This window comes from Candoia aspera, chromosome 2 (genome assembly GCF_035149785.1).
Source record: "Candoia aspera isolate rCanAsp1 chromosome 2, rCanAsp1.hap2, whole genome shotgun sequence".
In the NCBI taxonomy this organism is placed as follows: Eukaryota; Metazoa; Chordata; class Lepidosauria; order Squamata; family Boidae; genus Candoia; species Candoia aspera.
The window spans coordinates 202437972-202510060 of record NC_086154.1 but is presented as its reverse complement, the minus strand read 5'-3'; the positions used below and the strand labels follow the sequence as shown (position 1 = coordinate 202510060).

The following is a 72089-nucleotide window of genomic DNA, read 5'->3' as shown; positions in this document are numbered from 1 at the left end:
GACTCTCAAAAGCCATGTGATCATAATTAACGGGCTTTTTTTCCCCTGTACCCCTGGATACTGTAAATGCACAACATGCTGTCAGAGCCCATTTTCTGTTCCTGTTATCACTATAGAAAAAAAAGCCTATATGAAATGCAAGCCAGGTTTACAGGTGCTAAAACAGCTATTTTACCAGTGGGAAACAAGCTACCTTTGTTGTCACAAAGGATATTTCATGATTAAGGAAGACTAGTTATTACAACATAGGGGAAGCCTAGTAATCTTGCCCAAACTTTGCAAAAGAAAATGACTAGAACTTGAGAAAAAGTTCAGACTCTAATAATAACAGTCTCTGGAATTCCTAGTCATTCTTTTGATGGAGGTCTGCTTCTTCAATTCATACCTCAGACACTTTGGTCCCAACACTTTGAAATGTCCTGGGAACTCCCATTTTAAAGACAAGAGAAATAAGATTGATAAAGAATGGCTTGGATGAAGCTACCCATTGCTAAGCAGTAGATGGTCACTATACCATCTTGCTCCACTCTGCTTATAAGAAGATTAAAGGCACTTATACAGGGAAATGGCTGTTCATTCATCCTAATAAAACTGTAGTGTTTCAAAAACCTGCAAAATGAAATGGAATGGAATGGAATAACACAGTGACTATCTTAATACTGTTGTGGTTGTTGCTGCTGATATTGTTATGCTCAGAATTTTATGTAGAAACTATTTTTCCAGACATGTGCTTTCTGTAATTCTGGCTAGTTGTAAAACAACTGTTAAACATATTGAATCTCGTACAGCAGGAGTATTTATGATATATCACTTGGCTGTTCCAGTCATCGGTTGGTCCTCCCTCCACAACTGCTGACCAGAACACAACTGATGACTAGGACAGCCAAATGACATATGACTAGACCTGTACAAGAGTCCCAAACAGCCCCTAAATCTATAAAAGTTCAGTTTTTTTAAAAAATGTGACTTTTGTGGTCTGTAAAGTGAGAGATTTTTGAAAAACCCACTTTATAAAGTTAAAACAGTGATTTCATTCCAGAAGTTTAATAGCAAAAAATAACATTAAATGATTCTTGGGGAACTTGTATCATGTGATCATTTGATAATTAATTAGAAATCTTGCTGAGTCTAACAGTCATTATCAGTCTCCTACTGTTACATTTCCTGACAGTATTGCACCATTTTGTAAAACTTTTAATCCATGTGGGTAAAATATCTAGCAAGATTTTGAATGTCAAATAGTAATAATGAGGCTGGCTCCAGGCTGGCTGATCTCAGCTATGACTTTTTCCAGGAAAATTTCCCTCTTTCCCCTGCCAACTATACAAGAACAAGAATAGGGCATGAAAGCTACAAAAATGTGAGCTTTTATGGTTAGTTAGATATTTCAAACTCTTAATACTCTGTAACTCAGATTGCATCAGGCGATCTAAATTTTCAAAGCATGCCCCAAAACCATGATCATGTGATTTTTCACAACAGGATTACTTTTTGTGCTACTGGTGCAACAGAGCTGGCCTGTAGCTAAACTAGTGGGTGCTGAAGCCAGGAATTCCTTTTGCACAAAAAAAGGCTATCAGGGACCCATGTTCTTGATTACGGGGCAGAAAGATTTTAATCTAATTTAAGAATACGCAACCTGGACCTAAGTTTTGGATTTCAACTCCTGCAAACCCCAGCAAGCATGGCCATCACAAGGCATTATGGGAATTGCAGCCCAAAACATCTGGAGAGCACCCAGTTGTTTACCTCTGATCAAAATCATTATATGTGTGTGTGTGTGTGTGTGTGTATGCAGTGTGTATATATGTATGTACTCTATGTGTGTGTATGTATATATATGTATGTGTGTATGTGTATGTATGTATGTGTTTGTGTGTATATATGTGTGTATGTGTGTATGTGTATGTGTATGTGTGTGTATATACAGGCTTTCAGGTTTATTAAATCTGTTCATCAGGCAATATGGTTAAAAGCCAGGAAAAAAAAAGATAATTTCTTCCTTTCTTTTTTTGACTGATGTTATGAGTCATTCCTGTACAAGTTACATTCTTAAATGGAGTGTGAGAGAGCCTGAGGGATGCAATTGGGATGTTATCTGTTACAGGATAGTGATAAGAGGTATTAGGGTATCACTGATACAGACTTTGTTCTAGGACAGTTGGCAAATTTCATGTGCTGTTAGCATAACAAAATGAAACGAAACTGCCTCTACCTATACTGAGAAATTGTTTCTAGCTTGAGGGCTGGCAACAGCAAATGCACAGGGTTCAAAAAAGAAATTGGATTTGAGCCCAGACTTTTTAAGACTAAGGCCCCTAAGGCTGTGCCTAGGGCCTGCAGGGTTACTCATGTTATCTGCTTCCACCTACAATAGAAGATTCCAACAGCCCCAGTGAATTAGCCTCCCCGGCCTTTGCTAGACATGCCCACTTCTGTTCTGATTGGTGGCACAATGCCTTTCGACTGGTTGCAGAGGTACCCTGGTGGCAGAGCATTACCATTCTCGCCACAGAAAGAGGACCAGTGTGGGAGAAGGTAGGAAAAAGGAAGGGGGAAAAAAGGGCCTTCTCCGTGGTGGCTCCCTCCTTGTGGAACATCATCCCCATGGAGATAAGACTGGCCCCCAGCTTAATACTCTTCCTAAAGTCCCTGAAGATGTGGTATTGCCAGCGGGCCTGGGGATCCCAGGTTGATGCAGGACCCATCAAGTGGTTTGTGTGACTGTATTGTTGCCGCCGGGGGGTGGAGGTGCAGTGGGTTTTGTATTGGGGTTTTTATTTTTGTAAGCTGCCCAGAGTCACTGTGAGTGAGTTGGGCGGCCATATAAATCTCTTTAATAAATAAATAATAAATAAAAGCTATGTTTTTTATATTCTCCCCTGTTCCTCTGTGGCTTTTTGTTTGTTGTTTGCTTGTTTGGGGTTTGGGCATGCATGCTTTGTGAGTTTTCCTTCCCTGTGGATCGCTGTGTGATAGTTGACTGCTCTTCCCCCATCTTTTGGTTTGTGTCTGTGTCCTGGAGAAAGATTAGGGGGAGACAAAGGAGGTGGCTTAGAGGGAGAGAAAGCAGAAAACTGAGCTCTAAGTGGAGTGCTGGGTTCAAATGGGGTATCAGACCTCACCTCTGCCTTATAATCAAGATACTGGGAAGGAGAGTCATCTTGAAGCCTCACCAGTTTGTCTTCGGTTAAATTCTTGCTTTCTGACTGGCTGTTCATATCCAGCATGTCAGCCATTTTGTAATGAGCAAGATCTCACCGCATACCATTCTGTGGCAGAACCACAGTCCTCATTTGTCAATTTGCCTAAGGTCACACACACACACACACACACACACAGAGACACACCCCATCCCCACACAAAAAGATTGTGGAGTTCTTGGTGCTCTCTGAGCTTGGTTGTTCGCTTGCAGACGTTTCATTACCTTGCACTGATGATGATACCTATTTGAGTAATGAAACGTCTGCAAGCAAATGACCACTGACTAGCTGATAATGCATCACCTGGCTGATAAGAAACAGGCAGTTGTTCCTCACTTACATATTAGTGAATAGGCCAGTGGGAGGAGACTGAATACCCCTCCAACAGTGACTCTGATCAAAATGGCAACTTCCTCATTGCTAATAGCAATGACAGTCACTTGCATCAGAATTATAGGGAGAGAAAGCTGACAGTTCTTTTCCTTTCTCTGCCCAACAGAAGGAAGCAAAATTGTTCAAAAACTTTAACTCTTTGCTGCAATTAATTAGCAATTAGTGCTTGTGTGCAGGACAGAAATTTCTGTGAGTCAGTCAGCCTGTCCTGGCTCTCTCCCTACCACTCTAGTCACTACTCTGAAAAGATTTGGGGGACTTTCCCAAGGATCCTGAGAGCCCTAATGATTTGGTAACAGTGTCTGTCAAACAAGAAAACTGCTGGCAATTCTAGCTGGAATTCTCGCAACAAACCAAGCCTAAAAAGTTAGCTGGCAAAGTTGCTGATCAGGTGCTGCCAGCTTATCCATCTGCTGCTGTCCATTAGACTTGCATAGCTGTTGTTGTTACTGAGGTCACTACCACATCTTCCCTCTGTAGTACTGGCTCTGATCTTCTGTGTACTTAATGCCTCAGATACTTTTCTCCTGTTGGGCCTAGGTTTTGGGCATATTGAATCATCCTGGAATGCTCATGTACCCTACTTGGCAAGGACTATCATGGCTCCATCCTCTACATGAATGGGTCCTTCGTATGACAGGCTGCCACACATCCCACCTATTCATAGACTTGCTTTTCTAGCCCCCAGTTCTGAGGATGTGATTTGCAATAGAAACAATATATCACATAGCTGTGGTGGTCTCATTCAACAGCATCTATAGAAAACCATAATGATGTCCAAAAAAATCACATTTGCATAATGTCATCACACAAAGAATGCAACTTAGTACATGGGTCACAACATCCAGTGCAAGCATGTAAGTTGCATCATTTGCATCATGATGATATGGTGCGTGCAGTGTCATTTACACCTCTTTGCTTCCGTGCAGATGTCTATACACTGGACATAAAGCACAATCTCTCTCCTAAGTCTCTGACTACAATTAGTTTTAGAAGATCTTACTATTTCAGCCTAGTGGAACTTCCATGTAAATGTGCCTACAGTATATTCACAGCCATAATGCGACCATATAGTGATGATTTATGACATCCACACCATCTAGCTTAAGAAATTAACTGAGACAAAATGTAACTCACTTAAAATAGGGGATAAAAATAGGTATACAGTATTTTTATTATATAATTTTATTAAGAAATAAGAGCCTCGTGTGGCGCAGAGTGGTAGGCGGCAGCATTGCAACTGAAACTCTCCCCACAACCCGAGTTTGATCGCAGCGGAAACTGGATTCTCGGATAGCCGGCTCAGGTCGACTCAGCCTTCCATCCTTCCGAGGTCTGTAAAATGAGTACCCAGCTTGCTGGGGAAGGTGATGACTGGGGAAGGCAATGGCAAACCACCCTGCTATAGTCTGCCAAGAAAACATTGTGAAAGTGGCGTCCCCCCAAAGGGTCAGACATGACTTGGTGCTTGCACAGGGGACCTTTCACCTTTCACCATATTAAGAAATGCTAAAACAAGGACAGGAATAGATGAAGCTTATGAATGATGGGGATTAACCTTGTAAATGAAGTAAAACTTGAGTTACAGCATTGGGTGATAAACTCAGTATTAATTGCAAATGTACCTCATGTTGCATGTTGTTTGGAGTCATCCCTTATAGTTCCTTGGGCAATTTAATACAACATTTTTATTTACAGGAACAATTAAATATATATATCCCTTGGTAATAATATATCATAGTATTGTGAATAGCCCAGGGTGCCCCGAGTGGGGGAGATGGGCGGTAATAAAAATCTGACAAATAAATAAATAAATAAAATATCATCAATATTCAGTTGGTTCAGTTGACTTAATTTATCTGTGGTTAACGTCTCTAAGGAGAAATTAAGGGAAAAGGGTGGAAAAGTCTCTGTCTTTAAATGGCTGAATGTGCTGGGATAGCACAGCAAATGTCAGTCAAAGTTGTATTATTGTCACAAAGAAGAATGTGTAGTGCCTGCCAGATCTAATTTTCCTGAGCGTCCAATTTTGTATGGCATTCCATTACTGAGCACTAAATCCCTTCGACTGTCAGGAAAAGCAGAAGGAAAAGAGGCTGTAACATTTACATGCGGAGAGGAGCACAGTAGTTGGCCATCCAGGGCTGAGGGAGGCATTCCAAAAATGCCTACTGTAAGATGTTAATGGTGATGAGTCAAAGTCAGGAAAGAAGCAATGAAATTCTTTGAATATTAACTTTTAATTCATTATGCTTTCCATGATTTTACTATTAATTGTGGCCACCATCTTTACTTTTTTTGACACACCCGTGAAGTAATAATTAATAATAATGATTACTACACTGCAGCAATTAAAACCACCCTGATTAAAATTAATGCAATTTTAAGGCTTCTAGATCACAGTGTTCATACTCCTGAAGACTGTGAGACTTTCCTATTACATGTAAATTGATAGATTGATTGATTACGTGCCATTAAGTCATTATAACTCTAAGCAACCACACAGATAGATTTTCTCTATGATGATCTGTCCCTAACTTGGTCCTTCAGGTCTTCCAATGGTGCACTGTAACTGAGTCCATCCACCTTGCTGCTGGTCATCCTCTTCTTTTTCCTTTCATCTTTCCTAGCAATAGAGCCTTCTCCAGAGAGCTAGGTCTTTGCATAATGTGCCCATAGTAGGATAATCTGAGCCTGGTCATTTGTGCCTTTGAACTCTGGGTTGATTGTTCAAAGATTCTCAGGAGTCTTCTCCAACTCCAAAGTACAAAAGTGTCAAGTACTTTTCCTATCTTGCTTCTTAGAGTGTCACAGGGAATACCATGGCTTGCACGATTCTGATCTTTGTAGCTATAGAAAAGACCATGGCATTTGAGTGTCTTTTCCAAGGCCTTCATGGCTGCTCTACCAAGTGCTAGTCTGTGGTGTATTTCTTACTGCTTGTTCCTTTACTGTTGAATGACATGTAAAGGTTTAAGCCAATTCCAGACTTTGCTAATTTTCTCTGAAATTTTCTTACACTGTCCACCGACTAGAAGTGACTGAACTTCCTGTTTTTGAGAGGTGTGACAGGAGGGGGCCTAAAAGCAAATATCTGTGGTGGCTCTGCTCCTCTGGACCAGCGCCCCCCAGGCAACAGTAGCTCCCACTCTTAACAATCTTGTAAACGCTTGTAATAACTTGGCTGTTCCAGAAGACTTTGGGACTTGAGTGTTGAAGGGCTCCAGTGCCTGGAATGTTATATTAATTGTAATCTTTTAAACTGTAATTACATATTGTATTTTTTATTGTGAATAACTGTATTTTACTGTTGTTATTGCACTGGTTGCACCTGTTGCTTTTATACACTGCTTAGAATCAACTTGACTTAATAAACAAATAAACAAAATTCCCTGCATATAGAGATCACATTCTCTCAACTTCTCTGAATCGGGTATCTTTTGATGGAATCATCCAGACTCCCCAACCCCAGAACAAAAGTACCTGCCCTTAGTGAAGGGAGGGTCCCCTTTTGGCAGCAAAGTACCACACTTTTAAAAATGATTATTGTGGTTGTTGTGGGATACTTGAGGGCCACCATCATGTAATCTAATGTCACTATAGAAAGAAAAGCTGTTTGATCATTTGTTTGGGGTGAATGGATGTTTTTGTTTAATTTCTTATCTGATAAGTCTAAATGGAGACTTACATATCAATGTTTAACTTGCTTTTTTTTGGAAGAAAGTGGGAGCTCAAGTTTCCACTGGCAGTTGTCCTGCCAACATTAGTGGCATCCGAATTTCTGAGGGGACACAAAAAATGCAGTTTGAAGGATTTGTGTAGACTGTGGGCTGCTTCCCGTGATACAGTGCTGAGCTGACTGAAGGCAAGAGCTAACATTAGGGCTGCTTTGAGTCCTCAAGTTGTACCTTTTTATTTCAGAGAACTTGATCCCAAGTGGATATAAAACATATGCTCCAGTAATATGAATCAGAATTTGGCAGAGGAGAAAGTACTCAGGATTGTTGAAGGTAAAGTTAAAAAGTCTTCTTCATGTTGAACCTGACTTCTGAAGACTATGTCTATGTACTGTTCTTGGCAACAGTATGGAAGAAGTTTGTCCTTGGCTTCTTCCAGGATGTTTTTCAACTTCCCAGACTAGCCTATAGCTGAACTGTTACAATATAAATTAGTCCCGATGCATGCCACAATGGAAAGTAGACTCATTCTCTTTGGGCCTTAATCAGAGGCATACAATACATAATTGTAGGGTATTTTGACATGTATACAAGGTCTTTCCATTGTGGCATCTTTAGAAATTTATCCCATGTAAAAGGGGAATATTGTACTAGGAAAAATAAAATGAAAAACAACTTGAATGTTAATTTCTTAATGACAAGCTGTGATTAACATTCCATTTTTATATTGAACAAAAGGGGGTTGGGAACGTGAACAGGCATTCTTGTATTAACATCAAGAAGTTAATCCCTTTGGCAAAAGAGAGACCACTCCTTTCCCTGCCAAAAGAGAGAAATTTAAAAGCAAATATTAGCCTTCCAATAGACTTTTCTCTTTGTTTCAAGTACAAACACAAGTTTAATGGTAGAAAAATATTTTTTTCATTTCCTCTCTAAGATTCCAGTTAGAAAGTTTATCAAAAACAATTTTGAAAAGAAGGCTTTAAACTTCCAAGGCTTTTATTTGTTATTTAATAAAACCTGGCTCTGGGTGCATCTCCTTTGACCAAGAGAAGACAGGAACACCTCCTTTTTCTCCCCCAAGATCCGGTAATATTACTGAATGTCTAGCATGGTTATTACATCAGCTGTTTCATTACACTGTTAAGCTAACACATTTATTATAGCAGCCTTCCCCAGTTTGGTTCCTTCAGATATGCTGGGACTACAACTCCCAGCCAGCATGTGTTCATAGGCAATTTGGAAAGCTTTAAAGGAGTCTGCATAAATTCATGGAGAATCAGCTTGTCAATGGCTATTAATCCTGATGGCTATATGTTATTTCCCAAATCACAGACAGAGTACCAGGTAGATACAAAATGTTGGGCAGAAACAGTGGAAAACAACCATTCTCTCCATTTTTGTCAAATTTCCCAATGCAGCTGGAATAGTGAGACTATTGGTTTGGTTTAGGAAGGCTCTTCTGAAATTCTGTTCTAAGTCCAATACATTGTAGGGCATCAGTGTGAGGAAGGGTGGATTAGAAGCCTAAGACATAGGATGGCTGAAAGCAAGTATGTTGGCTGGTCACCAGGCATTGACTTGATTATAGACTGAGTAGAACTTAATTTTAATGTACTCCTTGGTCATTTACGCTTTTTATTAGTTTTAATAGTAGAGTTAACTGTTCTGAGTTTCAAAAAACTGGATGAACATTACTTAGAGTTGTATCTTATTTGCCTTCTTCCAGTAAATTTTATTTTCCAGCTCCTGATCTGGTATTCCTGTCCAAGTACCAACCAAGCCCAGCTCTGCTTAACTTCCCAAACAATACTAGGTTGGCCAGATGCTGCTATCTTCTGAGACAATTTGTATATATTCATATGTAAAAAAGTTATTCTCCTCAAAATTGGACACATGGTTTCCCTACAGATTGGCTGTGTTCATACAACATACTTAACTAGATCGAGTAAAATTTAGCAGACCTATTTGCACTAACTACAAAACCTGGCTATTGTGTGAACCCAGTCTGATTGATTATAGTTCAAGTTATTGTTCAATTTCCTCAAATTGAGTAACAACTTAAATGTTAGGTGTCATTACAGCTGTTAAATAGTGAAACTTAGAAAATGGTAGCTGCAGAAGCCTTGTCCCCTTACCAGTACAACCCCCTTCTCTCCTTAGATAGAAAAGGTCACTGTGATTCAAATATTTGCTGACTTCTTTTGGTAAATTAGAAAAAAGAAACAAGAAACCGCCAAGTGAGACTGGAAACCCCACTCTCTGGGATGTATTTGAGACCAAAACTTTTTAAAAATGGTAGTAAACTCACAAAAGTATATAGTATATTTTTCATATAGAACTATACAAACCAGGTGATATCTGAGAAAAGTAATCTCTGAAGAGAACTAGAGAAAACTTCATGATTCCAAGGAAAACATTCACTAAACCAATATTAGGTCTATAAGAATACTTTACATTCTTCTTTTCTTGTTGTGGTTTAATAAAATTGAAAACAATATATGCCATTTTATAAGGCTTTCTTTTTTCATTACTCTAAATTATTGCCCTCCCTCCTCCCTCCCTTCCTCAAAATATTTTTTGTAATCCTGTCAAGAACAAAGCAGTTTATATTCTGCTAATTTCCCCCTCCCCACCACACGCACCGTTAGTGGTCAAAATAATGTCACAATAGAGGGAGTCTATGACAGAGAATTCCTCACTCTTCTGCTCTGTCACAAGCACGCACACACATTCCTTTTCAGAGTAGTCTGTTCAGCAAAGCATTTTCCCCATCATCTGGTTAGAATTTCTGTGCCAGTCTACTTGCAGCCCTTCCATTTCCCCTTCATAGGTTCTTCAAACCACAGGGAGGACACATTTGTTATTTTGTAGGGATCAGGAATGAGATGCAATTATGGGAGGCCTCAGAAGAAGACTGATAACATCTCTTTCCTGCCAGCCAGCCAGCCAAGAGGGCAGCCTGTCTAGGCCTCAAGGCAGGATCAGATCAGACTGGAGCTAGAGCTTTTGAAAGAGACTTCACAGCCCACTCTACCCGCTTGTTTGCTTAAAACAAAACCACAGAGTCACTTGGCTATTCTAAATCAGCAAAAGCAACTCCTAGCTTTTAAATATCCATCCTGGCCATGGGCATTTGCAGGGGAAGCATATGACACTTTTGTGATGACATTGTCAGGCAAATGCTGAAACATCATCACATATGTGTTATTTTGACATCATTGATATGGACCTGAAGACCTGGCCCAATATTGGCTAAAATCAAAGATCTGATTTTGAGTGTCATAAAAAGACAGCATGTTGACAGTATAATTGTTTCTTTACTGCTGAGAAAAAGATCTTCTATCACATTGCCAAACTTTCACACCCACACTTTACTCACTTAGGGTACTACTTGCCATGACAGTTTGTATGTCTGTGTGTCTGTGAAGACATCACTTATTTCTTAGCCTCCAGGAAAATTCCTTCTGCCTTGATGTCCAGCATTCTTTTCATATTGTGTTTGGATTTACAAACTCAGGGTTCTGAATGATTGAATAGGTTTTTGCAATCTTCTCAGACAGGGTGATAAAATTTACATTTATACCTCTATTGGGTAGAATGTTTCAGTTATGAGCATAATTCATAAATCTGCTAAATGTTGTGGCACCTTTTTGAACAAAATGCACAGCTCTGTTGAAATCCATTTATCACAGTTATGCATCTCTCTGTGTTGAATGATTAGCTTTAATATTTTGACATTTATTTGAAATATGTTCCAGAATTAATGTAGCCTGGGGATATTAGGTGTAACATTCTATAAATGTTCATGTTGTTTCCTTCTGACTTTTGTTTGCATGTTAAACTATTTTTTCTTATTAAAAACATACTAAAAATATTTCTAGTCATATTCTATGTCCTTGCCTTTTTCTTAAGTGTTTGGTTATACCAACAGATTATGTTAGAGCAGGGGGTGGAGATTTGAGAAGAAGTAACCTCTTTACTTCTCCTACTGTCACTTTCTTTTTCTCAGGCAATATTTTTATCTCCACTCACAAAGATGGCAGCTATGGTATTAGCTTCTGTCTGAATACAGGAAGTTATTTCTCCTCTGCTTAGATACTATCTCCATTCATTTCCACCCATTACTGTGCTGCTATAGGAGTAAAGAGAGTAGGCTTTAGATCATAACAATGATGGTGGGGTAACACTTAGATGATGCTGTAAGTTACTAGTGGACTTGACCTTAGAGGGAAGCTGAGAGCAATAGCTGCCAGCTCTTACCCTTCATACCACAGAAAGGTGAAGAGAGAGCAAAGTCACCCAGAAAAGAGTTGATGCTTTAAATGCATTGGTTCACCTTTCCACAGTGGAAAAGATGTCTCCAGGAAGTCCCATCAACCAAAGTTTCAAGCTGAAGCTTAAAGCACCCTGAAGCAGTCTTGCCCAAAAGGATAGAGTGGCAGTTTCAAGGAGTGGTTAGAGCTTCTTTGAAGCCCTGTAAGATGAGAAGCCAAAGAGGTTGGAGATGGATTTGCAGAGCAGTGGAATATCCAATTTGTGTTGTTGTCACTTTTATGCCACTATTTATAGACTCCCTGCCCTCAATTTTCCTAGTGTACAAGACTTTATATACCACTTTACCTAAAATGTAAGCAATATTGCCCCAGGATATAGTTTTCAAAAGATTTCTGCCCATAATATCGATTTTTGAAGTAATGTCCCCAAGCAGACTCTTTTGCTTGGACATGTTTCTCTAAATATTCAGGTTGTTTATTTTAAAATTTGAGTGGAGAGTTATGGAAGTCAGCAAGCTCCCTTTGTTGTTGGCAATCCATGTTGTGAGTTTCTTGGTCAATTACACCATTTCTCTCTTTGTGAGATCACTTGGTAGGTAAGGGAAGAAGCTAAGGGATGAGGGATGCTTAGAGGTCATTAATATCTTCAAGGACCATGCTGGCATTCACCTGTTAGCAGAACTGGCTGGCAGTCATTTCTGGAGAGCAGAAACAGACACTGTTGCACCCTATCAATCCACACTCACTCTGAGAGCAACCTTCAGGTACATTTTCCTGCTCCGGTTTAAAAGTAATTTTCCTCCCTATGTCAGCTTGAGTGCACCTATCCATCTAGACTGGACCACATTCATTTTGCTGCAGTCTAACCTCAGCAGTTCATTGGTTCCTTTCCAAAGGAAGGATCACTTCTTCAGCTGAACCAATGCTTTGCATTAGCTCTAGTATCTTTCAGACCTCTGCCTTCCCATTTTCTCCCATAACAACATTGTGAGGGAGGTTGGGCTGAGGGAGAATGACTGGCCCAAAGTCACCCCGTGACTTTCTGTGGCTGAGGATGAACTAGAACCTTAACCACTAGGCTGCATTTGCTCTCAAGAAGGTTCACAATCACCTGGAAGTTTCCAGTGGAGAAGAGAATTGCAAGGGGGGCAGTGGGTTCAAGCTTTTATTCTGTACTGCTTTGTCCCAAACTTTTAAGGCACTCCAAAAATACAGCAGGAAGGGTAGCAACTAAAGCATAAATGAGTCATGGAGTCAAGGTAGGGAATATATGCCTTTCCCCCCATGGGGTAGGAGGAAATAAAGAGTTGTGGAGATAATGAAATGAGATTGCACATATTCTAAGATATAAGTGTAAAATGCCATCATCCATCCAAATGAAAGAGAACTAGAGGGTGCTGTTCTTTTCAGAAGAGTTTGGAACTTTTCCTCTGCAAGAGGGAATGCATTTTATCATCCTGTAATCAATATCTCTAGGGCAGAGATAACTTTAATGGATGATCTTGGGACAGCTTTCTCCATCTTAGCCTAAATTCTGTCTGTTTGCCAGACAGTTTTATGTGTTCGCATTCCATATATTAGAGATTTAAGCTGCAAAGAAAAGAAAAGAACATGCTTAGTGGGAAATTTTAGTAAAGTGTAACTTGAATAACTAAATTAGTGATGACAGAGAAGAATGCATAGTTGTGAGATTAGTCACCTTTTGAAGGAAGGCTTGGTGAGTTAGTATTCTTTAAAAATTTAGTGAGGTCTATTGCCCTAAACTCATGTCATCATAAATCATAAGCACCTTTTAATGTTCCAGGGCCAGAGAAACAGAACTCTTATCCAGCATAAAGAAAAAATGTGGCTTATGATGGCAAGTTCATCACGATGGAGCAAGTGACAAATAGAAGCACCATGGAAATTAAATAATTGGCTGGAAACCCCTTATACACTATTTATTCATTCATTCATTTATTTATTTATTTGTCATATTTTTATCGCCACCCATCTCCCCCACACAGGGGACCCTGGGCAGTTCACAAGAAAAACAATTTAAAATTCAATAAACTTATAAATAATACCAATAATCAATAAATGTAAAATACAATAAAATCCAAGAAGGTCAGATCAAATTCAGCCCATAAAGGGGTAAGACCAGTCCTGGCAGGGCTAGGGAACTAACCAGCCCCAAGAATGGCTCTTCCTTTCCCGACTCCAAGCCAGGTTACACAACCAGGTCTTCAGTTATTTTCTGAAGTCCAGGGGGGAGGGAGCTAGTCTCACTTCCGGGGGAAGGATATTCCAAAGGGCGGGAGCTGCTGCAGAGAAGGCCCACTTCCTGGACCCCGCCAGATGGAATTCTCTTACAGACGGGGGAGTCCGTAGCATGAAACAGAAAAAAAAATGCACTTATGATTTGTGGTTTTGATGATTAGAAAAAAAATTGGGTAATAGAAAAAAGTGAGCGGTTTTTTTGTAATCATAGAGTAAGAGGTAACTGTAATCATACTTATATTTGCTGCAAAGGAAACTGGAAGCTTCTTTCTGTTTCTTTTTATTCTTTCTTTCTGCACTTTTCTTTTTTCTTTTTTCTTTCCCTTTCTTTCTTTGTTCTCTTTATTCTGTATTAGTTTGTGTTTTTATGTTTAGTTTTTATGTTCTCTTTAAAACTGTATATGCATATATATGAAATTAAATAATTGGATAAGAAGTCTTCAGAGCAAGGCATGAATCAGAAAGTAGAGAAGAAATTTTGAAACTAAACAAGTAGTTTTCTGACAGGATAAGGCTGGAATGTCTTGGTGGTGAGCCATTACAACATTAAATAGAATACAAATACATCATTCAGGAAATAAAATTCTGTGTTTCATACATCTTAATCAACTACCTGATATGTATTTAATCAAATTAATTAAATAATCACATTTGCATAAATTTGCTTATGACTGAAACAATTGAACAATGGTTTAACAGTTTTACAATTCTTTCTCAAATGGTTTTGCTGTGATTGATCAGGGAAGCGAATCTCACTGCTATGATGGCTCACTGATCCACAGGTGAAGTCAGCTGGTGAGGCAAAGGTCACATCTGATAGCAGTGAGTAGAACCAGATTCAGTTGTAGGACTGCACAGTCTGGCCACACCATCACTCACTCTGACAGGTGTTTATTTATTTCATTTTATTAATCAGATTTGGATATTGTCCAACTCCCAGCAACTTTGGGCAGCTCACAACAACTAAAACAAGGAAAATACAATAATAAACCAGTAGTAGTAGTAGTAGGCAAGAATGACAAACTGGACAAGGATGAAGCAATAGGTGTTCACTCTCTCTTGCCAGAGAGAATTGGCCTTGGACATCAATAGCATGAGGGCCATCTGGATCTTGGAAGGAACCTCGTTCCAGAGCATAGGTACAGAAACCAGTAACCAGACCCTATGCCATGTAGGGCCAACAATTGGCCCTGTCTTCCTGTAGGGAAGGGTGACGCCAGTGAGTCAAAAGGCAACCAGAGAGTGACCTGTTACAAGAAGCATCATTGTAGGGAAAAAAAATCCTCCCATCGATTAAATTTTAAAATTTAAAATTTTTAATCAACCAAAGAATGTAGTCCTACTACTTGTGCTTTGTCTTGCTTCTCCTATTCCAATATCAATGTGAAGTAGTAAGTGTATCACACCTTGAGTACTCTAGATTCCAGTTGCAGCAACTCTCCCTGGATCATAACTCCAAGGACATTCTTGGCTGTTCTTTTTGGAGGGGTGGGATCGACTTTGAAGCTTGCTTAAGGTAGCTCTACAGTTTGCACTTGAAAATACAGTCACACTGAACAAATTGCTTCAGCCTTAAACAAAACAATTTTTGAACTAGCTTGCACCTTTGTTGTACTGTGTACCATCTTCAAAGTTTGGTTCAACATGGATTATAACATAAAATATTTTCTTGATGTAGGTATAAGATTGAGCATCACAGACCATTACTGAATTTATATGTCATTTATTAGTATGATTGCTTATATCACAACAGTGTGCAAGAAGCCATTCAGCATATAAGTTTTTAACTCTGTGCTGAAAAAGAGCTATACATGTTAAAACAGCTGGTGTTCTATTGTTTATAAAGTAAGCGTTATACGCTGAGCTTAAAGAGGATTGGAATAATTCCATCTATGTCTTCTACAGATCTCAGGTCTATCTATACTTCTGATCTTCTCTGTTTTAAAAACTGTTTTTTTTCCTTTCAATCTGCTGAGACTATTTCAATTCTTAACACACACACACACACACACACATGCAAAATCCCAAGTTTTAAAATCCCTGGATAATTCATTTTACTGATTCAAACACCCTGCATTAATAGCCACAACCATACAGAATTCCCAACCCTTCTGGATCCCCACTTTAGAACAGATGTACTTATGTATGTATGCATGTATGTATGTTTGTATATACTGTGTATATGTATGTATACACACACACACACACTGTGTGTGTGTGTGTGTGTGCGTGCGTGTGTGTGTCTGTGTCTGTGTGTGTGTGTGTGTATATATATATATATATATATATATATATATATATATATATACATTTTCACGTAAAGAAAATAGATCTTAAGTATCTATCAGCATATAGAAAAATATGTCAAATTCTATAAAATAAATTAGGTTCGTGATGGATAAGACTCTCAGTGGCATCTAGTCATAAAATCTCCAAATATCCAAGGCTGTAGCACGAAGGAGAGAGTGCTATTGCCCTCATGTCCCTGTAATCTCATAGGTATCTGCTAGATCATCGTGAGATCAGAATGCTGAACTAGTTAAGTGAACAGATCCAACACAGCTCTTTTTATGTTCTTGCACAATGATCTGAAAACTAAGTAGACACAGTTCCTTGGGGATCATCCAGATGGAGGCTTCTGGTAATTTGGGGCCTATAGAGATTTTTCTTTTTTTATATTGGGACACCCATGAAGCTGCAAAAAAACAACTCTGTGGTAGAACAGATGTGCAGATTACTCAATCTGTGGTAACAAGGATCACTAGAGACTAGTTGGATGCTGTAAACTACAGTCTCCTGTATTTCTTGATTGTGAGTTAGCCCAATAATAATATGAGATTTGTTTATTTTGTTTTACAAAAACAAATCTGTCTTCACGTAGAATCTTACAGACTGATTAAAAGCCTTTGTAACCATAAAGGGAAACTATGGGAGCAAGTCTAGCATTTGCAGTGTTCACTGAAACTATAGTACCTGAAAGAGAATGAAAATAATACAGAGAAGATATCACAGAAGACAGCAACACAAATCTGTAATCTCTTTATATACCACAACCACTAACTGCCATTTAGCTCAATATACAAATTTATTGTGTTCAAAACTAAGACATAATTTCCCCTCAGGCCTTCCACATGACTTCTGTTTGCGATAAAAAGTACTTAAACACACACAGAGGGAGAATAAACCCCCAAGATTATGGGTAATCAGGTTTTCTTCCACAACGTTGTCATCGTGCTTTTAAGCTCATTATCTAGAACAGGTTATGGTATAAAAAGATTAGGATGCAAGCACCCACCTCTGTAATTTTCAAATCAAGTGGTATGTGCATTCAGCAAGCAACATCATTACTATGAAAGGCTTATTGTCAATAAATACAGCCCTACAAATAGGTGTTCAAATTACAAACTAACAAACATAAGGGCAGGTGAAATACGGTAGGAAATAGGAGGTAGTAGGAAGAGGCAATACAGTATTATCAACGAATTCTTGAGCATTATTCTATCAAAGAGTGCCCCTTTGGGGGAGATGGGCAGTGACGGAAATTTGAAAAATAAATAAACAAGTCATGAAGGTGAAGAAAAAAAAATTAAAAAGGCGGGACAAAAAGGAGAAGTCAATATTGCAATAAGGAAGACATGCTTGCTATTATGCCTTGCAACAAAAAACAGCCCTCTAACAACCTGATGTCCACCAATCTACAATTTCTATCATCCCTAGCTAGATGGAGGTGTTGGGAGTTTAGCCCCGTCTGAAAAACAGCAGATTGAGGAAGGCTGATTTAAATAATATGGGTATCTGCTGGATTCCATCCCAGGTACTGAGGGTTTGCTTTATTGAAATGTTCATTGGAACAGAAATAATCAACTATTCTTCTGAAGTTCGAAAGGTGCACTTCCAGAATGTTACAAAAAATAAAAATGGGTATTAAAAAGAAAAAGAAACAGTCCCATGTAAAAGAGTCTGCTCATTATCATTGTTTCAAAATATAAGCAAAACTAAAGTCAAAATTCTTACGTAAGAGTGAACTGTACTTACTTATACTGGGGCCATTTCTTTTTATTTTATTGTGTTTCAGCTGAATGAAGGCAGTGAAGAAATCTCCCTCTCTGGGGGGCACTTGAAATGAGAACAGTAGGGACAAATCTTCTCATTTGTCACAGCTGAAAACACTCCTACACGTACCCTGTTAATGTTAATACGAAATTCCAACCAAATGATCAGTAGGTTTTTTTTTTTGAAAAACAGGGAAAAAAACAAGGAAAAATATCAGAGGGACTGAAAGGGGATCCCTTTACCTATACTTAAGGCCTGTTTCAGAAGAAAATAAGGCACGGTTGAAGACAGTGGTATAGAAAAAAACTGAGGCCTTTGAATGTTCTATCTACCTCTATCATCTATGGAAAAAAGGAACAAATTAATGCTATGGAATATGACTATGAAGAGGCTGCTGAGTACAGGAGTCCAGCTATAAAGAAAAACAAGACTACACTGAGACATGTGAGAACAGACTGCAGCCCCTTTCACACATAGTTCAAGGGTGGTGCCTCAAGTGTGTCTCACAAAGCCATAGGGCTTATGTATTTCTCTGCAAGCTGAGCTACTTCACTTTTGGGTAAGCTGATCCTCTAGAGAAGACAATTCAGCAACACTTCCTTTGGAGCTGTGAGGTGGCGTTTCCATTGGTTTGGCCCATCTCCCTGCTCCTCAGTGTTCACCCTTCCTTCTTTCCTTGATGCCTCCTCCTAACCCTTCCTGGCTGCTCTGAGCAGCCCCATTGCAGTAGCTGAGATTGCTTTCTTTTCTTCACCACAGCAAGGAAACCTAGGAAAGAAAGAGGAAGGACAGGAGAAGAGCACTGGTTAGCTGCCATTTTTTGTGCTCCCACATTGGCCAACTGGTCAGGGTGGCAGGAGTGAGGACACTCAGACAATGGTGCCAAAATGTTGCAGGAGATATGAAGGACAAAGCTTCTGCTTGAACAGAAGTGCCCTGATAGCTGATTTGCATCATACTTGATTATATATCTCATATATTCCTTATACTGGCTTTATATACATCTTTCCCTAAGTTACCAAGAATGCAAATCATTCTGCTTTCATTATTTGATGCATAAAGAATATGACAAGAAGCCAAATTAAGAACAGAACTTTAAAAAAAATATCCAAAAGTAGAGTAGAAAACCTCAGCGTTGCATTTAAAATCAGTTCAAATTATTTAAAGCTGAATGAAGCAACCATGTTTTTACTGCCCATTTAAAAGGAAGGAAGGCAAAGAAGGCTCAAATCATCCCTTGAATACAAATGTTGCATTCCATGATGCTGCCACATTCTTGCATTCTTTTGGGTGTCAGTAATTTAGAGAAATGCCCAAATAGGATAACATATGCATTTGGACAAATAAGGTAAAATTAAATCCAAACTGGGTTCCAATGTTATGCTAACCCATGATATCATCAGTTTGGTTTTGGCTAAGCAAGATGTGTGAATCCTGCCATTGTGGTTTATGGATAGTAGAAGCCAAGCCTCTATGGCTTGTTTAATAAGCCATGATTGAAATTAACCATTATTTTGTGTGATATGTGAACCCATAGATAGACATAGAGTTTGTTTGACTCTATGTCGAATGAGTTTTTTAAAATGGCTTTCTCTACCCTTTTATATGCATGTAAGTCCTGCCTACACTGTACCACTCCAGAATCTCTGCAGAAATTCTGTTAAGGCAAAAAATCTCATTCATTTCACTTGTTTACAATAACAGGGCCTCAGACAACAGCTTTGGTTTATCATCTTTGCCTAACTTGGAAATGAATGTTCAGCTCTTCACTCTGTAAGGCAGATGTTTAAAACATCCTGCAGAGTGATTATTAACACACTTCGTATGACCTACACGCCCAATCTCAATTTTCCTTGAAAAACTATCCTTCCCTTCCCTTCATCTTCCTCTGCCTTAACTTTTCCTTTGCTTTAGCCACTAGCTTTTTCATATATAGCATGGAACAGATGAATGAGACAATATATTCACATATGAACAGAATATGGACATTTTTTTCCATGTAGCATTGTTTACATTCTTTGTCCTATAGTACCATCTGACTCACTGTAATAGGATCAGAGTCTCTACATCCATCATAACCAAATAATGCATTGTCTAGAAGCCAGAAGACCCTCTGCCCATCCATGACTGACCTTCTCTTCTCAGAATAGACTGTAAAGTTTGACAGAAGGTAAATGTTAGACCAAGATATCAGGCTACAAATCCCTTTTGTGTGTTGCCTTTCCTATATTCTCTCCTAGCTTCTCTGTTACCTTTCTGGGTGCTTAGAGCACTTTCAAGTGCAAGCATGCAGGGTATCACTTTTCTGATAATTTTGGCCTCCAACCATACCTATTCAGCTCTCAGTAAAAAGATATGTCAGCAGAAGAAGCCAAATACAACAGTGAATGTGTCAGGATCTAGAAAAAAAAGTATTTCTGCAATATGAGATCATATTACTACTGATGTCAAAACTAATGTATTGTGAATCTGTTAGAAATGCATGGTAATTTATCAGCATTACTCTGACTTGCCTTCACCAGTACTTCATTTAATCATCTGAAATCTTTGGGTCTGAATTTTCTGTGACATATGATGGAGCTGAATGTGCAAGCAATTGAAGCCACTAAAAGTTCAGAGTCTGAATAAACATTGACATAACATTTTGTTTACTTGGAAAATTAGAATGTATTATTTTGAAAACCTATGAAGACCCAGGAATCTCAAACAGGAACTCCAAAAAGAAGACATTACATGTTATTGTTCCTAACACCATGATAGCCTGCTACAGCTGGAAACAGCTCGCTTATTCTTTACTGAGCTTTAGCATCATCGCAGATGTTCTGGAAAAACTATTATAGCTTCTTAGTGCAAAATCACACATGCCCTGGCAACAATTTTTTCCCCTACCATGTCCCCAGTATGCTGTCTTCAAGTTATACCCATTCCATGAGTGAGACAAGCTTAGATCATTCTGTACAAGTAAGAGTTCTTCTCCTGATTGTGGCGGTGTTCAAAGGTCTATTAAAACTGTTTGGCTTTGTTTCTCATTATCTCAGAGGGAAGCTGGAACTGGCAACTGCATACAGTTTGAATCGATCACACATGGCACAGGCTTGGTTTCTGGGAATTAAAACCCAGCACTTCTGCCAGAAAAATACATGAAATTTGTCACAGAAGCCAGAGAACAGCTGGTTTTGAACGTTGATACACGGAAGGCAAAAGGACAACAATGCATTAGCTCTTTTTAGCTGTGCTCACAACCATAGTTCTTCCAATGGATGCCTTTTTAATGTATTGTGAGAGAGCTAGTTTGGTGCAATGGTTAAAAACACTAGACTAGAAACCAGGAGACCGTGAATTCTGGTCCTGCCTTAGGCACAAAGCCTAAGTGACATTGGGCCAGTCACTCCCTTTCAGTCCTAGAAAGAAGGAAATGGCAAATCATTTCTGAAAAATGTTGCCAAGGAAACTGCAGGGACTTGTCCATGTAGCGATCAGGAGGCGACTGATTGAAAAGCACACACAGAGACACACAACTCATCGTCAGGGCCCTTTCAAAGCAAATATTCATGAGGATACATGAGCCTATAAAGGTGTGCTGATGGATTAATACAGCCACTTTATTGCAAAATAATGTATTGAAAAGCATGATCTAGCATTACAAAGATGGGAATCAGCCACAAGCAGATCCATTGATTCAAATGATAGCTATTGGATATGTCTATGTGATATCCATTATTTGGACTAAACAATGGTGAAATTTGTACTTGCTCTTAAAGACAAACTACCATCTGAATAACTGAAGGACATTTAAAAAAATTATCATAACAGTTAATTTGATCCAGAAGCTGCATTTATACCCATGGTTAGAAGTCTACCAGATGTGACAGATCCAAAATCAGAGCATTCTGAAGACAGGGCGGCTTTGAATGCACTGGCACCATAATCCCTCTATTCCTGTAGAGCAGTGTTTCTCAACTTCAGCAGCTTTAAGATGCATGGACTTTAACTCCCAGAATTCCCCAGCCAGCGAGTTGAAGTCCACACAACTTAAAGTTACTGAGGTTGAGAAACACTGCTATAGAGGACCATGTACTGTGCCTCCATCTACACCAACCTGGATCAGATATAACAAATTTAGTTGGCTGGGGCGAGTAAAAGAAGTAAAGAACCTTTTCATACACACATACACACCAGTCTTTCCAGGTTCCTGGCCTTGCTAGGCTGAATTGACAGCCTTTGGAAGTAACAAACAATGCCACATTGCAACTTCACATGCTCCCAAGCCCCTCTAGGTTGCTCTGCCAATGCTACTGGCTCCCCATCTCCCCTTCCCTGTATAAGATAATGGTCCAGGTCACTGAACATTGGAAACATGGTCCTGCATAATATCATCCTTCCTAACATAAAACCATTGGCTAATAAAAAGGAAAAATAGTTCTGGAAAGATTGCATTGTTGTGCTGACACCTTTTCCAGGCAATACCCATTCTGTGTACTTTCCCTAATGAACATTTCCTATTTTGGTTTTTTCCTAGTTATTGCTTACATCTCTAGGGCAGCCTGCTGATATGAGAATCTCTGAAATTTAAACTCATTGCCTTCAAGAAAGCAGTCAAGTGCCTTCTAACCAGTCAGTCATCACATCTAATTATTCTAACCAATGCCTGAAGGAGTTTTGTTTTGTGTTTGTTTTTTAAAGTACATTTCTCTTACCTTCTTTGCTGTTTTAGTGAAACAGTGATTTCCTTCCTTTTCAATGTATAATGAGATTTCACACAGAGGAATCCTTTTAAGCACAAGTGAAGCTTATTCTAGCTTCAGGCCAAGTCCCCAAACATTGATGGCTCCTTTCACGGAACTGGAGGTTTTCATCAAGACAAGCAAGCAAACAAGACTTTTCCGTCCTAATTCTGAAGAAGCCTCTCCAGTTGGATCACCTCTGAAAACTTGTTTTAAGCCATTAAAGGGGAATTATGAGACTGCTCTCGGATTTGTAAAGGCTGAGTTTATGATTGCAAGTGAAGAGTCTCTGCTGTTTTTATGTACTTGCAAGGTTTTCAGATCCATAGAAAGGACTATCTAAAAAAGAAATGAATAATCTGAAACAAAGTGGCACCAACATGACCCTAAAGGCTGCAGTCATTTAAGACGTTAGAGATACCAGTCCTATTGTGATCAGTCGCATCTCTGTGCAAAAGTTCACAGAGGTCTCAGGTTAGGTAAGAGCAAAACTGTTTTGCTTTTTGCAGGGGGAAAATGCATTTTATGGACAGAAAAGCAATAAGAATTGAAAAAACACTAAGAACAAATGGACATACTTTTTAAAAAAAATCTTCATAATTTCCATAATTCCTATTTCTATACTACCCCCCAATATTTATGAGATATTTGCATATGCAAAATTATATGTAAACAAATACCATGAATCTCATCATGGAAGCAAGTAGCACTCACATTGCTTTTATCTGCTGTTCAGGCACAGAGTATGGATGAGCAATTCCAAAGCTGCTGCTTTCCAATCAATCCAATCCAATCAAGTCAATATTTATTACAGCCATAGACCAGCTTAAGGAGATGAGATGCGATCATTGAAAAGAAGCATGAAAATATAATAAATAAAAGGTTAGATGTAGCCTGTAATGCAAACAAACTAAAAGCTAAAAGTAAAAAAAAACAGAAAAAAGTATAGAAGATATACAAAGTCAGAATCTCACTCTACACATAAAAAGCTCTGTGTGTAGAGAGTGTGAGAGACTATATCTATTTGACTACATAATGCCCTAATATGAGAAACGAGGTGTGCACTGAATCTAATTTATAATGTTGTGTCCCTAGCACAAGCCAGAAGTCATCAGCAGCAGATTTGAAGTGAGCCTGACAACATGATATGTTGTAGCAGAATTGAAAGCAATAGGGAGGTGTAAAATTGTCCTGGATATTTCTGCAGTAGTGGCACAATGAGACTAATGCAAATGTCTTTACAGTATGAGCACCAGAGAAGTACATGCCCTGTTTTTTCCTATAAGTCCAGAGTTGCAAGGGCATTGCTACTCTAAGTAGGGAATCTTCTTGTATCAACCCTCAAGGATGGCTGAGGGCAGGGCATGGCATCATTCCAGAGTGAAGGCCCTTCTGCACTTCCAGCTTGGTTAGGTACACCATGGGGGAGGCTGAATATCTGATAGATTCACTGACAATGAAGTTTGGGGCCCTGGCTAGATCAGATTGGCACTGTTACACATTGTTTGATAAGTGTTTTGGCCTGCTGAGTAGAATACCCGGGGAGAGGTGCAAGGATGCTATTTTAGTTACCCCTGCCTGTTCCCACATAATTTGGAATTCATTGCCCAGGGTTAGGGGGGCAAGCCAAGGGCAGCGAGAGATCTTATGAACCAATAGTTGAGTATGGCCAACCACCCTCTAACCTTCACTGTCTTAAAGCCAGTTGCAGGGTGGCCCTAGAGACAGAGCTGGGGACTTGAAAGGCTGTTCTGAGAAATTTTGATTGTATAAACTCTAGTGGAGCAAAACTGGAAAAGGGTCCAGCTGGGCACCATAAAGAAACTGTGCTAGTGGCTTGGTGTCAAGTAATATGAGACCGTGGGTGTTTATTTATCTATCATATTTTTATCACCGCCCATCTCCCCCCCACAGGGCTATAATAGCTTCCTCTTGAATTAAGGTGTTTAAGGATGGCAGAGGCGTTCCTCTGTGCATTTTAAGCAATGTGATCCCCTGGGCTTTCCTGTTAATGGCAGAGTGAAGGACTACCCCCAGGTATTTGAAACAGGAAACCTGCTCAATCTTGGGGCCAGCTATACTCCAAGAATAGCTCTTAGGCCTTTTGGCAAATGCCATGACTCTAGTTTTAACTAAGTTCCAACTGGCCTTGCTTGCAATATTACACTAGGGCCCTTCCTGGTCTCTTCACCTTAAAGGCATTCTTGAAAGTATTGCTGCATCATCTGTACAGAGCAGGACAGCAGTGTATCTTCCAGCAAGTTTTAGAGAGAGAAAATCTGTGTTGTCAAGATGGCCTGGCATGGAATTAATATAGAAGGAGAATAGGAGAAGGGCCATTATGCAGCCTTGCTTGAAGTCTTTCTGAGTTTTGATGGCACCGGTGAGATGGCTCTGGGGGTTGCATCTTACTTTAAGTGATGGCCTTCAAATAGCACGTGCAATAAATTGATCAAGGAGACCTCCAGTTTCTCCCACAATTTGACTCAAAGGATGGAGTCGAGTCAAGCACTGCTTTGAAATCTATGAAAGCAACGTAGAGAGAAATTGCACTGTGGGAGGAGTATTTTTCAATGAGATGCTGCTCCTCAGCAAGCAGATTTTCTTGTTTTAGCCAGTCCTGGAATTTCCATTGTAGATGTCTTGCACAGAGATTGCTGGATGTATTAAGGAGGCTAATAGGTCTGTAATTAGCAGGATCATCCTTTTCTCCATTTGTATATATAGGCACAAGGATTGCAAGCCCCCAATCCTTGGGGAAACATAAAAACTTTAGAGCAGGCAGGCCTAAACACAGAGGATGCATTTCAGATAGAACACAGGCTTACTTTATTCCAAGTGTAGCTGAGCTGTAATATCTACAGTATATGTTTTGTATAATACGATGTAGCATTTAGAGAAAAGAGCAAAGTCTTCTCAAATTTCAGATTGCATAAATATTCCTAATCACTTTGATGTATGTGATAGAGAAGCTTTGTCAAAGCCAAATAAGCAGATCATAATCTAGATAGGGGCAATTTGTTTCATTCATGTTCAGTAGAATACAAATACAATTGAAGCAAATTTGCCCAAGAAAGCCCCCCCCCATTTATTATGAAATGAATGTGTATCAGGAAAGGCTGGGAAATTTGGGGCCGCTTACTTTCTCTCAAACCAGCCTAACTTACAGGGTTGTTGTTGTGGAGAAAATTAAGAAGGGAGTGCTATATACCAGTCTATGCTCCTGAAGAAAAGGCAGGTGAGGTATAACAAGGAAATAAACCAGCATAGTTTACAAGAGTCATAATGCAAGACCTCAATATTTATTCACATTAATAGATCATATTATGACAGAGTTTTTGGATCTAAGCCAGTGTTTCTCAACCTTGGCAATTTTAAGACATGTGGACTTCAACTCCAGTCAGAATGGCTGGCTGGGGAATTCTGGGAGTTGAAGTCCACGTGTCTTAAATTGCCAAGGCTGAGAAACACTGATCAAAGCTAATCCAAATACTGGCAAAAACTAGAATCCAAATAGAGTGGCCTTGGTTCATTATTAGGATCCAATATACACACACCAAATAAATTGTACTATGGGAGGGACAGAGAATTTGTACCCAGGAAATCAATGTTATATTTGGATAACAATTAGAGAGAAGACACAGACCTGTAATCTGATTGCCTTGGACTGTTGGGAACCAGAGGCCCTTCCCCATGCAAGGATTGCCCTGCTGCAAGGTCAGGCCTAGCACGTGAAATGCCACTGGGAGCCTTGCATAGATTTTCTCTGCCGAATCAGTTAATTTTCAGCTCAGCTGCTGCTCCAGAGGAAATGCTGCAAAGTCGCCTTTCCTTCACTGTGCAGGTCCCCATGCAGCCTGAACACTATCCTGGTACCCTGGGGATTCCTTTGGAGTGCCATGAAACACATCTGAGAGATCACGAGAGGACAGGGAAATTGGCCATGATCAACTTCCCATCCCCATCCCCATCCCCATCCCCTGCTCGCAGGAGCCTCCTTTGATTTCTGATGTCTTCCATGAACAGGATCTAACCCAAATTTGTTTTTTTTTTCAGAACAGTAACATACAAAGATATGTTGTAAGTAGCCTTCTGGAGTGAAATCAGCCAAATACAGCATGTTAAGCTATAAATCATGGTTTGCAAACCACAGGGCTGGGTTCATGAAATGTGCTAAGCCAAAACCAAACAAACCACATTATGGCTTAGGATATTTCCATTCCACCACAGCTTGTGCTCCCCAATCCCTCAAAAGCAGCCTGAATCCAACTCTCAATTCTCTTTATTTCTGCCAACCTCAAAACCTTGAGAATAGACAAAGCTTGAACCAATCCGTGTTTCTTTCAGCTGACCACTACTGGGGAAAAATAGCTTTCAGAAAGTGATCTGCCCCCTCCTCTCCCCCCACCCCCAGCAGATGCAGCTCTTGGAATAACCAAGTCCTCTCAACCTCCCTCCACAATAAAGAAAAAGGAAGGGAGCCCCTAGCGCCTTCCCAAGTACCTCTGCAAGACACATTGCTTGCGTACACCATATACACAAGTGGTAGTTTTCAGGAAACTTACTCGGGTGCCATTCCTTTGGTCTTCTCTTTAAAAGCCACCAAGATGGGCATCTGCCGGGTTTGGTGTTAAAATTTGCAAGATGACAGATGTGGAATCGCAATGAAAGTCCAGCCTGTTTTGTATGTGCATGCAGTGGACAAAAGGGTTAGGGCTTAGATTGTGACACTGTACCTGTCATCTTGCAGATTTTGTAAAAGTATTTTTTAAATGAACATTTTAAGAAAGAAGGATATATACTGGGTGTGGGTACACACACACACACAAACACACAAGAAAAAAAATAAAGAACAGAATCTGGTAAATAACAAAGAATTTACAAATGCAATATGTGTGATATGCCCCTAGACATGGATACCCCTGCAGTGACAGCTGTGAAGCATAGCATGTCTGGGTATTTTGTTCCTGTTGTTTTTTTTAAATTTTGCCCTCAAGCATTTTTCACAATAGCTCTAACTATGCTGGTTTTTTGTTGAGATAGCAGGGAAAGGGGACACAAACAGGATTGATGTGAGATGCTTTGGCTGCATATCCTTCCAAATCTTCCCAGGTGCACAGCAGCAAAAGTGACATAAACAGAGGTGAAATTGACAAGAGTTCTGTCTGTTTCTCCTTCCCCTTCTGCAGCCCACTGCCCTGTTCATTTAACATGTGAATTCAGCCAGTGGAAGAGAAGTTGCCATAATACTAAGCTAGGATTGCTTTTTTAATACTACAGTTTGTTGAACAAACTATTGTGGTCTGGTCTGCAAATAATGCTAAGCTACAGTGGGTGATTTCATATAACACACTAAGCTAAACAAATCACACTGTGGCTTAATGTAATGTGTGAATCAGCTGGTGACATGCTGCAGAGGCACAGGGCCAAACAAATTATATGGGAGCAATAGATGTACTGTATAGTGTTGATAGAAATGCAACAGAAAAAAACCCTGGAAGGCTGAAGCTGAAATTGCATGTTTATTTTAGGCTTTACAAGGAGCTCTCTGAATCTTCCCCAATTATGTTAATGTGCATTACCACTCTTCTTGAAATACCACTATTATGTAAGAGAATACTCCCTCACTTCCTTAACCTATTTTGCATTGTATTTGCAATACAACACCTTGGAAGAGAGTTTGTGGTCTATACAGCCCTGCAACAGGATTGGAAGATCTTCCCTTCATGACATAGCTGATGACATGCCATTCCATCATCATTTTCTTTACTGTCTTTCCTCTCAGATTTGCAACATACCTGACATATTGACATCCCCTGCAAGGAGTTTCGTCGTGACATCTCCCGTGTTCCCATGCTTGGGCACTCTACAAAGGGACATCAAGTTAGCTTATGAGCTCCTAGACCCTCTCCTCCTGCTGCTGAAGTCCAAAGAGCCTGATACATGGCCATTATTTCACCCCACTGATAGCTTAAAACCACTAAGATTTGGCATTATGTTAAAAGAGCATCACAAAACGAAAAAATAGACTACATTTAGCATAAAGAAATTGACCGATTTTGGTTAGAAAGCCAGTAGCTTGTATTTGCTAAAAGTGTAGGAATATTACCCATTCTATGACTCCCTAAGGGAAAGGTAATGTAATTTAAATGCTACTTAATGAATTCAGTCACCTCCCAGTTGTATGCATTCATTCATGGCTGTGCTTTTTGTACTACTTTTTAGTATTTTTTTTTAGTTCTTGAGCCTTTGAAAAAGGACTACTTATTCAAAATACATTGTGCAAGCTAAATAAACCATCGATAAAGCAATTTGAAGATAATTTCCTTCTTTTGGGATTGAGAATCAGTGCTTATTGTCCTTAACTCTGCTGCCATGACCAAACAGGAGGAGGATTTCAGTAAGGGGATTGTGCTTGTTAATAATGACCAATGAAACACTTGTGGTACTGCTGAAATTCACTTCCTGGCTTGGTAACATGAAATTTGGGCGCTTGTAATGTTTGCTTCAAAAATGATGGATAGAGTCTTTTCACACCCTAATTACACTATCAGGAATCCAAAAAGGTTGGACTTGGATCCTATCTGTGCTTGGAATAAATGGAACTATGTTTCTAGGAAAATGTTCTGGTTTTCCAGTTCCAACCTACAAGTCAGACCCAAACAAATGGGATTCATCTCATTTCAGGGAGGAGAAGTTAAAATATGTTTTGGAAAATCCTGCCAACTTTTATATACAACCATATGGAAAACATGGTGGGAGCAGAGTTAAAAATGCACTTAATGGGATTCTTCAATTAAATGTAAGAAAGGGCAGAAAGGCAACTGCCATCAACTGACTTTAAAACCTGATAAAGCTCATGTTTGTACATAAGCAGAAAGGTGATTCAGAAATTCTCTAACACCTCATACAGAACACACAAACTCAGAAAGGTTGCATTGAATTTAGTTGTATTTGTTGTGAACTAAGTGTATCAAGCAAGCTAAAGTTGAAATTTTAGGACTGTTTATTTAACAGTACGTCCCACTGAACTCAGTGAATTTCTTCTGACAAGTGACATATGGAATTGCCACATGACACATGTATGAAAGTACCACACGTGTGAAATCTGTTTATAAATTAAGATTTGGAGGTGAAGCTTAACAAATTAGGCAATGGATCTAAACATACCAGAAACACAGGACCAGCAAAAGAATATGATAGCCCAGCCCATCTATGCTTGTATCTCTTCAGTGTGAAAGACGGATTATAAATATGTTATTGCCTTCCTTAATTTGTTTTCAATTAAATTCTGCTATTATTTTATCTGCCAAGTTTGGAAATTGAACTGGAATGTTGCAGCAAGCCCTGCTTCAGAAAACGAGAAGGCAGCAATGCCTAAATTAAATAATAATAATAATAATAATAATAATAATAGAAACACTCACTGAAAAAAATGTGTGGCTTTTTATGGAGAGGGTAGGAATGGTTGTGCCTCTCTCCACTGTTGTCACTTGAAGCAGAGACACTGTTTTCTCTGTGTAGATGCTGAATAAAGGGAGAGCAACATTATACAAATTCCTTTTCTTCAGCTGTTATTGTTTCTTTAAGGCTACTTCCACATGGGAACTTTGCTCAGGATTAGCTCTGGATCTGTGTAATCTTACTCTGTGATCTGTGTTTGGCAGTTGGTTTGATTTATTGATTTATTATTTGGTTTGATTTATTATTTATTATTGGCAATATTTCTGCTTGCAACACTAAAGCTCTGTAATGCTTGTAAATGATCCAGTTTTCCATTTTTGGGCACTCTTTGCCTCATTCACGTCTCTTGTTTCAAGCCAGCTTCTTTCTCCTTCCTATGGAAGTATATAATTGGCATCATGCTTATCACTTATTTTTCACAGGTCTTTTGAGGGAATAGAAAGATAGTACTTGGACAGCTTTGCATCTTCCCTCACAGAAGCTGCTCAGATTTTTTGCAGATACCTAGACAAATGCATTTATTTTAGGGAGATGGACATTAATTGGGTGATGATCTTTGCATTCTCCTCAAGGTTAGCTCAGGGGACTACTAAGTGTTTTGAGCCAGCAGCAGTTGGTTTCAAACTGATTTAGAAGGATTAGGGACTGGAAACAATAATGCTGTGGAAGAGCATTGACTGTGAAAGGTAAAAAGAGTATTAGTGGGCAGAAATCGGTTTCTTCAATATTCAAACTGTAGTCAAGATTATGAAATCAGAAGGTACAGACCAGAAAGCTAAAAAACCAAAGCATCTTAAAAATGATGAATAGGTGCTCACACTTACATCACTGTGATTTAACGCCACATGTAAAATGATTCTGCCAGTGATAGATACTCAGTTTATACAGTAGGGTTCATACAAAGAACTTAGGCAGGATTTCTCTGAAACCATAACTGTTTTGAATTGGCCATAAGCATCTGATATGTAATATAAAACCTTAATGGGTACATGACACATCACATTAAACCAAAACCAGTGAAACCATCTTGTGTCTTAGGGCTTGTCCACACAGCTGTTTTTCTGTGCTTTCTTCCCATTCCTAAGCCAGGAGGATCATGTCAGCACAAATTACTGGTGCCCTTAACACACAACAGGAACTAGGCTGCTATCCACATAGCTCTCTGATGCTACATTGTAAGGGGAGTCATTTGTGGATTTCCCTGGCTGAAATTCCAGTTTCCTCTGACATCTCCAACTGCAGGAAAACCTTCCACCAATTGCTGTACAGAACCTCTGTCAAGCCACTGCTTACACGCTCCAAGCTCTCAATCCAATCAATTTTTGCCAAAGGATTGACCTGTCAGTCACTAGATGACAGATTAGAGATTTCTCTCTCTTAGCTGCCATCTCTTGATTGTCCAGATTTGTGCAGACCAGATGTAGCCATTAGATAAGTGTTGTTGAAGAGCCAGAGTTTTAATGTGGGAGGGCAAGGGACATTAAATAATGGGGTGCTGTTCAGAATTTTTTTCTCTCATTCTGAGGCAATGTCCACTCTGTGGATTGATAGGTCAATATTCCCTTCAGAGTACAGCACATACAGCCTTTGCATAGGTTGTATTGTCTCACGTGCAGCCAAAATATCAGACCTGGCTCATTGTCTAGCAGCTGGATGGAAGGAAGCATTCCTGCAACAAACCAATTGGGCCAATCTGAGGTGAGCGGGTTGCCGACCCAGTCTGCATCATCACAAGGTTCTTCTTCCATAAGTCCTAGGCTGTCTGTATAGGACAGTTTTTCTCAATCAAAGCAACTTTAAGATGTGTGGACTTCAACTCCCAGAATTCCCCAGCCAACCATGCTGGCTGGGGAATTCTGGGAGTTGAAGTCCACACATCTTAAAGTTGCTGAAATTGATAAACACTGGTATAGGAGAACTTGTGCCACATGTAAAATGATTCTGCCAGTGATGGATACTCAGTTTATACAGTAGGGTTCATACAAAGAACTTGGGCAGGACTTAGGCAAGAGGGAAATCATCACTTCCATACTTGAACACCTTAAGCAGATTGTTGTAGCAGCAGACTGGCAAGGAAACAGGAGGCAACATGTGAGGATGTATCCTCTACAAATGATTAGTGGGGTTGTCTTTGTACCACAGCAAGCAGAATGTATGGATTTCAATTTCTGTGATGTTTGTGCCCAGGTACTGTTTTAGTTTATAGTTAAAGAAAATATATAAAGACACATCTTTCATTAATCCCTAGAGTTTATTTCCATAGTTATTCAAGATGAATTTGTTAAGAACATGTGTCATGGTCTTCAGATTTTTTTTAAAGCATGTTCTTGTTCTTCTATGCGCTTGCTGTAATCAATCCATTCTAGAACAATTCTTGTGACAGATTATCTTCTGAACTTCAGCTTTGAAGGATAGCAAACAACCTATCCAGGAGATCAGAAACGTACATATGTCAGATTGAGAAACTGCGTGACTGCCCAAAGCCACCCAATGACTTTATAGGTCAGTATGAATTTGAACCTCAGCCTAATTGTAGCATTTTAATTGTTTCACTATACTTGGCCTTCATAATAGCAATTCATTTATGATACTCCAAGGCTTAAGAACATAATGAAGTGAATGACTCTGGGTACCACAAGAGTAGACCATGAGAAGGAAAGGATGCAGTGAGGTAGTAGTTGTTTTTCTTAGCGTTTGTCACTGCATTTGCCTAGTTCAGCAAAGCTATTAATACACAATGCATTGAAGAATTTTCTTTTTTAGTTGGTGTGTCACAGAGACTGATACTGATTGTGGTTCAGAGGGAGTGACTGGTCCAAGATCACAGGCGGGAAATATTAAATATATGGGGAATAAACATATAAACTGTCCTGTCCCCATGGACTTTTTGGAATGCAGCTTTGGTGTATACTATTAGCGTCTCATAGTTGGAGCACTTTCCAAATATCACAAACCAACAAAATACAACCAACGTGAGTCAGTAATCCTTATTGTAAATCACTCAGAGATCAACTGGTAACTCCAAATCTATGCCCTGCCTATTCCTGCCCCATAATATTTACAAAGACAATATTGCACAACATTACTAACCCAAATAACATGGTGTAATTTCTTAAAATAGTACAATTAATTTGTATTGACTTCTTATGTAGTTTGTAACAATATTGCAACATATTGCAAAAATTGTTTTGAAAAAGGCAAGCTATGAAATGCAAAATTCAAATAAAAGAGCACAAATCTGGGTGACATGGTCTATGGTGTAAGAAATGAAACTCATGTTAAAAAAAATTAAAAACTGTAGCCGCCTGTGCTCTGAAATACCCTTGGGCTCTGAAGATGATATCAGTAAATAAATATTCAGGGCTTCCTGAATATTTCTTTCCAAACATACTCTTTTCTACTTTTTTTCCTTCTTTCTCCTCTCTCTCTTTGGATTCTTTGACCTTTAAAAAGCAGGCATTATTTGTAGCTTGATTTTTTCAAGATGTTCTCTAGTATGAGATGATGGCAGTGAATTCAATTTGAAAGTCAAGTCATGAAATGCAATATATAACAGGCTAAAGACAGTATTGCTTTAGGCATGATTTTATGAAGAAACCACCATTTGAAGGATTTCACCTTGGAGTGCAGCATTTCCTATTCATCTGAGCTAATGCCCTTTGGCTCTGGAGCCCAAGCCTTTTACTAGTGATATTTTAAATTATCTACAAGCACATGAATAAAGCATGCACTGCTCAGCCACCTTTAAGATCTATCTTCTTGTATTCTCTTATGAAGAATTATATAAAGGACTAAAGCTCCCCTAGCAATGCTACTTAACTCCTTTGCCATCCCCTTTATTGAATAATACAACACTTTGATACCCTTCCCCAAGTAAATACAACCTTGACTTAACTTCTGGAAAACCTGAGGACACTTTCCATTTGTGAAGAAATGGAACCATCACAAAACCTTTTCATCAGTAGCATGAAGAAAATTGTCTCCAGGATTATTATTCTCTTGAACTACTAAAACTAGACTATAATCCTGTTGTGATTTTGAAAATATACCCAGAAAAGACCAAATTAGAAACAAAGTATATTTTACATGCACAAAAAAAGTATTTTAATAGGAACTGGCTTGGAGACAAACACCATAAACTCCAGTATGATTATGACTAATCCAAAATATTTTGCCATCTGAGATGGAAGAGTATGTTGTAACAACCATGCAGCTTCAGATGCTTTTAGAAGAAATGGATTTGTCAGAAGCCATTCCACTCCAGATTCAGACCACTTGTGATACTGAATCAGCTTAGTTTTGGGGTCCTTGAAGATTTCCTTGTTGAGCCTCTTCACTGCCTCAGCAGCTTTTGAAAGCCTTGATTGCAGTATGATTCTGAATCGGTTTCTATCACTCCAAGTTCAGACACAGTGTTACAACGACAATTAAGTTGAGTGTGAAGCCCCTTTATCTGTGTCTGGATGCAGTGGGGGATCTAGATGAAGGCCAATAAACTAAGCTCAATCCTGACAAGAAAAAAGTATTGAAAATAATGAACTAGGGAGTTGTCTGCTCTGGGTGGGGTTGTGACCCCTCTAAAGGAATCTGGACATACACTGGGAGTGCTCCTAGGGTCATCACTATCAATGAGATATGTTTATGTTGCATTGAGTATCTTTGTCTAGCTAGGTACAGTTTTTCAGTTTTATAGGTTTGCCAGCTACAGTTGTCCTTGGATAAGGACAGCTTGGACACAATGATCCATCTGCTGGTAACCTCAAGTTTGGATTACAGCAGATCCCTGGTTTAAGAATGTCCCAGTTTACAGATGACTCCTAGTTAAGAACAGACTGCCATAAAGACTATTATATTAAAAATTCGAGTTAAGTATAATGTTTCGGGATACATACACAATATTACTTTGTGTATTATTATGTTCAAGATGTTTTAGTGTATTTGAAAGTGTTTCTTACGTGTTTTATATGCATAGAAAGGTAACCTATATACTATATACCAGGGTTTCTCAACCAGGGTTCCATGGAACCCTAGGGTTCTGCCAGAGGTCGCTAGGGGTTCCCTGGGAGATCATGATTTATTTAAAAAAATATTTCAAATTTGGGCAACTTCACATTAAAGAGATAAGTTTCATTCTTTATGTTTAGTTTAAGAACACTGTTAATGCATATATACAGACCTACCCATGAAACAAATATAATGTTTGTAACTTCTTGCCTATATTTGAGCCTGAATGTGCAGAGGTTCCCCAAGACCAGAAAAATATTTCAAGGGTTCCTCCAGGGTCAAAAGGTTGAGAAAGGCTGCTATATACTAAAATAAACATTTGACTAACTGATGCTAAATAACTTCCAATATACATACACATTTGACTTAAGGATAGACTTAGGAACAGAACTTGTTCTTAAACTGGGGACCTGCTGTACTGCAATGCACTTTACATGGGACTGCTTTTGAGGCTGACCCAAGAGTTGCAGCTAACATAGAATGAAGCAGTTAGATTGCAGAAGAAGACAACCTGCCATGAAAATAATACACTTCTTCTGAAAGAGCCGGATTGTCAATTTACTACCTATTTCTAGGTCTTGTATTAACATGTATAGCTAGACAGAAAGGTAGAACTTGAATACCAATTAATCACCTTCTCACATTAACAACTGATGAGGATATTTTGGTCAGGAATAAATGATATATCTGTGTAATGTAGTGGGCTATTAATTCTAAAGGATCTAAAGGGTTAAAGATAGAATTCAGGAAGTGTGAAAAAAATCAGATTAGCCTGAGTTTTCATAACTGATGTATGCTTTTATTCCCAGATCCACCTGCAACAAAACTGCCAAACTTATGCAGCAGAAGTAATACTTCATTAATGCCTAAAAGATGTTCAAAGGATGCATTTACTTTCCAGATACAGTATACTATGTTTCTGTTATTCAAGTTGTGTCAAGTTGTTACTCAACTGTGCAAATCCCGTTTACAAGTGTGCAACTTCAGAGCTCCAAAGGAAGCCCAGCACAGGCCCTCCAGGGAATTCCTCGTAGGATTCTCTTGGAGCCAGACAACTAACTTTCTAATAAGCCTTCCTACTTCTTGAAGTGTTGTATTACCCAGCAAGAGGGGTTTTTCTGTGCCAAGTTCATACCCACTTTCCTATAGAGACTGCCAAACCCACAAGGCTTCTATCCACCACAGGTTCTTTTCCAATATTTTGGCAGACTTTGAGTAAGCAATTCCCATGCCTCAGCTGAGCTCAGCAACATTTTAATGTTCTCAGATTAGGGCACACTTACTCAAAAAATCAATCTACGCATTCCCCCCTGTATTTGTGGTCATTTACATAACCACTTTATAAAACAGATTTTCAGTCACTGTGACAATGCCTACATTGCTGAGTGCAAAAAGAATTCACATCCAGATAAGTGAGTGAGATATAAATAAATATATATAGCGAGGGATAATAAATGAAATCTGGATTCAGAGAAGATGTGGAAGAGGTCATAATCCCAGCAAAACAGTAGATCTTCCAGTTTGGGATGAAGTTTTACCTGATCAGATGGTCCTTCTGCTGAACTGAAGGGCAAGTATAAACAGTGTCCAATGGTTGAAAGGCTTTGTCCTTGTGACCTGGGAGAGACAGAAACTCAGGAATGTGTCATCCTTCATTGCCCATTCGGTAGAGATATAAGGGCTAGGTTTATTCTTCCCCTGATTGGTGGGTGCCCTGAGAGACTAGGGTTGGCCTATGCCCAATTTCTATTAGAAGGTTGTAATTCCTGCATCATGGCTAACACTGCAAGATTCTGCACAGCTACTTGCAAAATTTGGTGGACACATACTGAACACGGCACTAGTTAAATGCATTGATTTTATGCTTGCACCTTTCTTATGTTACTGTTTCAATTTTAGCCACAGAGCCCACCCAGTACTGCATGTTTTCCACTGTATTTTAGACTGGGGTTGGACATAGGGGCCTGACACCTTTAGCACATTTTAATTCTGACCTGGTGGGCAAATAGGATGCACTGTTCATATTGTTTTTACTGCTTTTATTGTCTTATTTGTACTGGTCTAAGACTGTAATGAAGGGTCATCTGTCTACTGTATGTCTCTGATGGTGCAAACATGTATTTTAGGGATGCCTATGGGTTCAAATCATCCTCTGGTTTCCCAGACTGAATAAATAGCTAGAAGCATAATTTATAAGGGGTGGCTTTATATGTTACTTTTCTGTTTCTAGGATGAAAAATACCTTAAAACACCCTTCAAGCTTTACTATTGCAATATGCTTTATGTGGGGCTACCTTTGTATCGAATTGTAAATTTGAATCAGTACAGAATTCTGCAGTCAAGGTGGTTTCTGGAAGCATTCAATGGTGGCATTTCACCTGTGGTAAAAGCATTAGACCAGTATTTCTCAACCTTGGCAACTTTAAGACGTGGACTTCAACTCCCCAAATTCCCTAGCCAGCTTTTATTATCATTAAAGTTCTGATGACTTTAATCCAGGGTACCTGAGGACTCATCCTCACATCCTATTTACCACAACCTGAAGATGCTTTGATTACTGTTTTTAAGGGATCTGTCCAGAAGATGTTGCCTCCTTATCATTCTCAGCCCATTGTTATCTTTAGCTGTTCTGGTGTAAAACTAGTATTTTCCTTCTCCTCTTAACACAAAACTTGCCATATAGACTCTCTATGCTGCCTTAGTGGCAATGCTGGTGATGGTAGAATCAGGGGCTGGGACCTGCCAGCTCCAATTGGTTGTTTGAGGCTGCTGTAGCACACACACCCTTGCCGTCCAGGTGTGACACTGTCCTCTATGGCCATTTTGGACTGGGCTGCAAAGAAAGACCAGTCAGTTGGTCTTTCTCCTCTTTTTTACCCTAGAATATTGATCTCCTAGGAGGTCCTGTCAGCTGAGAAACTGGTTTGCTTGTTTGTTTTCTACATATGGGAATATTGATATTCTAGTGGAGTTTGGTAATTTTTTTTCACTGGGTGGGATCACTGCTGCTGTGGTGATGTTACTTGCTGTGTGTGTGTGTGTGTGTTCTGGTAAGATTGTAAAGTATGGAAAGCATGCACATATAAGTGTAGAATGGGGCATGGGAAAGAGAAGAGGCTCTTTGTTTGACCAAGAAACCATTTCCGGGGGAAATTGGCTTCAGGACAGAGAAAGGAAAGACCTACCCAGTATCCCTAAACCCTGGCCTACCACATATTCTGGAGAATGATCAATGATTGTTTTTTGTGCTGATAGATGACACTGAGTGGGATGTGAAAAGAAACCAGAGAATCCACCAATCGTTGCCCTAAAACTATTCCACATGAAATCTGTAAGGAGAGCAACACTGCCCAGCCTCACTGCAAAAGTGCAGTAAAGCTCTGCTGTAGGGAAAAGCAATTTCGGTTGGCATACTTTTCTTCTGATTCAAGAATGGCAACAAGGCACATTAATGCAGCTGTGAGGAAGTGTCCTGAGCAAACACCTTCTTCTGCAACTAGTGCTACCAGGTCTGGCCTGCGAAAACCTGGACAATTACTTGGATGAAGTAAGGAGTTAGAATGAATCTACAGCAGATCTCTTTTCTACCATCCAGTTGTGTTTTGGAAGCCCTACCCGCCTTCTTCCTTGTTATTGGAAAGATTCACCTATAGATGTTAAAGACTCGTTTGGTGGTAATGGAAAGTTGAACCTTCTCTATAGCCACCCCTCAGTCTCATGCAATAGAAAATGTAGGCCATGTCCTACCACACTGCAATTTCTCTAGGGACTTATGTGTCCCCTTAATCTTACCACTTCTAAAACTCCTACCAGACAGAGAAGATGAAATTTAGATCTCATTCCTCCTAGCAGATTGTCAGACCAACATTACATGTTCTGCAGTCAGATTTTACTTAGCAGCATGAGGGTACATCTTCAGGTTCTATCTGGCATAGCACCATACCTACACAATATTTAAAACTGTGCTGATGGTTAATTATGCTGTTGCTGCAGAGCTAAGGTAATAATGATATACAAGGTCTGGATTTGGGCTCTATCACCCAGAAACAAAAAATTGCACAATTCGAATTAAACCCTCTACTCCATACTAACAGGTTACTTTTCTTTTTTCTTTTACGGATTCAGCTATTTTATTTCTGATTTTATTCCCATGTCTAGATCTCTGTGTTTGTTTTTGTTATATTTTAATAACTTTAGGAACCCAGAAAGACCTCTCATGTCCCCTAAATGTGGTGAGCTGGCTTCTACCATTCTGAAGTAATTCAAGCAATATTCACAATCCTCTCAAAAAGGAGCTCCTTATGACACTCAGTCCCAAGTCTAAAATTATGCAATTGTATCACAGTTCAGAAGCAAGTAAGAATATTCAGCAAAAATTGAATGAGATGTCTGAAAAGACAGACAGACATAAGTATTCAATTTCATTATTATAGCTATTTGGAGATGTCCTTATGCATCTGACTTTCAGAACTTGCCCATCATAACGTTGACCTTAAACTGACTGAGGCTGCAGTGAATATTTATGTTCACCCTACCCCAACCTGGTGCCTTTCAGATTTGTTGGGGCTACAACTCACAGAATTCCCACCAGAGGAAGACCACTGTAGAGATTCTGACCTCCAGAGACTATACAGTAGTATAAGCAGAAGGCTGGACTTGAACACCAGCAATTCAGCTGGAAATCATCCATGAATTGTACTGGGTAACCTTAGTCAAAATATATCTTTCTGCCTAATCTGTTTTTCAGTTATTATGGGGCTAAATGAATATATTTCTAAAGAAACATTTTCCAACAATAAAATAATTACTACTACTACTATAATTCTACAGTAAATCTTAATTAGTATTTCTATCAGGTATAACTCTTGGCTAGTACTAACATAGTTTACAAGATGAAGGAGCCAGAGGCAAATCAATAAAAATTAGAGAGTAATTCTTATTTATTTATTTAACTGGGCATATAGGCTGCTGAAATCATGAATGACTCTATTTACAGAAACCAGACCAAGGAGTGGAGTGAGATTGGAATTCAAATTTGTTTTCTTATATCACACTTTACTGACAATAATAGAAGGTCCATTGCTAGTATAACAAGCACTTTCCATTTGCTACTTCAAGACCATCCTTTGTAGACACAACTGGAAGGCACCAGACTGGGGAAGGCAGAGACAGACAGATATATAAGTGATAGGTAAATAAATATACAAAGTGAACATTATTCAATTTATAAACCATGTATTTGGTACTAAAAGAAGTGCATTGATGTCACAACAAGCCTTTGGAACAGTGGACATCATGGGATGAGACAACATGCGTATGGGATTAACAGTGGCCCAAACATTCTCATAATTCCAGCTGGAACTAATTTACTTTCACTCTCTAGTATCTCAGTTCGATGCTGTCTTCTTTCTCATCATTTACTCTGGAAGTCATAAAATGTCTGCTCCTGAATCATGAAAGAATACTAAATCTAGAAATCAGATTATTAAAAACCAGCTAAAAACTATTTATGTATACCAGAGGTGAGCACAGTGATGTTCATGGGCACAAATGTGTCTCCACCAATTTCCTACCTGTTTAGCTTACTTTTCTTAATGTTCTTTTAATTAAAAATTAAAAAAATTAAAAAAATGACATAATCCAAAGTAAAGTGACTACCTCTAGCATAACCTTTGTTCTTAGAGATCATTCTGGTGACTAGATGGATGATACAGAACAACCTCATTGTCTGGCCCTCTGCTATATCTGCTTGATCAGCATACCCCTCATGGAAGACATTTTATGAGAGCATCTCAAATCCAGATATTACCACTGATCCCAAAACAGGTTGACTATCTCTGTCATCTACTGTTGGATGTAAAGAAATACATCCTATACTTGAAAAATAGTTGAAATGGCTGGTCTGCTTGAACAATGAGCACGTCTTCCACTTTTCTGCCACATGGCTTTCTGAATGGGTGATTTTACATGTATCCCTCAAACAGTTACATTAATAGTTAAAGAATATTTGACTTCTATTCTGTTTGTAGCTTTGTTCTAGCAACATGTGTGGTCTGGTTTGCAGTTTACATTGTACAGAGGTTTATAAAGCCCAAGTCCAGTAAGAATTGAGCAATATCACTCTGTTTACCATACATGGGGTAAATACCCTCTGTAAAACTTACATTTCATATAAATAACAATCTCATTTTCAGAAGTCAGCCAAAGAAGCAAATAAGATATTTTATAAAGGTATGAGAGCCATAGACCCGAAAGAAGTTCAAAGACAGTTTGCGAAAGCTATAACGTATACACTGCTTTCTGGTCTATGGCTCTCATATCTTTATAAAATAACATATTTGCTTCTTATGGATGTAATAAAATACTAAAAGACAATAATCTTATATTTGGATGTAGTGAGAAATGATTGGGATATACCAAAATACTACTTAAAAAGGATTTTCTAATTTCTTTTTATCATAACAAGTCAAGATTTATAGAAGAGCCGCCATGTGCTTTACAATACAGCACAATGCTTACGTAAGTCTTTGTAATCCAAACAGCAAAAAATCTTCTGGCCCCTTAATGACTATATATATATATGGTTCTACTACCATATTAGTGGTAATATATACCATATTAGTGTCCATGGATAACAGCTTACTACATTAGATGTGTTGGAAGAATAAATACTCTTATGCTTGGAGAGGGGTAGTAGAACCATCAATAGTGATGTCACTTATTAATGTGGCTATTCATACAGCCATCATTTGCTACTAACCCAGACACAGCACCTGCCAGGACCTGTTTGCTGATCACACACATGTAGCACCTGCCAAAGCACCTCAAAGAACCTCAAGCAGATGCCCTCTACAGCTTCCATGCAATCTTTGGGGGGGGGGGGGAAAGATGTTTGGCTTAACATGTTCCTGATATATTTTGCCCTCTGATACCAATCTCTGCATAGCTCTAATCAATAATACAGGGCAGCACGGAGCTGACCACATCTGGGTTGGGAACTCTGCAGGATCAGGCTTAATTAGCACTTGGACAGGAGACCACAAAGGTTCCCACAACAAAACACATCCTGGAAAAAAGTGATGGCCAAGAAAACTGCATAGACATGTATATGTACTCAACCAGGAATTGAACTCAACTGGAGGGTGTCTTTACCTTTTTAAATCAATAACATTTACAAAGCTAAAACAATATGGGACCCAGGAAGATGGAGTCAGCTTTGCCTGCTGCATGTGGTGCCTTGGGAAATGGTGGACAATTCTACTATTTTAGAGTCACAGGAAGTTGCCAAGTCCCTATCCTTGATTACTATCCCAACTGATGGACTATGTTGGCTTGACAGATCATAAATTTTGCAGGCATGTATTGAAACTGCATATGAAATAAATCTTACAACACAACATAATCTCTTTTCCAGTTAAATGAAAGTTGGCAGGAATTCTAACATTTAATCCAAGTGGATGAACTATTAACATTATATAATAAGTGGGCTCTACATAAGTGGCTGAACTACTAATTAAGGGATATGGATGTAACTAATTATATTTCTTGTGTTTTAGTTAGGTCACTAATCCTGCTTTTGCAGGTTTAAACACGGTGCTGCTGTACTTATAATTCACATAACACTTTAAATTGTTTTACAAATTTCCTTTCTTTTTAATTTTTCAGAGATGGGTAACTTAGTATAAGATGGTGATGGAGGCCAAAGCTAGAAACTGAATCCCAGACACCTGTGGACCTTGAACTTTGTAATAGATTACACATTGTATATTATCCTACAAGAAAAAAAATGTGAACAGTTATGCTGTGGTCAGAAAAGCCAGCATACATATTAGTATAACAGAGATCTGGCTTAAAAGCTCCAGTGAACCATAACTATCATCTTGAGCCTGAAGTAGAGTAATCACAATGGATTCTTAGTAGATACTCTACTAAGCCAGAGGCTGGACAACTATGGAGGGTCACTGTTTTGTCAATCTAAGTTCAAGAAAGACACAATTCAAGTTGCCATTTAACCAGAATGGTCCCTATGGAAAATCAGCCATCTCTCATCCTCGTAAGACTGTTGTGAAGTTAAAATGCAGAGGTTGTATACTGTTCTCATCTCCTTTAAAGAGCATACTTTACTTGAATGTATAGTACTGTTATGCAACAGAAACAGGGAGATATTACAGTACATCATTGCTTACAAAAAGGCTATTTGAAAGGAACCCTGATTGAGTTCTGGGGGGATTTCTCCCAAGTAAACAGGGATAGGCTGATGTCTCCCAGATCAAATTCCAGACCCTAAAACACTGGGCCTCAGGTAAAATGGGCCCCTGGGGGGCCCTGAGGAAAATCTCTGTGTCTGTGAGACTGTTCTTAAGTGTGAAAACAGATTCAGAGAGGATTGTTTGCTCATTGGGATTAGTTCTGAAACAGATTCTCTCATATTGACTCCTAACTATAGGATATGTCTATGCTAACTTGAGATTTTAAGACAACTTTTATCCCACAAATTCAGGCTGCCTTTGGTTCTGGAAAAAAGCTTTAGCCCTGATTTTTCTGACAGATGGAGCTGCTCCATGCCTGGTAAAAAGCCGCCAACCTTTGACAGGCAGCAGACACTGATGCCCCTTGTGGTCAAAAGATAGTTGCAACAGTAAAAATTAAGGTCGCACCAAAAGGCGCACACACAAAAAAGAGTTCAGATGTACTAGTCGAAAAGCTGCAGGATACTGATTCCCCTCACTCTCCATGTTTGCTAACCTCTTGCCTTGTTAACATATAGGAATGTGATTTCAGAGGACTGATATGTGTCCTTCTTAAATCCTCCTCCAACGTGACGTTCTTCACTTTCCACCTTTCCAAAAGGACACTTTGAAAATTGTACAGCTTTCCCTAGGAATAATTATAAACTTCAGATGCATCTCCTCTTACATACAGGATCCGTTCTTCTAGCTAACACCACTCACATACTTTTCCTCACGGGATTCAGGCAAATTGGGAGTTTGAATGTGTAAAACAGAAGACAACGTGGTGGTGGTCATGGACTTCTGTGGTCTTGCATTCAGTGAAAGTTTTAGGGGGGCTGGTTCCACGTCAAGAGGAGTTTGGAGGGAGTAGCCCCTGACCCTGAGCGTTTGTGTCTTAACAAACTTGGGCCCCCCGGATCCCCAAAAAGCAACTTACCCTTTCAGCCCCCTGTTGGGCATTGTGGGAGCGACCCACCTCTCTGGAAGTATTCAAAGTAAAACAAGTGTGCAGCTGTTTATTATGATGATGAGAATTGGAAACCTTCATTTATCTTCAAGGAGCCACCACTTTCCTATGCCCCCTTTGGCTTAAAACGCTGTTAATCGGAGAGCAGTCCTCGCCCGGATCGCAAACTTTCTTTTTGGCATTTTAGCCCCTGTAGGAAGCCGCGTGAAGGAGCTTCCTTAATAGGAGGAGGGGTCCTCGGGGGCTGCTGTCAATCTCTTTAAGCTTTCCTTTCAAGCTTTGAATGTGAGCAGCCCACTAGCCCCCCATAGCCCTCCCCCCTTTCTCCTACATAACGTAAAGAAGGGGAAAAGGGGAGTTTCAACGAGGGCCCGTCCAATCGCAAGTCGCGAAGCAAGGAAAAGGGGCCGAGCAACTGGAAGGGGGAGTGGAGAAAAGGAGAAAGAGCGAACCAGTCGGAGAGCTCAAGCCAAGGGGGGATGTGTAATAAGGAGGAGAAGCGTTGCTAATTTTTTTTGTTTGTTTGCTTTTCCATGCATGCATAATGAGGCCGCATCAGAACACGCTGCTGCCGCCGCCGTCGCCGCGTAGAGAGCACTTTTGTATTTAAAGCCTCGCGAAAGAAAACAGCTCTCCAAAAGTGTCTGCAAAGAGAGGAGGAGGGAGAGAGAGGGAGGGAGAAACGGCGGATCGCGGGACTCGGCGGCGAGCGAAGCCGCATCGGGGGGAAGAAGAAGAGTGGGAACCGCGTTGAGTCCGGCTGCCTCGTTTCTTATGCTGCCTCCGCTTGCCATAAAGGGGAAGAGTCTCCGTGCCTCAGCGCGCCTCCGGAGCCCGGCCGGGGCTCAGGGGAAGTTCAGAGCGGCGACTTGGCATGTGAGGAGATGCGCTAAGAGCGAAGAAAGAAGATCGGCATGAGAAAGAAGGAAGCCACCGCAACGACTCAGCAGGGAGCCCATCACCCCGCAGCTCCAGGCTTCTTTCGCCGCCTCCCGGCCTCCCCATCCCGGGAGTGAGGGGCGGAGGCTGTGGGGCTGCTAAAAGGAAAAGGCGCCGCTTTTCTGGGCTTTGTAAAAACCGTCCCCGAAGGGAGATCCCAGGCCGTGGACGGGCACCGCGCGCATGGATTGATGAGGAAGACCCCCATGCACACCCTCGGCAGAACTTCCCCAAACTTTTCCACTGCCGGCAGCCGCTGGGCCGCCGCCGCCGCTCTCTCCGCGCCTTCCCCGTTCGCCTCCCGAGCACGATTGTCCTGCGGCTGCTCGCGATGGTGGCAGCCTGGCTGGGAGGAGGACGATGCCTACGGACCGTGCTGCTCCCGCGACCGGCTGCTTTGGGGCTGAGGCTGCTGCTGCTGCTGCTGCTGGGCGCCGCGTCGCCTCCGCCAGGGGTTCACGGCCGGCGCCTGATCTGCTGGCAGGCGATGCTGCAGTGCCAGGAAGAGCCGGACTGCGGCTACGCTTACAGCCAGTACTCCGAGGCGTGCGCGCCGGTGCTCATGGCCGCGGGGGACGGCTTTGCCGCCGCCGCCTCTGCGGCGTCCTCCTCCTCCTCCTCCAATAGGCGGCGGTGCCCGAGCCACTGCATTTCGGCGCTCATCCAGCTCAACAACACCAGGCGGGGCCCGGCGCTGGAGGACTGCGACTGCGACCAGGACGAGAAGTGCCGCGCCACCAAGCGCGCTATCGAGCCGTGCTTGCCTCGGACGAGCGGCGGCGCGGGCGGCGGCGTGATCGGCTGTACGGAGGCGCGGCGGCGCTGCGACTGGGACAGCCGGTGCAGCGTGGCGCTCAGCCGCTACATGGCGTTCTGCGGCAAGCTCTTCAACGGCCTGCGCTGCACCGAGGAGTGCCGGGCCGTCATCGAGGACATGCTGGCCATGCCCAAGGCGCTGCTGCTCAACGACTGCGTGTGCGACGGCCTGGAACGGCCCATCTGCGAGTCGGTCAAAGAGAACATGGCTCGCCTGTGCTTCGGAGCCGACGCTCTGGGCCCCGGCAGCAGCGGCGCCTCGGACAGCACCTCCGACGACTACTACGAGGAGGACTACGAGGAGGAGCCTAGCCAGCCCACGAGAAATTACTTCGACGACGTGGTCGCGGGCGGCGAGGCGGCTTTCCCCAGGAAGCCCGGGGACGGCGGGACAGCCCCCGTGGCTGCCTGGACGCTGCTCTCGGTCGCCTTCATTCTGCTGCTGCTGCTCTCGTAGCCATGTCTTGGGAGACGCTCTTGAGGGGCGCTGGGGGCCGCCTGGGCCGTAGCCGAGCTGGGAGAGGGAGGAAAGCTGGGCTGGCCGCTTGGCGTGTGGGGAGGCTCTGCTGGCTGGGCGAGGGCTTCTGAGAGCTTCCCCGGCTCTTTCCTCTCACAGCAGAGCAGAATATCTTCCGAGCAACGTGGCCTCTTAGGAAGAGGCATCCCCTGAAACAGGCCAGTATCCTTGAGCATCTTGGCTGGGCTTCCCTAGTTTCATGGCTGGAGAGATGCTCAGTGGCGGAAGTCCTCCGAGTTAGCCGCCTCACCTTCTGTGAATCTTGGCCGGGACCTTGGTTTGCTCTGTGTTCCTAGCTGTGTAAAGATTTGTCTTCCCTCACTATGGGCATTTTCTCTCCTCCCTTCTCTTTTAAAAATGATGCCTGAAAGGGATGCTCCGTTGTGCTACATTCCCTTTTTAATTCATAAAAAGGGAATCTAGTACAATTAAAAAGCTGTGGAGTTTGTTACTGGGCCCTTCATTTATCCATGCTTTTCTTTAGAAGTGTGTCCAGTTGATGTCCAAAATTAGGACGCTTTGGAATTCAGCTGTAGGTTTTACATATATTGCACATGAGATATTTTATGAGATAATAAACAGTTTGACTATGCATATCAGGGGTGTAGATTGTGCAGTGTTTATTTTGCTGTGTGCACAGACATCACCACTTGCAGCTGCCCAATTTGTACATGTAACTTAAGTGTGGCTACTTTTTTCCCACCCTGTATGCATCCAACTAGGAAAAATACAGTATGCATGACATACCTGTACATGTGCACTATGCAAATTATTGCCATTTGGCAAATGAGTTTAAAGAACACTGTAAGCAGATTGTCTCATGGTTAAAGCCACTTGAAAACAATAAATGTACCAATGACTGCCTTTTTTCCAAGCTGTCCACATGAAGGTAAGAAGGTTTCCCTAGAATGCTTCCAAAACTGCTGCTTTGCATAACCATTCAACAAGTTGAAGTAACTCCTACCACCCACTGTCCTGTATTAACATTCACAGAATTCATAATGATGCTTGACTGAAGATGCAGTTTTGATTCTTTTTAATTGGGTAGGTGTGCAGGCACAGAGGGAAGAGGTGTCAGAGTTGTTTCGAAGATTCATATATGGTATGAAGTATGATAATTGCACGTACTTTGTTACATGTGATGATTACACATACTTCGGTTTTACTTTTGTGGTGCATATCCTTGGAATCTTTAATTATCTGTGGCTTCCAAGCTTTGTGGGCAAGTAGTAAGCACAGATACCGATACATATATTTCTACATCCCTGTGATGATACACAGGTTCGTTCTAGATGCCTGTGATGATACATAGGTTCATTCTGTTTTTCTTTTTTTCCTACAGTAATGGTTTCTTTTCCTGTTCAGTGTTTGTAGTGGTTCTCACATCACTTAGAATTGCAATACAAAAGTTCACCAGCAAATCTCTCTTGCCTCAGCCTAGGAGAAAAAAATGCTGAACTGTTGGCTATTGAACAATGCAACCTTTGTCTCAAAAGAGCTCTGCACTGCCATCTTCAAAAGACACTTTTTAAACTCAATATGTAAAAATATCCTGAAAAGTTATATTGCCTCTAATCCTATCAGGGGGCTGACCTCTGGTAAATTTTATATAAAATGTATTTAAAACTGGTTTTGTTACCAGCTGTTCTCACTTGTATATAGAATTTTATAAATTGTATACTTTGGGAATAATTTATTTTTTAAGAAATTAAAGTTTTAAATATACCCCACCTGCAAAAAAAATACATCTGTTTTTCTTTTATTGAAAAGAAACAGATATAATTTGGTATGTTAAGAATACAATCAACAGTAATTCCCTAGATGAAATAAATGTACAGAGCTTTTTTCAAATAGATCTGAAGTTAACTTCTGTATTGTTTGAGGGATTTATGAACTTTGTAGAATTGTATAAATGTTTCTCTGAACTTCCTTAAATGTTGTATTTTTATAGAATGTGTGAAAAGGCCCTATGTTTTAAATATCTATTGATTGTGTATTTTTATGTGTAAATTAGTAAAGAGATTTTTAAAGAAGGGTTATGATGATGTTGTTTTTGAGACATTGCACTCCAAATAGGAACAGAGTGGAATATAAATGGAAATAGTTGGGTATGGATTTTGTTCTTCAAATTACTTACTGTGAAATAAATTCATGGGATTCAGTAGCATTGCTCTGAATGTGAGCAATTGGAGAACTTGCCAGCTAAGTAGTTGTTGGTAATTCAAAAGTATTTCCTTCAAAAGTATTTCCTTTCAGTAAAAATAATAGAGATATGAATTATTTTAGCATGGCAACAAGTTGGTATATGATTGGGGACAATTCCAATTATGCTTTTTGTATCTCTACAGAAGCACAATGCTGTGTCCCAGCTTTCTCACTGAAATAAAGAATTTTTGTTGATGGCAATTGATAGGAAGGGCTCTGTTTGTATATAAGTACCAAACCCATAGTCAAGTACGTAAAGAGCAACACATTTAGAATAATGGCTGCTGAATTAGAGCCACTTTGCAAACCAGCTCACCTTCCTTTCATGCAGGAGAGAGCAGATATAATGAAGCATGTGTGACCAACAATGACAAGCCCGTGTCTTACACTGGCCTTAGCAGTTGTTTTGCAGCCCTCTGAAGGCTGGTTTTCTGCCAGAGCTACTGATCTACACTCAAACACCCTTAGATAAATAATTACGCTCTTAAGCTGTCTCGAGTGCTGATACACTTGACCTTGTAAATAGAAATGTTTGCAGTAAGAATAAACTCTCAGCATTTGAAAATCTTTTAAACATTAACACAAAAGAGAGAGCTTGGTCCTCGGGGGGATTGAGTTTGAACTGTGCCAAGCTAGGCACTTGCTTAAAAAAAAGAGTTTATTTATCTTGTATCCCTGCTGTTTATTTAAAACTTCTTTTTCAATGCTGTGATTGGAAGACAAGTCAGAAGATTAAAAGCCGCAACAAATAAACCTTGACTGCAGAGGAAGAAAGATCAGCAAGAGCTGTTATGCTTTCTTAGATAACATTTTTTTGGTGTGTGAAAACCATCAGACCTTATTGTTGTTAGAAGCAATTAACAAAATTGTAAATTTAGTATCTGCTGTTTCTACCACAATGCACCATATCATCCACTATTTTCTTTAGAATATTGCTGTTTTTCATTAGACCATTGAACCTGACATTAAAATAAACATAAATAAAATACTTTTCTTGATTCAGTCATAGGAAATGAGATATTTTTAAATGTCAGTTTTGATGTTTGATCTGAGGTAATAGCTACCCATTCCTTATAGTCTTGGGAAAGAAATGAGAAAATCTGTTTGGTCCATAGATTTTCCTCAAGGAGAAAATACATCAGGAAATAACTATTTACTGGTACAGTAAACTGAAGAAGTCCTAATTTGAGAAATTCCTGTCAAAAGTAGAGGTCTGGAATAAATTTACATGATATCTGGAATGAGGAGTCCAAATATGTCTTCTTTGCAACTTTTTTTTAATTGTAAATAAAAACCAACAGGAGTTGAGCACCATATAGAAAAAGGATTCCAAATGATGTATTGAATAGCTTCACACTGAAATCTGTCAGAGTGTCAACCTGGTGCCTTCCAGATGTATTGGATGTCACTCCCATAATCCTCAGTCTGCATGGCTGATTCTAATGGCTGAAAATTAGTAATTGTGAAGTCTAGCACATCTGGAGCTTATCAAATGGGTGAGATGATCACTCTATAGACATTGATATCTATCACAGTGAATTTCCTTGTTAGCTACTTTGAGACATTTATAGATGATGATATTATAATAACACCATAACCATAAATGGAAAAAAATCTCCACTTCGCTACTGAAGAATTAATTGTCCATTCAAAAATGTCATGCTCCTTAAGCAACCTGAATTTACACAGATTTGCTTCCATTTCTCTCAGCCCTTTCAATTTCCATGTTGAGTCCTATTATTCCAAGCAACTACAGTTCAACTGTATCCTACCCCGCAGGTGAGATTTGCCAACAGCAGGATGTGTCTCAATGGATACTTGAGAAACAAATACAGCCCTAACTTCCTTGATGTTTACAAGATTTCTGAAATATTTACAAGCTTTGACCCACCCTGACAAAATGAGTGGGGGCAAAGAATGCTTCTTCCCTCCTCCCGTCTCTCTTAATACCTCCCCCCCCCGCCCAATTTCATGTAAAATAATCCACTGGATACCCTTGTGCCCCTTTTCTTCCGAGTTAGATTTGAATTCTCAGTGACAGTTTATTTGTCTTTGGAGGCACTTCAGTGACAAATGTTTAAGGGAGTGTGAGACAATGGTGGAGAACAAGAAGGCAGTTCATTGAACTGACAGTGACCATACAGTAAATAGAGGCAGATTCAAGCTTCACTGATCACCCAAGAGCACTGTGAGGCTTTTGTACACAAGCACAATGGATATAACATAAGGTCTCTGTTTATTTTTAACAATATATAAAAGTATATGTAGGCAGGCATGAATCACCTGAAAATAAGTGTGAAAACCAAATGACTGAGAAGTAAAGCAGTCTTAACCAATTTATTTCTGAGTTGTGAGATTAATTTAATAATAATTTATTAAGCTTACATGCCCCACATCTCTCAATGACTCTGGACAGCTCACAACAATAAAAGAAATTACAATAAAATCAATAACACATAAAAAATGGAGATGGAGATTATCCCTTTCAAAATTACATACAATATGGAATAAGAAATAAATTTATATTTCAAACTACCTCTGCATTATATGTAAGTAATAGTATATAGGCAACCTGAAAATGGATTTCATGCTTCCTTAGAATTATGGTTTTTAAAAATCCTGATTCCACTGCATCCTATGTGAAACTGAGTATCTTAATTCTTATATTCTCTGAATTCTAAAAATATTCCCCATTTTTAAATGCAAATATGATAAATTTCTGCAAAGCACCAGTAGTTATCTACTGGAAAAATATGTAGCTGTTAGGAAAACATGATTATATTCATTTTAACACTGATCATTGATCTTCAGTACATCTTCCTTTCAAACAACATAAACTGCCTTAATTGGGAGTTTTGTATTAAAGGCCTAAGTTTAGTTACATTCTGATGATCAGCAATCTGGTAACCAAGCTGGGAAAACTTCAAATATGGGCTATGGGCAGTTTTGGGATGCCTTTCTTATGGTTTCACATGTGTTGATTTGGGTACATCATATAGCACAATACTTTATTAAACGCATAGGAATGCTAGATAGTCAGAATGTTTCAATATGCCTTGTCCCTATGGTGGAGTACAGGATCAGGTAAATCATAAAGAAGATAGGAGAAAGTAAATCTCTGTGTGTACATATACTACAAAAGAAAAGCAGTTAACATAAAACTTAACATAGGATAAGAAGTAAAGATGAAAGGGCTGTATATGTGAATGCAGGCCTACTGTATTTTACTTGAGGTATTGGATGGAGTAGACAGTTGAAAAGCCTCACATGGACAAAAGTAATGCAGTATTAGCATAAATACTTTCTAAGGCATCCATTTAATCAATTTCTCAAATAATGGAATGATCTACTACAAAATAGTGAACTGTATACACTATATTTTGGCACAAAGATGGTCATTCTCCCAGTAGTAACCAGGGACTCTAAATAAATGATTTCAACAACGTTTTATTAAAGGAGGACAAGAACCCTCAAGCTGCATTAATCGGGAAGAAGTCGAGTGGCACTTTTGTCATGGAAATGTTAAGCACATAATAGTTCAGGCAAACAATGTGGAGCCACTTCATTCTTTCAGCCATGCTGACACCTCTTAAAGAGGAACTGCAGGGAAGGATGTGGGAAAGATTTGGTTTCTGGAGAACTTGCTTCAGCTAATATTTTTGGAGGCTTACCTCCAAAAGTCTTTACTAAGGGAATGGACAACCATGGAAGAGATACCATGTGATCAAATTTAGTATGAAAGTGCTCCTTTTATTTGCATTTACTATGGGTCCAAAAGCACATAGAACTTACTGGAAGATTTAAAATCTATATACTTTATATATCTGCAGACCTGGTGGAGATAGTCTATAAACAATCTGATTTACATGTTAGAAAACTAATGAAAAGTCAAGTAGGTGTTCATCCCCAAAAGTGTACATTTTAAAGTGAGGAGGAGGAGGAGGAGGAGGAGGAGGAGAAAGAAACAATGCAAAGCTGCAGATTTTAAAAATAAAATATGCTGATTTTCCAGGCTTGCATCTTATGATACGTCTGTAACTTGTGGTATCATTGAGTAAATAACAATATACATAAAAACAATAAAATAATTTTGAGAAACCTTTTACATGAAGGGATAGAGATCATGATATATCTATGGTGGGGATGCTATGAGAATAAAACAGCAATGTCCTAGAAAAAGAATACATACAAAACAGATGAAGATTTAAGAAAATACTGTATTTATTCTTGATTAAGCTAAAATATAAGGAAAAGGTAATAAATAACAGTGATAGATTCAGGAAAAACAAAAGGAAATCTCTTTGATATACTGGATAATAAAACTCTATTCAACTCATTTCCACAGGATGTATTTATTTATTTGTTTGTTTGTTTGTTTGTTTATTTTATTTACAGTATTTTCTATCCTGCCTTTATTATCTTTATAAATAAGGTGGCAAACATACCTAATACTCCTTTTAGTGAACAACAGTGAGAAAGAGGTATTTGCCCTTATGTCCTATTTGTTGGCTTCTCAAAGGCAGGTAAGTGACTTCTGTAGGGAACCGGATGCTAGATAAGTTGCAATATATTGAGAATGACACTGCTTACATTCTTAAAAGTGTTCAGCTAGAGAACAGCTTTATGGATACAGCTTCACATCAGTTGGTCTAGTGATCATCTATGAAAGGGTAGAAGTACGTAGAAGTATCACAATCCAACAGAGAATACAAGGGATTACAGATGGCATGTATCCATATTTCAATAAAGAGACCATACAAGATTGTATCATAAGATATGATGTCTTGAAAGAAGCTGCAATGCTTGCAGAAATTATATGACTTACCTATGCAAAGATGTAGCAGATTCATATGATCCCATGTAACTGAAACATGTATCTTTGGATAACAAGACTATGAGATAGTAAATCTGGGAACTAGTATGTCACAAACTCAACAATACTTCTTAAAATGTGATGTTTCAGCACGGAACAGTAAGGAATTGTGAAGTCAGTAGTAGAGGGGACAACTTTAGTAAGAACACCAAGAAGAAGAAATAAAGAGAAATGTTTAAAACAATATGGAAACAGCACTGAAAATATAAAGTAAACTAAAAAGACATGCAGAAGCCAGATATAGGCATACAAAACTGTGCATTTAATAACAAATCTCTTCTGGGAGATGTTACATTTTTAATTATTATAAAGAAAATTCTAAAGGAGTCAAAAGCAGATAAAAAGAGAAAAGCATTCAAATCGTAAGAGCATATCCTTTAAGATGAATGATGGTGAATGATCCTTTGTTCCTTGGCTTAATCCAGAACTAAGATTGAATAATACAAATAAATAAATATCAAGAAACAGCTGATTTTATTTAAAAACAACAAAAAACATAATTCGAAGCAAAATTGCTCCAAATTTCTTTTGATATAAGCTAAGAAACTTTTTGATATAAGCTAAATTTTCCTTTACACAAAATTTATCTGAGAGTCCTCTATTCTTTCTTTCTTGGTATCCAGAATATTGAAATTCCTGGATTCATGGTACCAAAAAGCTTTCCAGGGCATCTGTAGAAAGGGCATTGTTCCATGCCTATTCTTTTAGATGGAATGCTTTGATATTTTCAGAATTCTTCATTAAAAGGCAGAATACATTCCAATCTAAACAATAAATTGTTGTGGAGATGACATTTAAAATGCAACATAGCTGAACATTTCCTTTGGGAGAGATTGATATTCTGAGTTAAGTAGTCTCAACTTTTGGTAAAAGTTGTAAAATAATAAGGCTATGTGCAGCTAAGGCTAAAGAACATTGACTCTACAAATCCAAATCTGTTTGTATCATAGATTTGTGATCTCTATATGAGGATCCATAACAGCATAATGTTGTAACTTCATTATTTCATGACACACCTTTGTAGGAGTATGTTTCTGAGAATGTACTAAGAGTATGAGTTTCAATGGTAGTTTTTTGAGATTCATGGAAAGCATCTGTTTCAGGTCAGAGGAAAATGAAAGCACTCTCAGCAAAGTTGAGTGCTTGAAATCTGTTATACAGGTAGATCAAAATGAATACTGGAAAAGTATGAAGAGCTGGAGATGTAGGTGGCAATATCTTTGGGGCCAATCTTAGATATTTTCACAATTGAAGGGAAAAGTCACAATATACTTAATAAACAGCAGTAATATGGAATGATGATAGCAAATAGCAGACCCTCCAGAATTCTGCATCTAAAATAAACAAACAAACAAATAAATAAATAAAGGATGGGCTGTCCAGATTTTTGAAGTTTGCCCTCCATATATCTCTACCCACTAGTGGATTCACTGTCTGCTTTTCTCCTGTCTCCTCTCTCATAAAGCAACTGTACGTAGGCTGCAAAATCCAGGTGACCATTCAATGGCAGTTAAGGGTTTCTGTATCTCCTTGCTACCATCTAGCAAAACCTGGAGTTTTGCTGCCCAAAGATGGCGGCTCTATTTCCCCCGCATCTCAAGGGACAAGACTTGGACGCAGTGGTATCCAAGAAATTTGCAAGGTGCTGAAACTGAATGGCTTGTAGGCAAAGGAGAGGGCAAGACAAGAGCAGCAGCTGAGCTTCCAAGCCTTTCTTCTTCTCTTGACAGCTGCCAGTACAAAAGTTAAAAGTTTAGTATCAGGCCAGCTGATGCTGCCATGACTTGCTTGTAAAAAAAGCCAACAATTCCATGTGCATGGGGACGTGGGAAGGGGATCAGAGAGGAAAGGGAAAGTTGTTTATACATGTGAGGAAAAAAAGTGTGTGTGTGTGTATACATGTGTGTGTGGAGAGGCAATCCTTATATATATGCTGCCATTTATATTTATAGTTTTTTTTTAACCTAGAGTTGCATTTCATTGTTAAATCTTCATCACTGTCCTTCTTTAGTTCTTATCCCCATGGCCAACCTGTCTCAAGACCCAAACAGAAATCAAACTGCACTCGTAACAGTCATTTGTATTTCTTGTTTGGATTCTTTAATGCCCCATAAAGAAGAGGAGCCAATATTTTGGGGGTGAAGGTGTGAGAGCTGTAGTGGAGAGCTCTGAGGCAAAGAAGGTATGGTCAGCTCTGATTTTCTGTTTCTTCTGTGCGTTGCTTCTTTGTTTTAGCTGTATGAGGTCTAGTTTATAATCATAACCATGCATCAAGAGGCATTATGTCATCATGCACCTCACTGCATAATTGTTTGAATGATATGAATGATGTAATTCATATTCATCACATCACAAGGTCAGGATATGGCTGATACAAATGATATCTTTGCATCATTTGCAAGATGTCATCACGACCTGTGTGATTTCACTTGCCTCTTGTGGCACCTCATATAACACAGACTTTGTTTTTCTGTATTTCCACGTGAAGTGGAAATGATAAGAAAACATGCCATGGAGAGAGAAAATGGAAGTAGCTCGGATCATAATGTCATTTGATGAATCCATGGATGAGACATATTTAGAACTCCTTACAAAGTCATAGTTGACTCCTTCAAAGAGAGGAAATGAGAGGAATCATAGAAAAGACAACAAAAATGATCAAGTGGCTTGAATATTTTCTCTGTAAGTAAAAGCTGAAAAGTTTATATCCAACATTTGGAATTTTGGCTACCCTCCGAAAACAGGGTAATTGGGATAGAATGGAATATCCCGGGAAAGAACTCAGACCTTGCATAAAACACCTCACACCTCACACTGCAGATCCCATTCTATAGTGTTAAAACAGAACATTTTTCTAGTGAAACTGGCTGTTCGTACATTCAGTTATAGATGTAGAAAATTGCTCTGTCCAGGTCATAACTGACATGCAAAGCACTGCTACTGTTATGTGTGGGGTTGTCCAACTGCTGAAACAACTATTCAAAACTCAGTTGATTCATAACTAATAGATCTATCAACAGTTATGGTCTGTGATAACTGAATGGAACATCTGTATCCAATGAAGAGTACTAACTAGTATTTTGGCTGAAATGACAGCAGATGGCTTGCAAATTAAGATTCAGATTCAACTTCTGAAAAAAATTGTAGGGAGGGAAATGGATGGATTGATTATTTATACAAGTTATCATATTGGAACCCAAACCATAATTATGCAAAATGTTGCTTTCTATACTGTCTTTCTTCCTAAATGTTGCAATCCCAAATATAATAAAAATCATTAATATGATTTATTTATCATATATTCAGATTCATGTATATATTCATTCCTTGGTTTTCTTTGTTTCACTTTAAAATTGTCTGGAAAAGGAGTAGAGTAGCTTTCCTCAGCCACAAGATCTGTAAATGCCCTAGAAAGCTATGGGTAGATCTGGGCCCTGCTCAGTGAGGTACTCTGGAAATTGAAATCAAACACATCTGGAAGGCACCAGTTTGGAGAATGATGGAGTAGATTATTCCACATCTGGAAGCAATGATCACACAGATATTTATTATGGCCTTTTTGGTTCTTAAACTATGAAAAATACATGATTATTTCTGTAAAGTTTAACCCAGCAGTTCACATCTTAGTTGACTCTTCTCATTTGAGTTGGCAAGATAACAAAGAGAGGAGTGGAAGTGTCATGGAACAGGGCCAAAGCACAAAGAACAAAATTGAGAAAAGATGCTAGTAAATTAAAATATAAACAACTTGCCTTGGGAGATAAAAGGTAGCTAACATAGCAGCTGAGAAGAAAATTATTTTCCAGAGTGGGAAAAATACAGTTTGACTATTTTCCCCCAAATACTAACATCACACATGTGTAACATATCTGATTAAAACAATGGTTTTTAAACTTCTAAACACAGTTGTTACCTTTTACTGTCTGTATTAACAATTGCCAGAATTTTTTATTGTGTCACTGCCACCTATGCAAATTACTTTGGTATATTTCCAGTGTAAAAATGTTTTCAAAGTTCTCATACAGTGGAAAAGATCATGCATTGACAGTCAAAAACCATTAATGGCCATTCTAGCATTTGGCCTTTTAATAAAAAACACTCAGGAAAAATTCGAAGAAAATGGCATTTTAAAAAAAAATCCCTTCACTTAATTAGTATGACACAATGACTTGTGTGAAAGACAAGCGTGGATTGTATCTGATAGACGTGATTTACCTCAAAGCTTTCCAATCTCTGGTTTGTTTCAGTTATCAGATGGGGGTGGGGGGGAGAGACTGAGGCATGAAAGTCAGCGTTTCAAAAACACACTGCAACTTTAAGATGATGCAACATGCCTATTAATAATTATATTATTCCTCCAGTATTGTTAAGAATAATGAAGGAATGGAAATGTTGGCCCCCAAGCTGAAGTTCTCCTGAAATGTTTTCAATTAACTCTTGGCACCAGCAGGAAAGCATCAAACCTTTCCCATGCTGAAATATGGAAAATCTGCAGGGTACTTCTCAGCAGGGGTGGAATTTCATTAAAACAAGCACATCATAATTCAGTGACTTCTGCACCCTCTTTAAATCTTTCCATTGATAAGGAGGCCAAGGTGATTTTTTATGGATTTGCAAAGAGAAATTATTTCATAAAGATCTTTTCAGAGCATTTCTTTTGGCCTGAGCCTTTTGAGATATCCTCTGCTCGCAGATGTAAAAATAATAAGACGTTATAGGCATAACTGGGACTGCTAGATAAGAAGCAGAACCAAAGAGTTTTGACTTCCCCCTGCCACAATTCCTTTCTGAAGTTTCCTAGGCATTCATTCAACAGTAATTTCCTGGGGTCTTTTAAGAGCTGAAAGTCGGCTGCTTGCAATCCACATTTTTGCATGACTGATTTGGAAAGTGCATACAGACTTGGAAAAGACAAATGACATCTTTAAGGTAACAAAACATCCATCCATGACTGCTCAGGGACCAGATGTGATGCACAAACTGACTACTCATAAAGGAATGAAGGGATCCTCTCTCTCTCTCTCTCTCTCTCTCTCTCTCTCTCTCTCTTTCATAAAAAGAGAGGCTTGTTTTTTTTTAAATGGAGGGGTGATGCTACACTTCATTGTGTATAAAAAGTCTTTGTTGCAGCAGCCTCTTCTCTTGCAATCTGCGGATCCATCCTTCATTCAGCTTGAGTTGATCAGAGCTCCCTCCACCTTCTTCGTTATAACAAAAATGGCATTCTTCTTTAATATTGCCGCTGGTTGTCACTTGGAACTTTCTTGATGTGAAAGATGCTTTATGCCATTATCTCATTCATAGCACCCCAATGAGATAGATTGCTAATTATGCTCCCATTTTATAGATAGGAGCTGAAGCTGAACGGTGTTGACTCCAAGACCACCCAGTGAGTTGAAGGATGGGGAAAGTTGGGAGGGGGAGGAGGATTTAAAATGCCTGAGACTCACTGCTCTACTGATTCCCTAGCATCCATAGAAAGAAAGAAAGAAAGAAAGAAAGAAAGAAAGAAAGAAAGAAAGAAAGAAAGAAAGAAAGAAAGAATGAACACTAAAGTATTCCTCTGCATAATACTGAGGAGGGTTGGGTATTCTATTGAGAAGTTCAGACTCTCTCACTGTGCAGCATCAGAAGAAATACAGGCACACAAATACTAGAAAATTGGATTCCCATAGGAATGATCAGGGGAAGGCATTGTCATGGGAGATGGCAGAGAGAGAAGAGAGAGAGAGAGATGGTTAGAGCATGTTTGTGCCATGGTTAGATGGTGACTTCTTGGTTGCATTTCAGTCTCCAGCCAGGCAAGGGTGCTAACCCAGGCTCTAGGGTAAGTGGGGCCCATTGTGATACCTTTCTTGAGCCTCAGATTAAACATTTTTAAAACTTTTAACATTTTCTTTTGACATTATATGAACATGGTGATGAGTATTTCTACTCCACACACATAAGGCTCCAAAGAGACTTTATTTGGAGGGACTTTTCCAAGGCTGTCATTACTGCCCTACCAACTGCTAATGTGTGGCATATTTCTTGACTCCTGATTCCTTTACTGCTGATAGACAATCCTAAAAGACAGAAGCTATCCACCACTTCAGTGTCTACATTGTCAGTTCTGAGGCATTAGAATAACTGTACTTGCTGGCATTAGTTTGTTATTTAATTGTACTCCCATTTTTTTCACTGTACTCCTTGGCTTTCATTAGTAGAGGTTGCAGGTCATTTGCATTTTCAGTTATCAAAGTAGTATCATCAGCATAGTGCACGTTATTGACGTTTCTTCCTCCAGTTTTAAAACCCTGTGCATCATCTTCCAATCCAACCTCCTTCCAGTCAACCACCCTCAGTATATATTTAACATGTTTTTGTTGTTGTTTATTCGTTTAGTCGCTTCCGACTCTTTGTGACTTCATGGACCAGCCCACGCCAGAGCTTCCTGTCAGTTGTCAACACCCCCAGCTCCCCCAGGGACGAGTCCGTCACCTCTAGAATATCATCCATCCACCTTGCCCTTGGTCGGCCCCTCTTCCTTTTGCCCTCCACTCTCCCTAGCATCAGCATCTTCTCCAGGGTGTCCTGTCTTCTCATTATGTCGCCAAAATATTTCAGTTTTGCCTTTAATATCATTCCCTCAAGTGAGCAGTCTGGCTTTATTTCCTGGAGGATGGACTGGTTTGATCTTCTTGCAGTCCAAGGCACTCTCAGAATTTTCCTCCAACACTACAGTTCAAAAGCATTGATCTTCCTTCGCTCAGCCTTCCTTATGGTCCAGCTCTCGCAGCCATATGTTACTACGGGGAACACCATTGCTTTAACTATGCGGGCCTTTGTTGTCAGTGTGATGTCTCTGCTCTTAACTATTTTATCGAGATTTGTCATTGCTCTCCTCCCAAGGATTAAGCGTCTTCTGACTTCCTGACTGCAGTCAGCATCTGCAGTAATCTTTGCACCTAGGAATACAAAGTCTTTCACTGCTTCTACATTTTCTCCCTCTATTTGCCAGTTATCAATCAAGCTGGTTGCCATAATCTTGGTTTTTTTGAGGTTTAGCTGCAAGCCAGCTTTTGCACTTTCTTCTTTCACCTTCATCATAAGGCTCCTCAGTTCCTCTTCACTTTCAGCCATCAAAGTGGTATCATCTGCATATCTGAGATTGTTAATGTTTCTTCCAGAGATTTTAACTCCAGCCTTGGATTCCTCAAGCCCAGCTTGTCGCATGATGTGTTCTGCGTACAAGTTGAATAGGTAGGGTGAGAGTATACAGCCCTGCCATACTCCTTTCCCAATCTTAAACCAGTCCATTGTTCCGTGGTCTGTTCTTACTGTTGCTACTTGGTTGTTATACAGATTCTTCAGGAGGCATACAAGATGACTTGGTATCCCCATACCGCTAAGAACTTGCCACAATTTGTTATGTTCCACACAGTCAAAGGCTTTAGAATAGTCAATAAAACAGAAATAGATGTTTTTCTGAAACTCCCTGGCTTTTTCCATTATCCAGCGGATATTGGCAACCAATTTGGTCTCTAGTTCCTCTGCCTTTTCTAAACCCAGCTTGTACATCTGGCAATTCTCACTCCATGAATTGCTGAAGTCTACCTTGCAGGATCTTGAGTATTACCTTACTGGCATGTGAAATGAGTGCCACTGTTCGATAGTTTGAACATTCTTTAGTGTTCCCCTTTTTTGGTATGGGGATATAAGTTGATTTTTTCCAATCTGATGGCCATTCTTGTGTTTTCCAAATTTGCTGGCATATAGCATGCATTACCTTGACAGCATCATCTTGCAAGATTTTGAACAGTTCAGCTGGGATGCCATCGTCTCCTGCTGCCTTGTTATTAGCAATGCTTCTCAAGGCCCATTCAACCTCACTCTTCAGGATGTCTGGCTCTAGCTCACTGACCACACCGTCAAAGCTATCCCCGATATTGTTATCCTTCCTATACAGGTCTTCCGTATATTCTTGCCACCTTTTCTTGATCTCTTCTTCTTCTGTTAGGTCCTTGCCATCTTTGTTTTTGATCATACCCATTTTTGCCTGGAATTTACCTCCAATGTTTCTAATTTTCTGGAAGAGGTCTCTTGTCCTTCCTATTCTATTGTCTTCTTCCACTTCCGCGCATTGCTTGTTTAAAAATAATTCCTTATCTCTTCTGGCTAACCTCTGGAATTTTGCATTTAATTGGGCATATCTCCCCCTATCACTGTTGCCTTTTGCTTTCCTTCTTTCTTGGGCTACTTCTAGTGTCTCAGCAGACAGCCATTTTGCCTTCTTGGTTTTCTCTTTCTTTGGGATGTATTTTGTTGCCGCCTCCTGAACAATGCTGCCAACTTCTGTCCAGAGTTCTTCCGGGACCCTATCTACTAAGTCCAGTCCCTTAAATCGATTCTTCACCTCCACTGCATATTCCTTAGGAATATTAGTGAGCTCATATCTAGCTGATCTGTGGGTCTTCCCTAATCTCTTTAGTCTGATCCTAAATTGTGCAAGAAGGAGTTCGTGATCTGAACTAGTCAGCTCCAGGCCTTGTTTTTACCGACTGTACACATGTCCGCCACCTTTGGCTGCAAAGGATGTAATCAATCTGATTTCGGTGTTGTCCATCTGGTGAAGTCCATGTATAAAGCCGTCTCTTAGGTTGTTGGAAGAGAGTGTTCGTTATGCAGAGTGAGTTGTCTTGGCAAAATTCTATTAGCCTATGTCCTGCTTCATTTTGTTCTCCCAGGCCATACTTACCTGTAATTCGAGGTGTCATTTGACTGCCCACCTTAGCATTCCAGTCTCCTGTGATGAAAATAACATCTCTTTTAGGCGTGTTGTCCAGTAGGTGCTGCAGATCCTCATAGAACTGCTCTACTTCAGCTTCTTCAGCATTTGTGGTTGGGGCGTATATTTGGATCACTGTGATGTTAGATGGCTTGCCCTGAATTCGAATTGAGATCATTCTGTCGTTTTTTGGATTGTATCCAAGCACTGTTTTAGCCACTTTACGATTAATTATGAAGGCTACTCCATTTCTTCTGTGGTCCTCTTGTCCACAGTAGTAGAGCTGGTGGTCATTTGATGTGAAGTGGCCCATTCCAGTCCATTTCAGTTCACTGACGCCCAGAATGTCTATCTTTAATCTTGACATCTCACCAATAACCACATCCAATTTGCCCTGGCTCATAGATCTTACATTCCAGGTTCCAATGGTGTGTTGATCCTTAGAACATCGGATTCGCCATTCACCACCAGCACCGTCGGCTGCTAGCCGTCCTTTTGGCTTTGAGCTAGCTGCATCATCACGTCTGGGGCTAGCTGAGCTCATCCTCTGTTCCTCCCCAGTAGCATTTTGACCATCTTCCGACCTGGGGGTCTCATCTTCCGATGGTATACCGACATATCTCTGGTTGTACTGATCCATTTAGTTTTCACGGCAAGAATACTGGGGTGGGTTGCCATTATCTTCCCCATGGATCGCATTTAGTCTGACCTCTCTGTCATGACCTTCTCGTCTTGGGTGGCCCTTCACGGTTTAGCTCATGGCATCATTGAGGTGCTCAAGCTCCAGCACCACGACAAGGTAATGATCCTTTGCTGAAGATTTAACATGTAGGTTGAATAAATAAGGAAGAGAGAATATACAGTCCTGTCTCACCTCTATGCTGACCTGGAGCCAATCTGTTTCACCATGGTCTGTCCAGACGGTGGCTTTCTGTCCTGTGTATATGTTTCACATCAGGACAATGAGATGATCTGCGATTCCCATTTTCCTAAAGACATTCCACAGCATGACATGGTTGACACAATCAAAGGCTTCTTTACGTCAGTGAAGTACACATTAACTTTTTTTTGGAATTCCTTAGCTTTTTCAATTATCCAGCATGCCTCAGCAATAATATCTCTTGTTCCTCAGCCTTTTCTAAAACCAGTTTGAACATCTGGCATTTCCCTTTCCATGTAAGGTTCTAATCTGCACAGGGTGATCCTAAGCATTATTTTGCTAGCATATGTAATTAAGGATATTGTGTCATAGTTTGCACACTCCGTAAAGTCTCCTTTTTTTTGTTTTTGTACTGGTTTATAGACTGACCTCCTGGCTGCTGTGTCATTCTCCAGATTTGCTGGCATAGTCTGGCTAGAATTTTACTGATCTTTTTTTTCTGCTATTACTTACCATATTTCTGTAGATATTCCATCAATTCTTATAGCCTTCTGACTTGGTAATGACTGGCTGATCTAACTTCATCTTCTAGTACTAGAGGTTCTTGTAAATAGGTATCTTGGATTTTGTCATCCGTACTGTACAGAATTTAAATATAATCTTTCCATCTTTGAGTGATCTTCTTTGCATCAATCTTTTTGGCTTTGGCTTCTCTTTTCTTGACAGTTTTTTACCGTCTGTTCTGACATCTAATTTGGTTTCTTCTGTTTCTTCATCTTTGGCAGTTTCCTTTCATATTCATCCTTAACAACTTCTTTGATTTCATTCTGCAGTTTCTCTGGTTTTCTATCAATGAAGTTCAGGACTACAAAATAATTCCTGATGTTCTTTTTGAAACTGTGGTTATATGCTCAAGATATCATCATGAAACTGCTTAACTTCGTTGTTCTGCTTTAGCTTGACCTAGGCCTTGCACATGAGCAGTTCATGATCTGTTCCACAGTCTGCTCTTGGCTTTGACTTTGCTGTTATAGACTAAGCTCCTCCACCGCCTTGTACCAATAATATAGTCAATTTGCTCTATCTGGCAAATGTCCATGTACTTAGGTGTTCTTTTGATTGAAGAATGTGTTAGCAATTAAGAAATAATTGAATAAAAGAATCTGATAAATCCTTCTCCTGCTTCATTTCGGTTTATTAAGCCATACAGTCCAACTACATTTTCCTCATTATTTCCAACATAGGCATTCTAGTCTCTAATCACAAGCAGCTCATCTTACTAGCCTGTTCTGCCCTTTTCAAACTGAACTTGGCAATAAAACTAGGGGAAAAGTCCTCCTCCTCCTCTTCTTCTCCATCAGTGGTTGAAACATAAACTTGGATAACCATCATATCAAAGGGTTGTTTGCAAAGTCTAATTAATATTTGGCTATTGACTGTATTGTACCCAAGTCCTGTCTTTGCTCTATCCTTTCTGCTATGAAAGCAACACTGTTCCTTCTTTGTTTTTCATGTCCTGAGTAATAAACAGTGTGAGCTTCTGACTAAATGTGTCTAATCCCAGTCCATTTCAATTCACTAATGCCTAAAATGTCAATGTGTGTAGTCAATTTCACTGTGTTGAGTTTTACCATGTTCATGCTTCTTACATTCCATGTTCCCACTATTATTATGTGTTTGCAGATTTGGATCCCCAGCTCTATTCAATAGCATGTTGAGTGCCATCCAGCTGGAGGGGCCCATCATTTAGTACTATATTGTCAATCTATCTTGTCTATCCAAGTGGTTTTCTTGTTAAAATACATGAGTGGTTGAGTATTACCTTCTCCCATGCAATATGAAATGATGCCTTTATGATTGTAACTGAAGTCATCATCCACCTCTAGCATCTTTCTATATTGCAGTTGCCCAGTATAGGTGTCTGCTTGCTTTAGCTGGGTAACTGGGATGACCTTCACATGTTGGCTGGCTCTGCTGGGATTATATATTTTTGATGCACACTCCTGGCATTCTTCACTCATCCCTCCTAAGAACACCCCACCACCACCACAATGAGGCAGCATAGCAGGACAGGAGTGGGGTGAAGTAAAAAAAAAAGTTGCCTTATTGCCCCATGTCACAGTTTGCATGAGATAGCTGCTACCTCATCTGCCTATTAAGAATTTGTAATATGTTAAGGAACCAACAGCAAGAACAGAATATGGAGCCCATAGCTAGTTCAAAATTGGGAAAAAGTGTGCAGAGTTTATATAGTGCTCCTTATCAATTTAACTTATGTGCAAAATAAATAATGCTGGACTAGAAGAAACAGAAAGTAGAATTAAAATTGCTTGGAGAAACATTAGAAATATCAGATAAGGAAGTCCTCTGTTAATGACCATAACTGGGCCCAGAAACTCCATTGCTAAGCAGCATGGTCATAAAGCCAAAAATCACATGACCATGCCAATGTATGACAGCAGTTCCGGCAGATCCAGTTGTGGTCATTCAGCAAATTATGCATGGACATCAAGCATCACTTCTTGCCAGCTTCCCCATTGACTTTGCTGGAAGCCGGCAGTGAAGGTCACAAATGGTGATCACATGACTGTGGGACTTTGTCATAATTGTGAGCCAGTTGCTGAGTGCCCAAATTGCAATCATGTGACAGCAAATGTTTTTCTGTGATGGTCACAACTTAGAGGACTGGTTGTAAGTCTCCTCATTCAGCACTATCATAACTTCGAACAGTTGCTCAATGACTGATCACTAAGCAAGGACTACCTGTATACTGATAATAGCACTTTGATGGCTAGAAGCAAGGCAGATTTAAAATCTCTTGTCAAAGGTGAAAGAAGACGGTACAACAACTGTCTGCTGCTTGATATGCTATGCTAATGGGCAAAGCCAACCCAGTGCAAAAAGGCAGAGAAGATGTCAAAATGGTAACAGACTTCTCAGCTTCAAAAATCCGAACCTCAGAAATATCCATTCTCAGGTTTGCACACCCTACTTCCTTTTATTCTGGTACTAAGGACCCAAACTAATATACTAGAGTGAGGTGCAGATGTAGCTTCTCCTAGGCACAAAATCAGAAAACTGTTCAGATAGAGTTGAGGAATATTTGAGGTCCACCAGGGCGTTTCTAGATGTCCATCTCCTCCTAAACAGGTATTCTGCACCCATTTGGCCTTTTCCTTCTTAACAGAAGAGAAAGCACAGGATATCATCTAAGTTATCTGTAAGAGTCTCTGAGTGAGAGGAGGCAAGTGTACAGTGCAATCTTGTCTGAAAACACTCCAAAATCAATGCAATTTCTTTCCAATAAAAAGAAATGAAACATCTGGGAGTTGCAGTAATATATATCATCTGTGCATTGTGCTGTATTCCTATCCTTGCCAGTGTAACTTCTCTTTTAGCAGGCTCGCTGCTGACTTGCAAGGTGCCTTTGTGCAAAAGAGTTGTTTGCCACCCTCCCTTTTAATATTTTTTATCTGCTAATTTTTTATTGAGAAACAGGACAATGGTTAAAACTAGACAGGGAGTTTGGAATAAGCTTTAACTTAGAGAACCAAGGGAAAGATGGAGGGATGTTGTTTTGTCACTGCATAGAAGAAGACGCAGCTTGTATTTGTTAGGCTGGGTTTCCTGGAGCTGTAACAATACGTGCACTGGAAGATGTTAGCAATGCTGGTTGTTTCAGACTGAGCGATACGTACGGATTCTCTGAACTGATATACAGCACTCATTTAGGAAGAAGTGAAATCTGATGTAAGCGAGCACACGGGGTTGGCGTTTGGAATGGAGAATTCATTTTAAAACTTAATTTGGTGCCCCCCGTGTCATGGTGCCTTTGTGCCGCGCACAACCTGTACACCTGTTTGTGATAGTCCTGCGTTTTAGCATCAATCGTAATATGAATTAATGGTTCCGTTAAATATATTCAATTCATCTCCAGGTAAAAAGTAGTCTGGCCCATGTCTGAGAGTTTAATAATTAGCAATGCAATATCGATTACATTTCCATTGATTCTCAATCCAGCATCGATACTGATTTTGTAATTCATTGTTCAAACACATTAATATTTGTTTCACTCATTTTACTCTTCATATCTGAACTGGGAAATTTCCTGAGAAACCACGGGAATAAAAAGCCTGATTTGTTTATATGAATATTTTCAAATGTTTTGTATTTCACCATCAAATTGGTTGGCACTAAGTAGAGTCAACCTTCGTCAGTGTACTAATGTTTGCTGCCACTTTCCTACTCAAGGCCCTCAACACAAGACTTGGAGGTTAGGAAATTCTGAATCAAATTGTCTTCCAATCAGACCTGCCACTTTGATTTCATCACATCAAACCCTTATTGAGATCAAACCTTTGAAATAAGAAAAGATTTTTAATCCAGTTATACCAGATGGAGTCTAAATCTATAGGCCATGAGAGTCAGAGGATTAGGATTTCTCAGACCTCCACACACACACACTCTCACACACACACGTGAGAGCATTCACAGAAATACAAAGTTCGCTTTCCTTGACAAATTGATCCATGCTTATTGTAAAGATCTAATCTTACATCACTCACAGTAAAGTATTCAGTTTCAGATATTTCATCACTCTGTCTTTTTGGATCCACAATAGATTTTTGGTTAACATGGAGTTTAAGGGAAGCTAATTTCTTGCACTTGCCAGACTGAATAGTTTAAACATGTAAAATCAGTGCCAATAAAAATTGTATGCCACAGAACCAAAATTGGAAAAGTCATTTTATGATAATCGGCCACATATTTGCTTACAATACAGTACCTTGGAATGCCAGTGGATTTGGATTTATAGTATATACAATGTATGTGTATATGTATGTGTGTGTGTGTGTATGTATGTGTATGTATGTATATGTGTGTGTGTGTATGTGTGTGTGTGTATGTATATATATATATATATACAGCGAGAGAGAGAGAGAGAGAGAAGGTAAATATGTCTACTAAGTGGTTGGTGTTTTGTTCTGTGACCCATGAAATGGGATCAAGAAATTAGTCAAGAGCAGAAAGGCAAGTATGAGAAATAAAGGCATCAACGAGAAACATAAAGCCATATTCAGTTTACGGCAACTGCAGCTGGCTGGCCTCCAACACATTCCTCCAAAATGTGCTTCTTAAGAGAAGAAAGCTTATATCTATAAACCTGTGTTTTTATTTTATTTGAAAACTAACATTTGGTCTTCAGGTCTATCAGAGAACTTGAGTTCTCTCTCAATTTTTGCCATTTATATCCTTTAATTGGCAGTTTTAATAAAAGGCAATGATGAATACAATAATTTCTGGGATAACATAAAAAAATTATAGAATGTGAGAAAATAAGCAACACATAAGCTTCCTGCTTCCTAAGACAACAAATCCTTCTGGAAAAAAAGGTACTTAGGAAAAAATCCAAGTTTTGTTTGATTCCTGATGACTTTATGAACACATCATTGTAATTTTCCCGGCAACAATATGGAAGTGGCTTCCCATTACCATTTTTTCAACTTCCCAGTCTAGTTTACATTCCTGTGATTTTCTGGTGGTCTCCCATCCAAATTGTTAACCAGGTTCAACCCTTCCAGCTTTCAGAAATCAACCACTATATAAGCCAATATCTTATTCCTGATTTTGTGCATGCGCACGCACACACACATCGCCAAATGTAATTAAAATGAGGAAGAGTTCATATTAAGGAGCTTCCTCAGAAGCAACCAGCTAATTTCTTCTATCAGAATAAGGGTAGTTGTCCTAACAGCCAGGAACCACGCTGAGACAAGGAATAGGTCTCTAGTGCTTTATTACTGCTACATTAGACAGAAAATCCTAACAAACTGAAGAAGCGTGGGAAAAACCCAGACAGATAAACCCCAAAAGCTAAGGCGGGTCTGATCTGTGTCTCTTTGAATGGCTGCTTAACTCCTCAGTACTACGCATGAGTTTCCCCCCCTAGATAGGGGCCCCCTCCTGCTCACCATCAGTACTCATGAAGTAGTCATTTATAATTTTTCTGCAAGCAATTAGCTCTCAACGATAAGGGAAATGTTGCCTTAAAATAAAACATCCCATTTGAAGACAGGTTTCCATATGGCCAGAGAGAGGTGACTTGAGGCCAGAACAGGGGACAGAATGTTTAGTCCAAGTTTTTCTGTAACCTGACTCAGCTCACACCTCCTGATACTATAAGAAAACTGGAATGTTGCAAACCACACTTTTCAGAATAATGTGCAAAATAGGGAAAATTCATACAAAAATGCACATAGGAAAGGGAATGTACAGAAGTATGTTCTATTGTTATAGTTTCATAAATTATACAGTTAGATCTTAAGATTGTCTAGACCAGACCCTGGGAACCCTAGAGCATCTCTAACGATTGACTGTTCAACCTCCGTTTGAGGACCTCCAGAGAAAGAGAACTCACTGCATCATGGGGCAGCCAGGTCAACAGCTCATTTATAGTCAGGAAATTCCTGCTGATATCTACTCTGAATCTACGTCCTTATAGTTTTAACCTACTGGTTCTGTTCCTGCCCACTGGGGTAAAAGAAAGTAAGTCCACTCCCTCTTCTCTGTAACAATCCTTCAGATTATTTGAGGACTGCCATCGTGATTCCCTTAGTTGCCTCTTCTGTAGGGTAAACGTACTCATATCCCTTAAATGTTCCTCACAGGGTTTTGTTTCCAGGCCCCTCACTATCTTGGCAGTTCTTCTCTGAACTTGCTCCAATGTGTCACTGTCCTTTTTAAATTCTGTGCCCAGAACTGAACATAGTATTCCAAATGGGGTCTGACCAAGGCAGAGTAAAATGGAAAAATACATTCCTCTGACTGAGACTCTATGTTCCTCTTAATGCACCCCAAGATAGTATTTGCCTTTTGAGCAGCTGCATAATACTGCTGGCTCATGTTTAACCTGTGGTTCACCAGAACTTCCAGATCCAACTAATAAGTACTATTGTCAATCCATGTTCCCTCCTCCCTCCCATCTTATCCTTGTGCCTTTCACTTTTCCTACCCAGATGCAGAATTCCATCTTATTCATTTCAGCCCACTGCAGAGTTGTCCACAGGGGAGATCCACACCATCAAAATGGTGGGCATGACTAGGAACTGAAGCTCTACCCCCTTTTACATGGTTGCAATGCTTTGAACCGCTGGTCACACCACCCCAGTTGATGTTGCTGACCTCCTGTGGATGCCCCTGGCCCGCTGCCCAGGTTTGTCCAGATTTTTCTGAATCTTCTTTACTTCTAAAGGAAATAATATTAGCCATGCATCCCAGTTTTGTGTTGTCTTTAATTTGGACAAGTGTGATTCCTTAATATTCAAAGACTTACAAAAACTTCATGCCAAAGAAGAAAATGCCATTAAAAAGTGTGCTTGCTAGACAATTCTTTGCCAGATGGTAACACCTAGCACCACGCATCCTCAGTAAACAGAGGCTAACCTGGATAGCATTTGGATGAGAGACTTCCAGAAAATCCCAGGGCTGTAGGCTACACTAGAAAGCCGGAAAAATATATATATTGGATGAAGCAACAGGCAAATGATTGGTGATATTATTAAGATAACAGATGTAGTCATGAAGTCATCAGGGGTCAGGCTTTACTCACAGGAAATGTCACGTTTTTTATATTGGACAAAGATGTGCACAAATAGCCACATGATTTTTTTTAATGCAGAAATGGGCCAAAATGAATTTCAGGAAAATGAGGAACTAAGTTAAACCAAAATTAACAGATTTATTTCTTCAGCAAAGGATCGTTACCTTGTCGTGGTGCTGGAGCTTGAGCACCTCAATGATGCCATGAGCTAAACCGTGAAGGGCCACCCAAGATGGGAAGGTCATGACAGAGAGGTCAGACTAAATGTGATCCCTGGGGAAGGTAATGGCAACCCACCCCAGTATTCTTGCCGTGAAAACTAAATGGATCAGTACAACCAGAGATATGTCGGTATACCATCGGAAGATGAGACCCCCAGGTCGGAAGATGGTCAAAATGCTACTGGGGAGGAACAGAGGATGAGTTCAACTAGCCCCAGACGTGATGACGCAGCTAGCTCAAAGCCGAAAGGATGGCTAGCGGCCAACGGTGCTGGTGGTGAACGGCGAATCCGATGTTCTAAGGATCAACACACCATTGGAATCTGTGAGCCAGGGCAAATTGGATGTGGTTATTGGTGAGATGTCAAGATTAAAGATAGACATTCTGGGTGTCAGTGAACTGAAATGGACTGGAATGGGCCACTTCACATCAAATGACCACCAGATCTACTACTGTGGACAAGAGGACCACAGAAGAAATGGAGTAGCCTTCATAATTAATAGTAAAGTGGCTAAAGCAGTGCTTGGATACAATCCAAAAAATGATAGAATGATCTCAATTCGAATTCAGGGCAAGCCATCTAACATCACAGTGATCCAAATATACGCCCCAACCACAGATGCTGAAGAAGCTGAAGTAGAGCAGTTCTATGAGGATCTGCAGCACCTACTGGACAACACGCCTAAAAGAGATGTTATTTTCATCATGGGAGACTGGAATGCTAAGGTGGGCAGTCAAATGACACCTGGAATTACAGGTAAGCATGGCCTGGGTGAACAAAACGAAGCAGGACACAGGCTGATAGAATTTTGCCAAGACAACTCAATGTGCATAACAAACACCCTCTTCCAGCAACCTAAGAGACGGCTTTATACATGGACTTCCCCAGATGGACAACACCGAAACCAGATTGACTACATCCTTTGCAGCCAAAGGTGGCGGACATCTATACAGTCTGTAAAAACAAGACCTGGAGCTGACTGTAGTTCAGATCATGAACTTCTTCTTGCACAATTTA

General features: G+C 39.8%; 1 protein-coding gene and 1 long non-coding RNA gene across 3 annotated transcripts; one reads left to right on the top strand and one right to left on the bottom strand.

The window, feature by feature from the left end:
• Nucleotides 1-40088: 40088 nt before the first annotated feature.
• Nucleotides 40089-41634, bottom strand: LOC134492557 (uncharacterized). Of its 2 annotated transcripts, XR_010067469.1 has the most exons (3): nt 41574-41634; nt 40425-40500; nt 40089-40207 (listed from the first exon to the last, which is right to left on the bottom strand). It is a non-coding gene; the product is annotated as an uncharacterized LOC134492557 (long non-coding RNA). The 2 variants fall into 2 exon arrangements; XR_010067468.1 differs by lacking the exon at nt 41574-41634 and having other exon boundaries at nt 40425-40697.
• Nucleotides 41635-44696: 3062 nt separating this feature from the next.
• On the top strand, nt 44697-48551 carry GAS1 (growth arrest specific 1). The gene has a single exon (XM_063295206.1). The coding sequence runs from the start codon at nt 45523-45525 to the stop codon at nt 46462-46464; it is 942 nt and encodes a 313-aa protein (XP_063151276.1). The 5' UTR covers nt 44697-45522; the 3' UTR covers nt 46465-48551.
• The last annotated feature ends 23538 nt before the right edge of the window (nt 48552-72089 follow it).

What these genes read in the sequence shown, in the direction of transcription:
- GAS1 (XM_063295206.1), top strand. Translation starts at nt 45,523, where the DNA reads ATGGTGGCAGCCTGGCTGGGAGGAGGACGATGCCTACGGACCGTGCTG.